Source organism: Heterocephalus glaber, unplaced genomic scaffold (assembly GCF_053883595.1).
Source record: "Heterocephalus glaber isolate CG9 unplaced genomic scaffold, H.glaber_assembly_v1.0 deba00001673, whole genome shotgun sequence".
Classification (NCBI taxonomy): domain Eukaryota; kingdom Metazoa; phylum Chordata; class Mammalia; order Rodentia; family Bathyergidae; genus Heterocephalus; species Heterocephalus glaber.
The window spans coordinates 18,674,657-18,744,801 of record NW_028258410.1 but is presented as its reverse complement, the minus strand read 5'-3'; the positions used below and the strand labels follow the sequence as shown (position 1 = coordinate 18,744,801).

Sequence of the window (70,145 nt, the reverse complement as noted above, 5' to 3'; positions counted from 1 at the left end):
CTCTTCAAGGTCCCACCTGGTCCTTCCTCTTAAGTACCTCATCATGGGGATTCAGTGTCAACACAGGTTCTGTGGGGACACTGAAGCCATAGCCAAGCTCGATGTGCCTACGTGGGGTTGGAGGAGCTGCACCTCCTGAGCTGGGAGGGACTGGGGTCCCTCAGGGCTCCTCTCATCACAGACACTTAGGTGCAACTGCAACTCAGATGCCTTTTCACCCTGAGCAGGCCCGCTGAGCCCAGGTCACTCATCCAGGAAATGGAGAGAGAAAGAAAGATGTACAGCCTACACACGCCTGTGATCCCAGCTACCAGGATGCTGAGGCAGGAGGATCAAAAGTTCAGGCCAGTCTGGGCAAGGTAGGGAGATCATGTCTCAAAATTATAAAGGGGCGGGTGTGGTGGGACACAGCTATAATCCAAGCACTTGGGAGGCTGAGCCAGGAGGATTGCTTCGAGTTCAAGGCCAGCCTTGGCTACATAGTGAGTTCAAGGCCAGCCTGAACTACACAGGGAGACCCTGTCTCATAAACAGCAACAAAAACATAAAATTAAAAATAAAAAGGGAGGGGCCGGGGATTTAGCTCAGTGGTTCCAGCGCCTGCCTCGAAAGCCCAAGGTCCTGAGTTTGATCCCTGGTACCAAAAAAATAAAAAATAAAAATAAAAAGGGAGGTTAGGGATGTAGCTCAGTTGTAGAGCACTTGCCTAGCTTGCATAAGACCCTGGGTTCCATCTCCAGTACCACAAAAAAGAAAAGAGAAAGAAAAACCTACACACGGATGTCTGACAGGCTCCGTGCTCAGTCCTCTCCTTGGAGAAATGCACTGGGTCCTCTTTGGCCCCTGAGATGAGTACAGTTATTGTTGTTGATTTTTCAAAAGATAATACTGAGGTTCAGGGAGGTCAGGGCACTTGCCAGTGTCACACAGCTGGTAGGCAGCGCCTGACTCCAGGCCTGTGCTTTCACTAGTACTGCATGCTGCGTATTGGTTTGTTTCATTCACTGCTGTGCCCCAGGTGGCCGGCACAGGCAGGTTGTGTTTGTTTGAGACAAGATCTTGCTGTATAGTTCAGGCTGCCCTTGAATTCATGATGATCCTCCTGGCTCAGCCTCATGAGTGCTGGGATTACAGGCGTGTACCACCACACCTGGTTGGGCAGGGTTTAATACTTATATTGGATGGATGGATGGATGGATGGATAGATGGATGGATTGCCTGGTGAAGCAAGCTGCCGCCATTCTTAGGTGTCCCACCAATGGAAGCAGTGCTAACTCTGGGTGGAGCCCCGCCTTCCTCCATCCCCTGGCAGGATAGAGAGCACACAAGGTCCCATCAGAACTGTTCGCCACCCTATACCAGCACCCACTGAGGGGAGGCTGCTGGCATCAGCTTCAGTTGCATCTTCTCTCTGGTTTGCTGGCGGGATCAGGTCTCCCACAGGCCAAAGGGCCATGAGGGGTGCCAGGCACACAGTAGGTGCTCAGGGTAGAAAGCTTGCTGTGTGCTGGGATCTTTTTAAACGCTCCCTGTCTGATCTCCCAACAGCCAGTTACAAGGAAGAGGCCCAGGGGTCAGGCCCTACAGATCCTCCATAAATGTTTGTTGAATGACTGAATGAAATGCAGCACTCAGTTCATACACTCCGTCAGCATTGTGTGTCTGGCAGAAGGCCCGTCTGGCACCCACTGGCTGCTGGCTCAGAACTATGGGTTTCCACATCTGGCACTGCCAGGAGCAGGCCTGGGGGGAGGCAGTTCCTGTCTTCGAAGCCAGGGACAGGCCGGGGGCTGCCAGGCAGCAACTTTCTTCTGAGTAATTCCTCTCCGGCTCTGGTCCCGTGCTGCTGGCTGAGCTGGAACTTGGCCAGCTGGGCTCTCAGCCTGGCACAAGCAGCAGCCTCCATGGGGTACCATTGCAGCCCAAGTGGCCTTGTTTCTCCCTCTCGGGGCCTCAGTTTTTTAGCCTGTGGCTCCAGCTTCCTGCAGCTGTTAAAGGGCCCTCGTGTGCAGGGCGAGCCGGGTGTCACTACTGCGTGGAGGGCGAAGCTGCCCGGAAGTGCAGGCCGTGGCCCAGCAGCAGATGCAGCAGGGCCTTGAGTGAGTCACTTCCCTCTGCAGGTGGCAGGCCCTGTGTGCTCAGAGTGAGGAAGGTCTTGAAGCAGGGACCTTGCAGCAGAACTGAGGAAACAATGGCTGCTGTAATAGGCTTTTCAGTCACTCTTTTGCTTATCATTCGTTCTTTTTCATTAATATGTTTGCCCTGCATAATACATGCATTCTATCTATCTATCTATCTATCTATCTATCTATCTATCTATCTATCTATCTATCTTTATTTTATTTATTTTGCAGTACTAGAGATTGAACTCAGGGCCTTTGCATTAAGCTATATGCCCAGCCCCTAAAAAATTAAAAAAAAATTTTTTTTTTATTCTTGAAACCAGGTGTTACTAAGTTGCTAGGTTGTCAGGCTGGGCCCAAAATTGTGATCCTCCTGCCTTGGCCTCCCAGAGTACTGGGACTACAGGTGTGACCACCACGCCCGGCTCAGCTACTACTTTTTAACTCCATTTCTTCATCATTTGGTGAACAGTGTTGAACATTATTTAGTACTAGACTGGGACTGCCAGGTTTAGCAAAAACAGGGTCAATAACAAAAACCCCAGTTAAATTTGAATTTCAGATAAACAACAGATACTCTTTAGCATAAGTCTATCCCAAGTCCTATTAGCATAAGTCTATCCCATGCTACCCTGTGGCAGCTCCCATTCGCTTCTCTCTGGGCCCTGGGAAGCTTGGAGAAGCAATAGCCCGCCCACCGCCCCTTGGCTGGGGGTCCCAGCTGAGGGCTGGGGGCCTTGGCCACCAGGAGGGGACCTTGGGCAGAGCCCCGGGGACTTGAGCTGGCTGGCATCTCTACCTATTTCCTGCAGGGGAGGTTCAGGAACACAGGGCCATCCCAGCCACAGCTGCCTGGCTTTTCTCTCTGCCCAGGCACTCACCTGCTGGGGAAAGTCCCCCTGGTCACCAGGTTAGAGGCTGGCATAGCCAAGATGTGGTGAGGGCGAGGGGCAAGGCAGAATCCCCAGCTGCGTGGGTAGAGGGGATGCAAAGCAGAGGGAGACAGTTGGAGCAGCCACATGGCTTCCTGCCTGCCCTGAGCTCCTGTCAAGCAGACAGCCAGGCGTGGTGACACCTGTAATCCAGCACTGGGAGGGCCGAGGCAGGAGGATCACCGTGAATTCAAGAGCTTGTCTCTCCCGAGCGCCACCTTTCTGCAGAGAGCATTTGCTCCATCACTTGCTCACACACCTGTGCTTCCACTTCTGTTCTCAACTCCCAGACATCTCTCAAGCATCTGCCGTGTGCTGGGACTGCTCTAGGCGTGGGCTTGAGGGACACAGGCAGACGAACAGCCTGGCTCCTGTGGAGCTAATGTCTGCTGGGAGTGACACACAACAGACATGCAGGAAAATAATTTGGGGTGGGAAAAGCACTGAGATGGAAATAAAGCAGGGGAAGGTGACAGAGGACTGTGGGGTGGAGGCTGGGGCAGGGCCATCTTGCTGGGGCTCTCTGAGATGTCTGAGCAGAGACCCAAGGGGTGAGAAGGAACTGGTCCTAGGAACTGGTGGGGAAAGTGCTCCTGGCAATAAGTGCAAAGGTCCTGGGGTGGAGCGAGCAGGCACCTGCTGGTGAAGGAGACACTAGGACAAGGGCTGGGGAGTGAGGTGGATGCATCACACAGGGCCACGCAGGGCCCGAGGAGAGGGCTCGCCCTGCTCCGCCCTGGCTTCCCTTGGAGCCTACATCACTTCCTCTCAGAAGCCTTCCCTGGTGACCCTGCTAAGTGGTGGGCTTCACCTCTCAGCTCTCTGGCTGCGCCACCCTCTCCTCCCCAAAAGTACAGCCAGCGGCCGAGCTCTCAAATCACGGTCCACTCCCACAAGAACAGAAAGGTGGCCTCGAGGAGCGGAGGCAGGCAGCAGAGAGCTGGGTTTGGGGACCATAGCTCTGAGGCCGAAGCCGCTCGCTGGCCTGGGACCTGAGCCCTGAGGCTGCAGGGCTCCTGGAGAGGAGGCCATGGTCATAGTTCCAGCGGCTGCTCCCTGTTGGCTGGGCACTGCGCTGGGCACTTTCCGATGTGGGAAAACACATTTAGCCGCCCACATCAGCCAGTTCAGTGTGTGCCACTCGGTATGTTCACAGCACTGTGCAACCAACACTACTGTCTAGTTCCAAATGTTTCCTTCCCTCCGTGAGGATCCGGTCCCCATACTCCACCCCCTAACCCAGCAGCCACTCCCACTTCCCCTCGCTGTGCATCTGTCTCTCCACTTGTTTTGTGCCTATGGACTCTTGCAGTGAGTGGCCCTGGGGCCTGGCTTCCTTCTTGTGGCAGAACGTATGCAGCATTTTGGTGCCTGGCTTTTGTTTGTTTCTTGAGTCAGGGTCTAAGTTGCCACTGGCCTCAAACTCAAAATCCTTCTGCCTCAGCCTCCTGAGTAGCTGGGATTACAGGCATGTACCATCATGCCTGGCTGCTTGTATTTTTGTTTTGTTTTGTTTTTTAATTGCTGGAAAATATACCATTTCAGCTGGGCATGGCCTTGCATACTCGTAATCCCAGAATTCTGGGAGTCTGAGACAGGAGGATCACAAATTCAAGTCCAGCCTGGGCAACTAAGCAACTTAGCAAGACCCTGTCTCAAGAAAAAAAATAAATAAATAAAGAGCTGGGAATGTAGCTCAGTGTGAAGGCCCATTTGGGTGTTTTCTACTTTCTGACTATTTTGAAAAGTGCTATTATAAACATGTGTGTACGAGTTTTTGTTTGAACATCTGTTTTCAGTTCTTTGGGATGGATACCTCAGGCTGGAATTGCTGGGTAGGAGGATAATTCTGTGTTTGATTTATGAGGGACTGTCCTCTGAACACTTCTAAAGCAGCCACGGTCCTGTGGGACTTCTTACCATAAGCTAATGAGGGACAGTCTCTGTTGTCCCATTTTGCAGATGAGGAAACTGAGGCTCATAAAATGGAAGTTTTTTGTTTTGGTTTGGTTTGGTTTTTGAGACAGTCTCACAGTTCAGGCTGGCCTTGAACTCTCTATGTAGTCTAGGCTGGCCTCAAATTCATGGCCAAAGCTCCTGCCTTGGCCACTTGAGTGCTGTGATTACAGGCGTGCACAGAATAGGGTTCATGAACCATGGTCCCGCTTCTGAGAAGTGATGACTTTGGGTCTATTAGGTTCCAAAGCACTGAGATCCAAGTCAAAAAGAGACAAGGAAAGAGAAGAGAGAGAAGGAGAAGAGACAGGAAGAGTGAGGGTGTCAGAGTCTAAGCTCAGCCTCTCAAGTGCTATCTACAGAGGAAGTGAGGACCCACCTGCGGTCGGATCCCAGCCCCTCTTCTGCCCCTTCCGGGCTGTGTGACACTGGGCAGGCAGGTTTGCCTCTCTGGGCCTTCACTGGTGGTTGTGAGGATGAAGCAAGCAGGCTGCCCTGCACCATCATTTCGATGTGATTTCCTTCTGACACCAGGGGAAGAGATCCCCCAACCCTGAAATTCTGTGCTCTTGGTCTGGCGGGGGTGGGGCGGGGGAGAAGGGAGACAGGGATCCCCAGAGCCTCCTTTCTAGCAATGTTTGGGGACCCTGGACCAGCAGGCAGGGGGAGGGGCTTCCACCACACAAATTCCACATCCATGTGCAGCTGAATGTTCAGATCAGAGAACAGTGCAATTTTCTAAAACTGCCTGGCCACCACCTCTCAGAAGAGAAGGCAGCTGGGGCTGGCAACTCCCCAGAGTCGAGTTGAACTGCCCTCCTGTAATCCCAGCCCTCGGAGGCTGAGGCAGAGGGACCACAAGTTCAAGCCCAGCCTGGGCAGTTTAGTAACTTATCATAACCCTGTCTCAAAATTTTTTTTAAAAAGGGAGTGCTGGGGCTGTAGTTCAGCCTTGGGTTCATTTGCCAGTACCTACAAAAACAAAAACAAAAGCTAAGATTTGCTGTACCGTGTTACACGGACAGTAGAGAATAAAGTCTCCCCTGGGTATGTAACTCTGGCAGGGGACAGGGTGAGCAGGAGTTGCACAGGTTAGCTGTCAGCAGTCGAGGGCCAGGGTCCCCAGGCCTCTCTGTCTAGGCTTGGTACACACTGGGCAGGGACTCTGTGTCCCCTTGCCAGGTGCCAGGCAGCAAGCTGAGGCACACATGTGCCGCAAAACCACGTGGAGGCTGCACAGTGTGAAAACCGAGGCACGGGGTATGGGCTTGCTGCAGGAGGGACGGCTGAGAGGTGGCTGAGCTGGGGCTGGGACCACATGGCCAAGTCCAGAGGGATCCCACGCGCTAAGCAAGAACGTCCAGTGTTGGCAGGGTTCACGACCTTGTCTGGCCAATGACGCAGGCTGGCTCGGGTGGGCAGGGCCTCACGTGCCCGGAAGTGCGCTGTGCCTGGACTCGAGCTTGGCAGGCTCTTCCCAGGAGTGCGTGGGGCCAGGGGCTGCAGGGGTGTTAAGATCCTGGGCGGATCTGTGGCTTGGCCTCCTTCTGCCTGGGGTACCTGGGAGGCGTATGGTCTGTTTACACCGGCGAGGACTCAGCCCCAGCCTGGCGCGGCCACGGCCAGCACCCAGGGTGTCAGCTCTGCTGGGTGACAAACGTCCGCCTCCCTGAGCCTCTGTCGGCCCCCTGGAAAATGGGGCTGCTCCCGCCCACGGTGGGGAGGCCGCGTGGGAGCTGTGCTGTGTGAGCGAGAGTCCGGCCGGAGGTCAGGCTCGAGGCCAAGGCTGGCCCAGCCCGGCTGCCAGGACACAGTGGGGAGGGAGCCCGAGGCAGCTCCTGAGTCACGGTTTCCCGGTGCTGCCAGGCCAGGCGGGAAAGAGGCGGTGGGCAGAGCCGGAAGTCGGGAGCTGGGGAGTCCCGGAAAACAGAGACCACGGTTGTAGATTTCTCGGACAGAATGGACAGAAAACCACCTGTCAGAGGAGAAGGGTCCCTACGGTGTCAGGGTGTGGCCACTGTGGCCTCTGAGTCATGGGCAGCGGACTCAATCTCTGCGAACTCTCCTCTTTCTTTCTTTCTTTCTTTCTTTCTCTCTCTCTCTCTCTCTCTCTTTCCTTCCTTCCTTCCTTCTTTCTTTCCTTCTCTCTCTTACCCCTCCATCCCTCCGTCCCTCCCTCCCTCCCTCCTTTCTTTCTTTCTTTCTTTTTTTCTTTCCTTCTTTCTGCCTTGGAGACAGGGTCTTGCTATGTAGCCCAGGGCTGGCCTTGAATTTGTGCTGATCCTCCTGCCTCAGCCTCCTGAGTGCTGGGATTTCAGGCGTGTGGCACCACACCCTGAAGCTCTCCTGAGCTGTTGTCACCCAGGGAGACAGCATGGTGAGTTTATAGCATGACCCTGTGAGGAGGTCAACAGGGAAGAGTTGGGATGGAGGAAGCAGCTTCCATTGTGTTGCAAGGGTGAGGGGTGAGGAAAGGGTTCTTAGGAATTAATGCCAGGGGAAGAGCTGAAGGAAGTAAAGGAGGGAGCTAGTCAAGCATCTGCAGAGCACCACAGGCAGAGGGCAGGGCAAGTGCAAAGGCCCTGAGGCAGGGATAGGACTGGCATATGGAGAGCAGCCAGGAGGCTGGTGTGGCTGGAACAGAGTGGACATGGCAGGAGCTGAGATCAGCATGGGGTGGGTAGGCAGAGGGTACAGGCACGAGGAGGATTTGGTTTTTTCTCTGACACACGTGCGAGCCCCTGGAAGGCCGTGAGCAGAGGGGAGTAGTGAGGCACAGTCAGATCTCAGGGAGATTTGGGGAGAATCGACCTGTGGCAGCGTGGGGCTAAGGTGGGGGCTAAAGACAGAGAGGCACCAGGGTCTGGATTGGGACCAGGACCCCCAGACCTCTGGCTTCTGCCTCGTAGGTGCCCGGGTGCCCAAGGCCAGGCCAGTGCCACCCCTCACCGGCCAGCCTTCCCCAAGAGTGCTCTGTGGGTTTCTTGTTTGCTTGTCGTTTTGCTACCCTGGAGATTAACCCAGGGCCTTCACCCTGAGCTACATCCCCAGCCCTTTTTAAGTATTTTATTTTGAGATAAGATCTCACTAAGCTGCCCAGGCTGGACTCAAACTTTTGATCCTCCTGCCTCAGCCTCACAGGTGCTGGGATTCCAAGCCTGGGCCACCACGCCTGGTCAGGAGGGCTTCCGGGTGAGGCGTCCCCCAGGCCCCTGACTTCCCTCGCTCCCTCCTCACCCTTAGCCCAGCCAGCACGGTGCTCAGGCCCAGGAGGTGCGGGTCACCAGGTGATGGTGAGACAGGAACAGCCGGAGCCTCCGGCAGGGAGCACAGCCTGCCCAGGGTGCCCAGCACACCCCCAGGCTGCGTGGCTCAGCCCTGATGGCCACGTCTCCCACCCCCGACGTGCCAGGTCGTGGGATCCTGGTGGAGCCTGGCGGTGACTCAGAGGAATCGCCCCAGACAGGACCCGGCTGGGTGTTCAGACCAGAAACCACCACTTGACGGCTCCGTGGAGCTCAGGCCGGACAGCTTGGCTGTGTTGTTCAGGTTGTCGTGGTGAATCAGCCTCTCTGTTTTATTGTTTCCATTCTGTCATGTGTTCCAGTGTGTTCTGGTGCCTTCCCCTCCTTTCGGTTCTATTGTGTCTCTGTATCCGCTCATCGAATGTTTACTGAGCATCTACTCTGTGACAGGCAGTGTTCTCGATGCTGGTGTCACAACTTTGGATAAAGCACCAAAAGGTGATGAGAGCCCCGGACAGCAGCTGCAAAAAGCTGGTAGCACAGAGCTGAATGGGGAGGGGGCAGATTCTTTTCACAGAGGGAAGAGAAGGCTCAGGAAGGGCCTCACCAGAAGGTGACATTCAAGCAGGAGCCTGAAGGGGTGCCGGAGGAGGCTTGGAGGTGCCTGGGTCTCAGGAAGGGTGGTCCTGGCAGAGGTACAGCAAGTGCAAAGGCCCTGAGGCTGGAATTGCCTGGTAGGTTCAGGGAATGGCAGGGAGGCCAGTGTGGCTGGAGCAGGTAACCAGGAGGGAGCGGGGCTCATGAGGTGGGAAAATACTTCACCTGTGCATTTTGGGCAGTTTAAGGATTTGCAAGAATATTGTGTCTTTCCAGCAGCTAACTCGCCACTGAGATGTGTCTCTTGCCCACTGGACTTCGGGCCCCCTTCCAGAGCTGGGCCACAGCAACAGGGCCTGGGCTGCTCCATTCACTCCTCCATTGTTTTATTCCAGCATTCATCTGCCTCGCCCACATTTACAGAGCTGGGGCCGTGGGGAAGAGCAGACGCTGTCGCTGCCTGAGTGAGCCGCCGAAGCCCAAAGGGGAGGCTGGACGAGACCCTGGGTGAACATCCCGAAAGGCTGGCCACTCTGCGCCACAGGGTACGGGGGCCTGGCAGGGTCGATCCTGTTTGTCAGCTTCATGGGCGGGAGCGGGGCCCAGGAGATTAGTAAAGCACACTTGGGGTGTGTCTGGGTGGGGTATGGGGGGTGAGCTTGGGGACTGTATCAGGTCCCTGGCCCTTCCTCTCAGACTCTTCCCCTGCTTCCCAGATGGTATGGGGTGAGCAGCTGACCTTGGCCAGGCCCTTCCTCCATGATGTTCCCGCCTGGAGCCGGACGGCATGGTTGGAGACCTCTGAATCTGTGCACCGAAATGAGCCTTTTCCTCTTGAAGCTGTGGATGTCAGATTCTTTGTCCTAGTAATAGACAACCCGGGCCCACCCCTTTTCTGAACCTTTTCAGGAATTAGTTTCTTCACTCTCCCTGTGCCCATTTCACAGGGGGACACTGAGGCACAGGGAAGTAAACAGCAGCTGGCAGAGCCAGCTTCACTCCTGGGTGGTTGGTTCTGGCCCCCCTTCTCTGTGTGCTGCCTGCGGTGCCTGTCAAGTGTGGAGAGGGGTTTATTGCTCAGTTTTTCCTGCTGTTGAATGTAAAATGTTGTCGCGATGAATCATTGCAGGCACGGTGTGTCACTGATTTGGGCCATTTGTGCCTCTGGGTTGGTGGGTGCCTGTGTGTGCCGCGTGTTGTGTCTGGGGCCTGCCCTGTTGTGGGTGTGGCCTTGCTGTCAGGCCCCGGATGTATGCGTGCCTTGAGTGCTGGGTCTGCTACATGTCTAGGGGATGATGTCTGGGTCCACAGGGGTGCAGTGAGTGTCTGTGCTCCTGCGATGTGACAAGGTGACAAGTTTGGGGTTCCTGTAGGTGGATGGCATGGGCAGGATCCACCCTGCAGACACCCCCAGCATCCCCAGAGACCCCAGCGGACCTGCACCCTCTTCTGATGCCAGGGCTGGGAGTGAGGTTGAGCCTGCCTCAAGAGGAGGCTGAGCCTGGGGCTACGTGTCCCCTCCACGTCCTCCCAGCAGCTGGGGCAGCAGGAGGCATCAGGGCAGGGAGTGGGACTATGCTCACTACCTTCTTGCCGCTGAGTGTGCCCAGAACACACACATAAAAAAAAAAGTAGAACACACACGTGGGGAGAGATGTGTGTGTTTAAGGGTGGACACACGTGGACAAGATGGACTCAGGCCCGTAGGGACAGACACACGTGTGCAGAGACACGTGCGTGTGCACAGGCAGACTGAGCAGAGATGGATGACAACGTGACATCCTCTGTGGCCCCAGCATCGGCCACACACCCATGCGCACACACACTGATGCACACGAGTGTGCAGAGCCTGCTCCATGCACACAGGAAGTCCCAAGCAGAGTGCGTCAGCAATCACACGGGGGCTGGCTCAGCGCTTGCCCAGCAGTGAAAGGCTCTGGGTTCGATCCCCAGCACCCCTACAAGTGATGCTAGTGCTAACACAAACACTGTGTGTGCAGGGAGCCAGGGCAGGGTCGTAGGAGCCTCACACCTCTGTGCCTCAGTTCCACATCCCTTCTAGGGATGGTGGGGAGCAGCACCCAAGCACTGGCGTTGAGTCCCACAGGAAAGAGACTTTCTCACTGTGTGGCCAGCCTAGGCCTGTTTTATGAATGAGAAAACTGGGCCCGAGAAGGTAAGGCCCTTGGCCATGTCCATGTAGCCAGGCAATGGCAGCTCCAAGATTCAAGTCCCTGAAATGTTTTGGGCACCCACAGACACACATGTGCATGTGAAATATGTTGTTCAGCCTGCGGGGCAGCCCAGGAGGGGCTGGGGTTGTGGGTGCACTGCAGGCAGCACCTGGGGGACAAAGGCCAGGGCTGTCAGCAGGGCCTGGAGAGGCCAGAGGGGATGTCCCCTCCAGGCAGGGGCAGAGCTCGGCCTCAGGACCCTCTCTACTCTGAGGCCTTCCTGAAATTCCTCCCTAAAATTCCACTGCTCCTTGTGGCTTCCTTTTTCCCCCTCAGCACTGGGCCTTGTGCATGTGAGCAAGTGCTCTACACTGAGCTGCATCCCTGCCTGATTGATTGATTGATTGATTGATTGATTGACTGGCTGTCTCGCTAAGTTGCCCAGCCTGGCCTCGAACTCAGACTCTCCTGCCTCAGCCTCCTGCGTAGCTGGGATCACAGTTGTGCTCCACCACGCCCAGCCCATTTGCTATTCTTTCTCTTCCTTTAAGTAAGGGCAGGCGGCTCCACGCCTGGCAGGCACCTGGGTCCATGGAGGGTGTGGACTGTGGCGGAGTGGCAGCAGGCTGTGGCTGCGGGGAGTCTGCACTTGGCTGGAAAGCTCATGGCAAGGATGCCGTGTCAGGCCCAGGGGGGTCAGCGTGGCTCCTGTGTCCTCCGTGGGTCTCTGCTTGTCGGCGGAGGTCCAAGGCTGGGCGCCCAGGAGAAGTCCTCAGGCCTCTCTGTTCCAGGGAGGACTCACATAGCACAGAGCTGCCCAGAGACCGCCCAGGGGACAGCAGGGGAGGAAGTCCCGGCCCCAAGCTGTTCCCCACCCTGCCCAGCTCCTGCCTACAGCGTACCCAGCCTGAGATGGCGCCTGCTCCAGCCTGCAGCTCTGGGCACCAAGAATGGAGCGGTGCAGGGCAGAGCCTTCCTGAGTCCCAGAAGGAGGCCACTCACTCCCCGGATGGGGTCGCCGTGGGGGCTCCCTGAGGATCAGGGCCCCCGGACTCAAGTCAGATCCCGGAGGGCAGTGGCCAGGTCATCTCGGTCACTTCTGTGTCCCCGGCTGCCAGAGCAGAGCCTGGTGTACAGTAGGTGCTCAATGAAGACTTGTGACCTGAAAGAACAGGAGCAGTTTTGGAGAGCTCCTGTCCTCTGCTCAGAATGGGAATACCCTGTGAGGTGGGAGCTGTGACCAGCTCCCATTTTACATTTGAGGGAACCCAGAGAGGTTGAGTGCTTTGCTCAAGGCCACACAGCCAGCCAGGGACAACTGCCTTTCAACCCAAGCCAGCCTGCCAAGCATGGTGCATGTCACTTCTTGAGGGATTCAACGTCGGTCTCTCCCACAGGTGGCTGGGCTGGTTTTGGTCCCTGTTCATGTATTTTGACCTGGCACATCATAGGTGCTGAGTAATAATTTGTTAAGTGAATTATAAAAGCCCCGATGAGTTACTTTTCTGGGAGCCATTTCTTCATCAGCACATTGGACGTACTGTAAACACAGATCTCCCAGGGTTTTCAACAATGAAAAGAAAGCAGGGGGAGAGGTTGTGGCTGGGCAGAAAGAGCTGGAGTCCCCCAGGGCTTGTTCAACCTGCCTTTCCAGCTGTGTGACCACAGACAGGTGTCTTGCCCTCTCTGAACCTGTTTCTTCATCTGTGCGGTGTGGTAGTTTGGATGCTGGGAATCTAGGTTCTGCAGGCCTCTAGGTGGGCAGTGGAGGCCCCAGAGCTCCCCACCCCGGAGGGAACAGGTGCCCCTGGACCACCTGCCTAGCAGGCAGGCGGAGGGCCAGGCTCTCTGGGCTCCGAGTTTCCTCGCTGGGGCTGCACAGGTCTTTGCTCACAGGCGTCAGCTATGGGCTGGGCAGTGCCCTGGGGAGACCAGAACTATGAATCTTGAGTGCAGATGGAGAGGAGGGGAGCGGGCCCAGCCCATTTCAGCAAAGGCTGAAGTGACAGCAGCTCCCCAAGAAGAGGCAAGTTGGAGCAGCAGGAAAAACACACAAACGGGTTTGACTTCTGCTTGCTGTGTGACCTTGAGCAAGTGCCCTGCCCTCTCTGTTTCTGGACCTCTATTGTCTCAGCGAGAAAGCGGGATGAGCATGGCGGCTGCCTCCAGAGCCGCCCCAGCAGGTGCTGGTTTGTGGACCCCCAGGTGCTGCCTCCGAGTCACAGAGATCACAGCAGGCAGCTGGGTGGGAAGAGGGCCCCCCTTGAGTCTGAGGACAGAAACTCCTCAGGAGAAAATGCATGAGAGAATCCCAGACAGCAACGCAGTGCGGAGGAATTACAGTTATCTTGGAGCAGTGATGGCGAAGCTTTTAGGGCTTTCAGTGATACAAACAGCCTGCTGCCACACACAAGTCAAGTTCCCCACCACTGCCCTGGAGGGTGACAGGCTGGGGGTCGGGGTGTGCTGTGTGTGGAGGGGACTCCGGGCTTCCCCACAGCAAGGGCAAAGGCCCTGGGGTGGGACCAAGCTTTTGTTTGCGTTGGGAGGCCTGGCTGAGCCTCTACCTGCCCCAGGAGGGGTCTGGCCTGAGGGGACCAGGCCCTGGGGCAGGCCCTCCAGGGACCGCTAATATCCTGAGTGCGGGTGACAAGACACAGTCCCGGGTGGTGGGGTGGGGCGAGCTCTCCATAAGCAGTCACAGCTCGTAAAGCATCAAAGCCGAAGGCCTGGCCCAGACCCGGCACTTCCTGCAGAGCTGGGAGGTGTCAGCAGGCCTCTCAGCACAGCCTGCCCTGGAGGTCTCAGTGCTGCAAGGGGTAAGTCCTTGAGCCTGGCTGGGCCTCAGTTTCCCCACCTGTCTTGCAAGTGGGCACCCTGGATGCCTGCTTCATGCCACGTCTCCTGCAAGAGCTCGGCCTGACCGCAGGTCTGGGGGCTCCAGCGCACTCCGGCGTCTGTGTGACTCCGGTGGTGGCACCCGCCTGGCCCCATGTCCGAGTCTGGATCCGGGAACCCACTTGAGCAGCTTCAGGCTGTGAATTCTACCCCTGATTTAGAGTCACTGTGAGTGAGCTGGTCAGGCGTCAGGGGAGACTTGCTGCTGAGCTTTGGCTTCTGGGACCAAGACAAGCAGGGAGAGGCCCAGAGGTGTGAGACTTGCAGGTGGGAAATCTGTGTCCTGCTCCGCCCAAGGCCAGGTGAGGCCACTTTCCCTGAACTCTGGGGCCTGGGGGTCCCACCAGCTCTCTCGGAAGCTCTTCCCTCAGCTGCTGCTTGGGGAGATTTGGGGGCCCAGAATTCACCTCAGTCTGCCCCCTGCCCAACTCTACCCTCCTTGTCCACCTGGGCATGGGGCTCCTCCTCCCGGATCTGTTCCCAGCCCCCCATGGCTTCTCCTCATCTGGAAAACCCAAGCCCCCCACCCAAGACCCCAGGCCTGGCGGGGGGCCAAGACGTCCCCTCACTCAGACTGTCTCACGGCTTTCTGTTTTGTTTCCAGCCAAATTCCCAGTTCCTGAGACAGTGGGTGCTTATGGAGGGCGTGAAGGGGCCCTGGCAGCTCTCCCCTGGGAGGCCGGTGCAATTGCCTGCCCCTGTATGAAGGGGAAATCAAGGCTGAGCTGGGGAGGAGGGGCAGCACTTTGCCCCAGATCTCAGGCAGCTGAGGCAGGAGAGTCTCGGCCTTGAAATAATGTCCGCGGCAGCTGAGACAGCTTGTGTGCACCTATTATGTGCTGAGCACCGTTCTGGGTGCTGGAATAGTTGGTGAAGCCAAGCAGCCAGGCACCTAGCCTAGGGGGTGCTGTACAGAAGACAAAATCCTCTGAGGGGCCCCTGTGGAGGGGACTCATGCTCTCCATGGTGCACCTGAGGAAACTGAGGTCAGGGAATTAGGCCACTGGTCTTCAGCATTAGCAGCACCACAGAGGCCCCAAATTACAGGCTCTGGCTTTACACCACGTGTTCTCATGGTTAGGGCAGAGGTCGCTTCCCAGTCTTCCCAGAGTGTACCCAGCACTGGGTATGGCCTGGAACATCACACCTTTGCCACCTCAAAGGGACCTGCCCTGTGCCTCCAGCATGGACAACTGGCTTCCTTCCCATTCACACCTGGGACTTCTGCTGCTACCCTAGTGGTAGCCACTCTGCTGTGTGACCTTAGGCAAGTTGCTATGCCTCTCTGATCTCCCAGGCTCCATGGGGTTGGGGCTCCAGCATCCACACTTCTTGCCACGCCTTCACTGCTGTTGGCCAATCCCTGCAGGCAGTAACCTCGATGCAGCCAGGGCTTGGCCCCTCCTCTTTCACAGAGAGAGACTGAGGCACAGTGGCTTTTCTGGAGCCTGGCCTTCCCTGCTGTCCCTGTGGCCTGTGCTGGGAGCCCAGCAACCATGGTGCTTTCCCATGACCTCGGGTGGGGGACCGCCTGCCATTTCCTGTTTGTTCAGGCAGGACGGGGGCAGGCCTGAGGGATGCAGGACTTCCCACGGCTCCGCCCCTGCAGAGCAGCAGTGAAGGCGACACCGGGAGCCCCTGGCAGCCAGGGGCCATCCTCTTGGTCACCTCGGTGTCCCTGCCCTGTCCCCACCCCACCACCCACCCTTAGATTCCCTGGCTGGGCGTTCACCGTTCAGTGAACAGACTTAGTCCTGACCCTCAGGAGGCCCCAAGGCCATGACCTTGGGCCACGAATCCCCCTCTCTGTTCCTCAGTTTCCCCTCTGTCAAACAAGGTCATTATGAGGAAGAATGAGAGGTCGCCTGCTCAGCCCTTCAGAGCCACTGCCCCAAAGGAGGGGTCACCCAGTCCTGACACTGGCTTCCCCTATTATTTCCCAGCCAGAGACTCAAGGCCCTGGCAGGGAGGGGACCCTTGTGAGAACACAGCCATGCAGTGCTGGATGGTGAGCCCGAGGCCTTGCACATGCCAGGCAAGTCAGGGTTACCTTTTCTTTTCTTTTCTTTTTTTTTGGTACCGGGGATCGAACTCAGGTCCTTGCGCTTGCACAGCAGGCGGCGAAACCACTGAGCTAAATCCCCGGCCCTTCTTTTCTTTTCTTTATTCTTTTTTTGTTTGTTTTTTGAGACAGGGTCTCATTATGTAGCCCAGGCTGACCTGGAACTCACAGCAGTCTTCCTGCCTCAGCCTCCTGAGTGCTGGGATTACAGGTGTCCACGCCTGGCATGTTTTCCTCTTATTGCTGACATCGTGCCCATTTCCTTCTGTTGTAAACGAGGCCCATTGTCATTTCCTTCCAAGCCCATCAGGATCCTCAGCCTCAAAGTCTGGAGCTGAGGCGTCTGTGTCACCCACCCCATCATCCCAGTCCTCAGAGAGGGTGATGTGGGGCTCAGGGTGGAGCAGCGAGTGGAGGGCACTTTCGGGGTCCCCGGGTGGATCAGCATGGTCCCGCCTCACAGAAGAGGCAAGGAAGTGGCCGGCGGCCCTTCACCCTCCGGGAACACCTGGCGGGCGTGCTGGGCCGGAGCAGCCTCAGGGCCGAGAACTCCCGAGCCCCTTCCCACGAGAAGAAGCCAAGCCAAGAGGGCGCCTGGGCCTGTCACCAGCTTCCAAGGGGCGAGGGGCCTGACAGGCTCCCAGCCCGTGGCCCCGAGGTGCCCTTGCCGGAATGCTCATCCCCCCCTCCCCCAGCCGGAGGCTCCGCTGGGGCTGGGCCCGGCCGGCATCACTTCCTCAGGAACCTTCCTGGCTGGGAGGCCGAGGTCACAGCTTGACACTTGCCCTGGGGCTTCCTCTTTCTTAACGCGTGTCTTGAGCACTCCCACTCCACTCGCACTCGGAAGGGCCCTGGCCCTCGAGACTCAGCGTCAGCTTTGCCGTCGTCATACCTGGTGCGTCACCTGCCCCACTGGGGCGTGAGTGAGCCGCTGCAGGGTCCCCTCCTGAGGAGACAGCAGCCACTGCCCTGAGCAACAGCATTTGGCCTCTCCCGGCCTTCCGGCTGCATCCGCACCTGCTCTGCCCCCTCGGCTCCTCCGCAGCGCAGCTCAGCTCTAGGCACACAAGGGTCTGGTCTGTTTGGTCCACTGCCGAGTCCCTGCCACTTAGCGCAGTGCTGGCGCACTGCAGGCGCTTCGCTGTCTGTGGGAGAAGGGAAGGAGGGATGAACAACAAATTTCAACAAAGTGGGGTGTGGGGCTGCGCACCTGCAATCCCCGATCTCTGGGAGGCCGAGCAGGAGGACAGCAAGTTCAACCCCAGCCTGGGCACCTTAGAGACTTAGTGAAACTGCCTCAAAACAAGAAATAACAACGCAGTCACTGCAGTTTGCTTGTTCAGGTTTTCATTGGCTCATTCGGCACACACAGTACTGTCTGGGGAGCAGACCCCGCCCGGGCTCTGGGAGAACCGGCACTCGGTGTCAGGCAGGCGGGTGGGGTGTGGGGCGCCTTGGCCAGGCTGCTGGGAGGGGTCCCGGTGGCAGAGGCAGGGCAGCCCCGCCCAGCTGGCAGAGTCACAGGGCTGCCGTCACTGTGGGAGGCCCAGGTCACTAAGTGCTACCACAGCCGCGTCACAGGGAGCCAGGAGAGCTGGAGGCCAGGCTGGCTTCCCCACAGAGTTGCTCACTGTCATCACTGTGATGTGGCAACCCGGCCACTCGCTGTTCAGACTGTTTTCAGCTTGCAAAAGGGTCCCAGTGGTGCTTCATCACCTATGTTCCCACCTCCCAGGGGGCCCTTGGGGACCCTGAGCCTTCCCCTGGCCTGTGCAGCCCTTCGAGTCCCTGTGTGATTTCCTGGTGTCCCTTCCTGGGTGTATGCTGCTGTGCTCCAGGGCAGGTTGCATGGCAACTCTGAGCCTCAGTTCTGCATCTGTAAAATGGGGAAGCAGCCCCCTCCTTGGAGGTTGTGGTGGGGCTCAGATGTGGGCACCCATGGAGAGCACATGCCACAGAAAGTGCCACCTGTCAGCCACCATCGTTGTCCTTGTTGGACACCCAGAGTGGCGGCACGACTTCAGGTGCATTGAGAATGAATCTTTTGATTTCTTTTTCTTTTTTTTTTAGGGGACTGGGATTGGACCCAGGTCCTCGTCCATGCCAGGAAAGTGCTCTACCAATGAGCTGCACCCCCAGTCCCTCTTCATTTACAGAGTCCCACTAAGTTGTCCAGACTGGCCTCAAGATTGCCACCCTCCCGCCTTAGCCTCCTGGGTAGATGGGTTACAGATGTGTGCCACCACACACAGCTTGCACGTAGGTGTTACAGGGTTCGCTCTGGCTGTAGCTGGAGTGTGATCTGCAAGGAGGACACTGGGCGTGGGGAGGCTGAAGGGACAGAGTCCTGTCCTCCTGTTGGAGAAGGGGTGGACTTAGGGCTGAGGGAGCCGCACACTCTGACCCGCTGGGCCTCTGAGTTTCTTGGAAATAAGCTCAGGATGTGATAGCTGGCAGGGATGGGGTCAGCAGCACCTCCACTCGGAGTACAGTTGGGCAGCAGCCCTCGGCCCAAGGGCTGCTCACCGCTGTGACTGACCAGGCCCCTTCTGGGAATGGAGCTCCTCTGCCACCGTGGGTGGCATCCCACCAGGCCGCTCCCAGCATTGTTCCCGCCAGCCCCAGATGGAAGCCAGCCAGCAGCATGTCACGAGGCCTCTCCAACTGTCCATAGGCTTCAGAATGTTCTGGAGCCCGGGGAGAGACAGGATGCTGGGGGCCACACAGCCGGGGCCTGGGTCTCAGCTCAGCCATCACTGCTCGAGGAGGGAAGGTGCCCTACCTCATCGTTTCGTTTCCTCCTCTGTCAAACGCGGTGGTGACAGGGCCTCCAGATGGGGTCACCTCACGTGTGTCAACTCCGTGGAGAGCCCTCTGGAGGGGTGGTGTCCCGCATTGTCCCTCTTGGTGTGGGTTAACCCACGAGAGAACAGCCAAGGGCAGGGTGTGCTATGTGGGCATCACTTGGAGGAAAAGGCAGAGCCACCGCACAGTGTGCTGTGCGTGCACGAGCAAGAGCCACGACCGGGCCACGGGACTCTGTGTGGCTGAACAGGGACCCCACGCTCATGGTAGACCAGTTAGCCCTGCTCCACTGTGGAGCTACTGCACTTCCTTTTCCAACCTACTCCATGCACACTGACCAGAAAGAAATTCTTCGAGAGGCTTCCTTCCTCAGGGAAAGCCCTCGATTGTCCGGGCCCCACCCTGGAGTCCCGGCCTGTGTGTGGCCCAGTCTCCCCTCACCGCCACCACAGCTGCTGACGTTCCTAGCTCCCGGCCTTGGAGCAGGTCCGAGCTGCAGCCCCACAGGAGCTGGGCTCTGCAGAGACCCCCCAGAGCTGCCACGGCTCCAGGCAGTGTGGGGTGTGGGGGATAGCCGGGCAGGGTGGGGGGGTCCCGGCTGACTGATGAGGACTCCAAATGCTCCGCAGCCCGGCTGCTAATCACTTCCAGATTGGCCGGGTCAGGGCCAGGGCCGCCGCCGCCTGGCTCCATAAACAGCCCGTCGCTCCAGATGGCGGCTGGCTCCAGCCTGGCGAGCAGGTTCATGAGAGACTGGGGGCGGCAGCAGGTGGAGGACCCCTGGCCGCCAGCCGGCCTCGGCTGCCTTGCACACACTCTGCCTGCATCAGGGATCCTGGGCTGGAAGGCTCTGCAGGGGGTGAGCCCATTGCTCAGAGGAGGGCAACTGAGGTCCAGAAGGGCCAGGGGATGGAGTGGGGACAAGAGGGCTCCTGGTGGGTTGGCTCTGGGTTTGCTCCGGTTCTGGGGATCCTGCACAGGGGTGCAGTGCTGCCCGGAGGAAGGAGGACAGGCAGGGGAGGGAGGCATCATGGCTGCTGGGCAGGGTTCTGGTTCTGGCTTGAACTCTGAGCGAGTGCAGTCTTTCCACTCTCTGGGTCTCAGTACAATGGAGCTGTCACGAATACAGACCTGGAAGGATCGCTGGAGGTCAAGCCGTGGTACGGCAAAGGGCTCATGCTGCTCTTCCTGGTGCTTCTCCATCCCGGCTTCTCCTCCCACCTGACTGGCTTCCTGCCACCAGTCTCTTGCTTTGTGCCAGGCACTGTGCCCTCCCTGTGCCAATTCTCACAGAGCGTCCCTGCCACCCAACCCGACAGGTGCCTGGTGCTTTTTGAGACAGGGTCACACTGTGTGGTCGAGGCTGGCCTTGAACTCATCACAGTCCTCCTACATCTGCCTCCCAAGTGCTGGGCTCACAGCCTCTCCCGGCTACCTGAGGTTGATGCTGTTGCCTCCTATACAGATGAGGACACAGAGGGTCAGGGATGCAGCAGGACGAGTAGATGGGGCACCGCTGGAAGAGACACAGCCGGAAGTGCACCCGGAGCCCCGAGCTCACACAAACCCCGAGCTCCTAGCACAGGAAATAAGGGCCTCAGCCCAGGGTCCCCCGACTAAGGGACACGGAGCCCCGGCCTGACCGCCTGCCTGTCTCCAAATGGAACTGAACCCCGAGGGCCCTGGCTGTCACATGGGTGCCAGGGGGAGGCCTCATTCTTGGGGAGCTGGCTGCAGCTCAGGTGGGGTTTCTGCCCTCTGGGTCCCCCCTTCCTGAGCAAGGACACAGCCCCTCATCGCCTGTGCCCTGGTTCTCACCACCTTACCTGTGCCAGCACAGGGCAGCCTCAGCAGGGCCTTTGGGGGCAGAGGCCGTGGAGGGGAGGCTTCCTTCCCCGAACTGCACTTCCGGCAGGTTCCTAATTTATCAATGCCCCTGAGTGGGTGACTACTGCTACCCCATCTTACAGGGGGCAAGGGACCAGGAAGGTTGAGTGATTTGTCTGAGGTCACACAGCTGAGGCTGGATTTGAACCAAGGCTTCTGGCTCCTGAGCACTCATCCTTAACCACATGTCCCTCTCCCACTGAGTCTGACTCACGCCATTGCCTAGCACATAGTAGGTACTTTTATGAGGCCCCTCCACCTCCACCGGCGCGTGGATTTGGATTTCGATCCAGCCTTGAGGTCAGCGGCCTGTTCTGCCCTGTGCCCGGGAGGAATGTCCTTGGTGGCCTCGGCCCGGGTCCGAGAAGAAAGGCAGCCTTGTGGGCGAAAGGTGAGCCGCTGGGTGGGCGCGGGCATGTTTACCCAGGGCCGGCCGTGTGGCTCGGGGTGGCGCCGCTGTCAGCGCGCCGGCTGCCCCGGGCCTGTGCTGGGCTCCAGATGTGCGGCGGCTCCAGCCGGCCGGGCCCCGCCCCCGCGCACAGAGGGGCTTTATCAAAAGCGGCTGTGGGGAGGCCCCAGAGGCCGCCTGGCTCCAGCCTGCTGCTGGCTCCGAGCCCCGGGTAGGCGAGCGCGGGGCCTGCAGAGTCCATTCCTCTCCGCCTGGCTCCGGGCAGGCGAGGGCCGCGGCTCGGGGCCGCGGGTCTGCCAGGAAACCAAAGGCCCAGCAGCCAGGAGAGGTGGCAGGGGAGGAACGCCCTTCACCGCTCTGCAGTGCACCCACGCGGGGGAGCCCCCGGGAGAGGCTGCAGAACTCGGGATGGCATGAGCCACCAGAGGGGGACACCAGGGAGGAGCAGCCCAGGGCCAGCGCGGTGGCTCCTTCAAGCAGGGGAAGTCGAGACAGCATTTCAGGGCCCGATCTATCCAGAATATTCCTTTACCTCTGTTCTTTTGGTGCTGGGGCTTACAAGGGCTTGCACATGCTGGGCAAGTGCTCACCCAATGAGCTGCACCTCTAGCAGTTTTTATTTTGAGACAGGGTCTTGCTAAGTCGCTGGCCTTGAACTTGTGATCCTCCTGCCTCAGCCTCCCGTGTAGCTGGGTTTACTCGTACTCTCTTGTGCCACCACACTAGGCTGCTCCAGAATATTTTCTTTCTTAGGGAAGGGGGTGGGGAATGCTATGTTATATTCTCTTTGTTAGCCCGAGCTACTTTGTAATGATAACAGCTGGGATGAGAGAGAAAAAAAATAAAGAGAATAAACGGACTCCTCCCATGCTCAGCCCTCCTCCTGTTAACATGGCTTATGGTGCTTTCTAGAGATTGTATGAGAACCCACATCTTCTCTTTCCAATTTTGTTTTGTTTTGTTTTTACAAATAGTATCCAAATACACACACACATACACACACTGCTCTGACCTTGGCTCTTTCCACTTAACAACACACCCCAGCCCTCTCTGTAGCTTCATCCTCTTCATAGTTGTGTAATATTCCACAGTGCCTTGGTTTCCAGATCCTTTGTGACATCCAGGTAGCTGCCCGTGGCTGCTCACTACTGCAGGCCACCCTGAGGCGGGGATCTTGTGTCTTTGAGGGCTCAGGCATATTTATTTTGGTTTTGTTGGTACTGGAGATCTAACCAAGGGCCTGGCACATGCTCGGTAGCTCTGATGGAGTCACACCTCCAACCTCTTCAAGGCCTGTCTTTTCTTTTTAGCAGTACTAAGGATTGAAACCAGGGCTTTCTTCTGAGGACATTGCCAACCTTTTTTTTTTTAGTTTTGAGGGTCTTGCTAAGTTGCCCAGGCTGGGCTTGAAGTTGTATCCTCCTGCCTCTGCCTCCCAGAGTGTGGTATCAAAGGTGCCTCCCTCTCCAGAGCCTCACTAACTTGCCCTCCCCAGAGTCTGTGCTGCCCATCCTGCCTCTGGGGTTAGGGACAGATGCCAGCGAGGGAGCAGTTCTCAAGGGGTCCCTTGTACCACCAGCCAGCGGAGCCCTGTCTTGCTTCCATTTCTTTCTGATTGCAAAGAGAAACACATTCATTGAGAAACTTTTTTTTTGGATTTTGAGACAGGGTCTCCCTGTGTAGTTCTGGCTGGCCTTGAACTCACTATGTAGCCCAGGCTGGCCTCACTGAGAAACTTTATAAAACAAAGAAATTGCCAAGTTAGAAAGCGATGCTTCCTCCCAACCCACAGGACCCATCCAGCCCACCCCTGGGGCTGGCCAGAGACTAATGTCCGGGTCCCAGGGGAAGCTGCCCAGCATCCTGTGTCCCCAAGCCTGACAGTCTGGAAAGGCTGCTGTGAGAAGCACATGAGGTGAGGCTAGTACAGGGGTAGCCTCCAGAAATCTCCCAAAGTGGGGGTTGCAGCCAGCACCCCTGACCTGTGCCGACCCTGCGCCTCCAGCACAGCCCTGGGGTCTTCTTCCTGCCCCATGCCCACACCTCCCACCACGCCTGACAGCCATGCAGGTCACACAGCTGACAGGCAGGTCCCCTCCTCTCACCTCTCAGCGCCTCCTCCTCCTCCTCTGCTCTGCCCTGGAGCCCGAGCCCAGCTTCCCTGCGGCCCGCTGGCCACCTCGTCCTTGCTGACTGGACAGAGCTGCTCCCTCAGGTCCCCAGCTTCCTTCTGGCCTTACCCCACAGTCAGTTGGCCAGAGGGATCCTGTTAGGCTGAAGAGTCCAGTGCATCCCTCAGGGCAAGGTGCCGAGGACCCAGGCTGGGTGCTACCTGACACCCTTGGGGAACCACCTGGCCCAGCACAGCCAGGCTGAGGCCAAGCAGAGCGAGTCAGGGACCATCTGGGACACAGGCGAAGGCAGCACCAAGCCCACAAACCTGCAGAATGTGGCATCTCCCCTCGGCTCGCCTCCTCCCACAGCCTCTGTCTCTCCCAGTCATGGTTCCTCCCCATCTTCGGTCCTGTTTCAGGGGGACCAGCCCCCAGGGACCTTCCCTGCCCCTGCCAACCCTGCCTCAGCACAGGCCCCTCTGCCACACTGCCTCCTCCAGGAAGCCCCCCTGATGTGTCCCCACTGAGCGCCCACACCCCACATCCCCCTCTCCACACACCTACCCTGAGTCCCACTGACCTGTCTGTCGGTGTCGCCAGCCACACCCAGCTCCCCGAGGGCCAGACGGGCCACAGGGCTCACTGGCAACCTGGTAAATGCCAGCAGGGTGACAAGTGACCCCTCGCTAGGGCCCTGATGTCTGGGACAGAGAGCCAGATGCTGAAGGCTGACTGCAGAGTCTCGGCCCTGAGGGACCCGCAGGTCCCTGACCAGGCCCGGCAGGAAATGCCCGTGTCCTGGAGGCCTCACAGGGCCCAGCCCCGACTGCACCAGGGATGGCTGAGAAGGTGGGGGAGCCCAGGCCTCCCCAACCCCCCAGCACGTGGGGACCCCTGACTGTGTACCCACTAGGACTGGGCAGCCTAGAAAGTGTGCCCCAGGGAGCTCACAGCTTACAGGGGTGACGGCGACAATGGTGCAGTGATGCTGGGAACATTGGCCCCTCTGAGAGTCACCTGGACAGCGGGCTTAAGGAGGGGGAAAACCGGGCGCTTTCCTGTCAACACTCCTGATTTCTTTTAATAGGAAGCAGTCTGTTTTTTTTGGTACCGGGGATTGAACTCGGGCCCTGTGCTTGCAAGGCAGGTGGCGAAACCACTGAGCTAAATCCCCAGCCCCTGGAAGCAGTCTTTTTAATAAGTAAACATTACAAATTCCTGAGTAGGGCTGGGATGGAGCTCAGTGGTAGAGCACTTGCTTAGCACATGTAAGGCCCTGGGTTCCATCCTCAGCACTGCAAAAAAACCAGCCCAATTAAGATAAAATACCACCATGCTGCCCAGGGACCTGGGAGCCTCAAGGGGGCCCCTGACATGGCTTGTGGATCTGGGAGGCTCCCAGGGGGGAGGGGGTCTCTGACTGAAGCCCTGGATGCATGAGAGGGGACTTGGAGGCCACCGCACAGGCCCAGGCAAGGCAGGCCTCTTCTTGGTGCCCAGAGCCTGGCCCTGGGTGTTCCTGGGTCCAGGGTTTCGTGGCGGAGCCTGCTGGGCCTGTAATGAAAGCCACATCTCTATAACTGTTCCCGTCTCCCCCGGCCCTGGATGGGAACTCTGCAGGGATAGAGCCTGTCCTCTTTGCTTTGGTCACTGCTCTGTCCCCGGGACCTGGAGCACATAGTTGGTGCTTGTTTGGGCTTGAACTTTGTCCCTTCCAAAATTCCTGTCCACCTGGAACTCAGGGCATGACTGCATTTGGAAACAGGCTTGGCAGACTCCTTAGTTAACAAGGAAATCATAGTGGCGTTGAGGTGATGTTCTAGAGGGTGGCTGGAGGATGTGGGAACATCAAGAGAGGGCTATGAGGGGACACAGACTGACCAGGGGGATGGCGCCACCAGTGAGGAATGCCAGGCGCCCCCAGGTCCCAGAAGATGCAGGGAGGATGGGAGCCTCGGGTAAACAGCCCTGCTGGGGAACCTCTATGGCAGACTTCCGGCCTCCAGAACTTGGGAGGACATACTTCTGTGTGTGTGTGTGTGTGTGTGTGTGTGTGTGTGTGTGTGTGTGTGTGTTTCTTTTTTCTTTACTTTTCTTTTTTTTTTTTTTGGTCTTTAAAATTCAGGCTGGGGGCCAAGGATTTAGCTCGGTGGTTTCGATGCCTGCTGCTCAAATCCAAGGACCCAAGTTCGATCCCCAGTACCAAAAAAATTTTTTTAAATAAAAAAATAAAAAAATAAAATTCAGGCTGGCCTTGAACTTACTCTGTAGTGCAGGATGAATTTGAGCTCAAAATGATCGTCCTGCCTCAGCCTTCCTGGGGTTACAGGCATGTGCCATCACGCCCAGCCATGTTTCCTTGGTTTTAAATTTCTGTGTCTGAGACCAAGTTTGCCCTAAGAAGCTCACACAGGTTTTGCTGTAGGGATTAAGATACTGGGTGGTGAGCAAAGCATGAACCAAGGACATCTGTGGGCAGGCAGGGCGAGTGGATGAAGGGCTGGGTCTGTATGTGGGGCTCCTGCTGCCTTGGTGGGGAGCCGGACGAAGTGTACCAGGGATGGTGGATGTGAGGAGCCGCAGACCCCAGCCCGGCCCCAGGACTCTCTCCCTCCCTCGCTATGGCCTCACAGTGCCCACTCTGGGAGTCCACCCCGTGCAGGCCAAGCCAAGCAGGGCGAGGAAATTCCATACCTGTCCGCCCTCATTCTCTCGGGCTCCAGAGGTTGGGAGCAGCAGGATGCGTAACACTGAGCTAGATCTGGGCTCTGTGCTGAGTGCTGTTTCTTGTCGAGCCTCGGTTTCCCCATCAGCGAGGTGAGGGAAGGTCTCCCCACTTTGCAGCAGCTGTTGTGGAGACTGGCAGCCAACGTGATCTGGTGGAGGACCAGTGCACTGCAGGCTAAGAGAAGGGACTAACAGCTGGGCATGGTTGTGCACCCCTGTAGTCCCAGCACTTGGGAGGCTGAGGCAGGAAGATCTTGAGTTTGAGGGCAGCCTGGGCTACATAGTGTCTCAAAAAAAAAAGTAAGAAGAAGAAGAAAGAAAAGATAAACTTCCAGAGAGAGAGAGAGAGAGAGAGCACGCTATGAATCCCACTGGACTTGCCAGGCTCAGAGCTTTCCAATGCCCTGACTCCTGCCCTGTGCGGGGGTCCCCACAAGGCCAACCCATCCCCCATGGAGCTGGACACCGTTGGAGGGGCCCAAGCTTAGATTTCATGCCCATAAAATGACTGGACTCAAAGCATGGCTCAGACTGGGAGGGTTTTGGAGTTGGCTCAGGGCAGGAGCGGGTGTGAAATTCCGGCTGTCTCTGGCTCTCTCTGGGGAGCCCACCCTAAACAGGGGCCCCCCACATGGTGTCCAGGGCTGGCAGGACAGTGGTGGTGCAGAGGTCACTTGTCATTCTAGCAACAATCTGGATTCTCTAGTGAGAGGGGCAGAGGGTGGGGCCTTGGGCCCCGAACCTGGCAGCCCCCTCTCTGCTCTGCCACATGACCTGCTGTGTGACCTCAGCCAAGCTGCCCAATATCTCTGAGGCTTCGTCTGCCAAATGGTAAACAATATGCTTGGATCACAGGGCTGCGGTAAAGGGACCTGAAGACTTTAGTGACACTGGCCCAGACTCTGGACTTTGCTGGTGCTGTCACCAGCTCTGTCCCTGTGATTTTTCCTAGCGTCACAACCTTGACTTTCTCTCTCACGGCACCACTGGCTGGCCCTGCCGCCCACCGCTGAGGTGGGCCTTGCCCCCATGCTGCCGTCGCAGAGCCTGATGACAGAGCGGGACACATGCAGGGGCACACAGCAACTGAGAGGCAGGAGCCTGAGGATCTGGGGAGAGACAGGAGCCCAGGGCCATGCTGCTCCTGCCAGGCAGGGGGAGCAGCTGAGCCCACGCAGGTCCACCAGCATCCTTGGTCAGAAGCTGCCCCACGGTTGTGACACCAAAGATGTCCCCGCGTGTCCCGTGAGCACCGGGAGCTGTCCCTGGCTGCTGGCTTCTCCTGGGTGTCTCCTGTGCTGACATTGGTGTCCACACCCTGCTGTCACAGAGGGAGCCCCATCATGGGTCAGAAGAAGCCACTCCCAGCGGCCATCACTCCTGCGTCACAGATGGGGACAGGTGGTAAGTCAGGGGCCTGGACTTGAACCTCAGGCGCACGTCCTACCCACATATGCAGTCTCAGCTGGTCCCCCAGACTCAAGGACCCCGTGCTGTCAGGAGGGCCCTCTGAGAGCAGGCGCAGCAGCTGCATCTGGCTCTCGGCCCCATGGACTTGGTCACTCACCAGCAGCAGCGTCCCTGGCTGGGCCTCGCTCCCTGGCAGCAGACCCGAGGCTGTACTGGGTCTGTGAACTTGGGCCAGGAAGGCCTGGTCAGCTGGGCCTGACTTGGGACACATCTGGGCAAGCTGGGGGGACAGAGGTCACCACGCACACTGGTGTCACGCAGCCCCACTGGCCTGTGCTTGGTGCCCCCCTGGGGTCCTTGCCCGGCCAAGTGTGGGGTCACGTGTTGATGGTTTCTTGGGAAGAGCTGTCCTTGGTACAACGTCACAGGCAAGGCGGAAGAACAGGCCTGGCCAGGGGGCAGGTGGCTCATCCCTGAGGGGCAGGCCAGGCAGGCTCCCTGGGTCTAGGCCTGCAGTTGGGTGAGGCGACAGACACCAGCACCCTGCTCACTGTCACTTGGGGTCATTGGGCTCCTCTCAGTACCTCCAGGGTCCCCGGAAGGATAGGCAGGGGCCAGCCAGCTTCCTCTTCTGCAGCTTGGGCCTGACCGAGTCGCTGCCCCAGGCTGGTGGTCAGTGAGTCACCGGATAAGGTGCTTGCACCAGGAAGCACAGGGAGCCTTGACCGCTGCTCTCAGTCCCTGCTTCACCCACATCTGCCCTGGGCCCCAGGCCCCAGGCCCCAGCCCAGCCAGAAGGACAGCTCCAGACCAGACAGTGCTGGGGGCTGGGCCGAGGTCCTGGCTTCGGATACCAGCTCTGCTCAGCCACCTGGAGCCCATTCTTCACCTCACTGAGCCCCTGTGTCTTAATCTGTAAAATTCAGGCCAGGCTGAAGGCCAGCTGGGGAGGCCAGAGAGGCTTCTGGCACCCTCAGGGCTTGGGGTGCAAACTGGGGGCCCACCCTGGCCGTGGGTTGAGGCGTGGGCAGCAGAGGGCCCTGGCTCCAGGTGGTGCTGACCAGAGTTGAATTCTGCTTTGTGGCCCAGAGCTGTGTGGTCTTGGGCAGGTTGCTCAGCCTCTCTGGCCTGGATTTCATCCTGCTAATATCAGAAGCCTGCAGGGCTGTGTCGGGGAGCACTTGCCCTGGCCTGGCCTGGTGCCCCGGTGGGCTGTGCCTGCAGCAGGGGCCCCTTCCTGATGGGGAAGCCACGCTGTCCCGCGGAGCTCACACGTGGTCTTAGGCTCTGTGTCCACAACAGCCTCCCTGGAGCCTGTCCCCGGTCACTCTGGACTGGCTGGTCCATCTGGGGGTCCACGGGCTCCACCTAGCACCCCACCTTACCTCCGTGCTCTTGGGCTACAGCCTGGGGACCAGGGTCCTCTGCTGCCCGACTGCCGGGGTACTGCAGGCCCCTCGGTGGGGCCTCCGAGTCCCAACAACCCAGGAGGTGTCCTGTGGGAAGCATTTCCCCGGGACTGGCCCCTGGCTTTCTCACCTCCTTCAAAGGAACGCAGGGCCCGAAGGCCTCTGGCCCCTGGTCTACTCAGCCATATCCCTGGCCCCAGGCACCCCCAGCCCCTCACACTGGCCTCCTGGGAGTGGCTCTCAGCCCAGAACACGCCTGCTTCAGGGCTGTTTCCGCTGCCCCCAACGCTGGCATGACGCACCCCCTTATCCACTTCAGGCCCTTCCTCAGGTGCCACTTCTGTGTGCTTCCATTTCCAACACATCCCCAGCCCGTCCTGGCACCCCAGCCCCTCCCTGGGTTATTTTCCTCTCTGAGAGTATTCGTCACCACCTGATCTTCTACATCCAGTTTTTGTTTGTTTTGTTTAACACAGGGTCTCCCTCCCTGTACAGTACAAGCTGGCCTTAAACTTGTGGGGATCCTCCTGCCTTAGCCTCCTGGGGGCTGGGATTACAGGGGTGTGCCACCAAGCGCTGCTCTCCATTGGTTTTTGGTTTCTTGTCTCTCCCTACACCTCCAGTGGCCATCAGCACCCCCAGAATGTCCCCTTCACGAGGACAGGATTTCTGCATGCTGTTCCCTGCTATGTGCCCTGCTTGGCACACATCTGTGGAATGGCTGGGTCTGGGAGTGTGGGCCTGGCATGTCCCGGGGCTGGGGAAGGCTCTGTGGTTTGGAATCGCTGTGTAGACTGTGGCATGTGGGGCCCTTTGGATGCCATAGCTGGCTCAGCAAAGGGTCATGGCGGCAGTGAGGGCAGCATGGCCGGAAGTGGCTGGTCCAGCTTTCTGGCCTGCATTATGTGGGAAGAAAAAGAATCACATTCCCGGAACCCCTGGGTGGGTGCCAGAGCTTGAGGGAGGGACGTGGGGGGCCCTGCCTGCGGGTGGGGTGCCAGGGTCACTAGGTCAGTGTGATCAGGAGCTGGGGTTTGGGACCAGGCCTGAGGAGATGTCCTTAGGGCCCCAACACCTGCTACGGGGTGGGGTAGGGGAGGCCACTACCTGGGCTGAGCCACCGGTCCTGCCAGGCAGGGGATGCTTTCCCCCAGGGGCCTGAGCCAGTGGCAGGGCTGCCAGGGCCACCAGCTCACCTGATGTCCATCTGTTCATCTGCTCCCAGTGCTCACAGTCCACGTGCCCATGGGACATGTGTCCTTCTGCTGGGGTTTTTCTCCTGCTGTGCTGTACGCAGAGGGTGGGTTCAGCCCTTTGTGCCTCTGTGTCTCCTGCGTGGGCCTTGGCACACAGTGAGCACTCTAAAGGCTGGCTGGCTGGGTGGCTGGACATGAAAGCCCCATTGGGGAAGCACCAGGTGGTGAAGGCAGCTCGAGGAGGGGCTTGGGTGGGCCAGGAGGAGGCCGGGAAGGTTTGCTCCAGAACCCCTCCTCCGAGGGGGCAAGGGGCTCAGAGGGGCTGGGCTGGACACTGGAAATAAAAAAGCCAGCTGGGCCAGGCATGGTGTTGAACGCTTTAATTCTAGTACTTGGGAGGCTGAGGCAGGAGGATCGCTGTGAGTTCAAGGCCAGCCTGGGCTACATAGCGAGACCTTGTCTCAAAAAACAAAGCCAGCTGGTGGGCGCTGTGGCACACACTTATAAGCCCCTCACTCTGGGAGGCTGAGGCAGGAAGATCACAATTTTCAGTCCAGTTTGGGCAACAGAGAGACCCTAAAAAAAGGGGCGAGTGTGTAGCTCTGTGCAAAGGTGTTGGATTCAATCCCCAGAACAGCAATGAATAAATAAATTAAATAATTAAAAAATAAAAAGCTTTCACTCCCTGTACCACAGGAATGGAGAGTCCTCACTGGATCCCGGTGTCCCGCGCCTCTCCGGAGCAGTCCACGAGCCAGCCCCGTCCGGCCCCGGACTCCCGCAGCCCGCACCGCGCACGCGGGCTGGTGACCGGGCGGCTCGCGGCGACCTCGGCCAAGCGCAAGTATGCGAGTTGGCGCGCCCCCTCCCGCCTCAGGCGGGCTGGGGCCAACGGGTGGCCGTGTCTGCCCGCAGCGCGCAAGCGCCCTCTGGTGGGGCCCGTGGCCCGGTTCTGCTCTTCCCTACGACGGGGCAGGAACAGTGCAGCTAACTGGGAGGACCAGGAGTGGAAGGGCTGGGCACCGACGAACACTGAGGGTGTGGAACCCGCCCGGGGCCACACAGCTGGTGGGCAGAGGCCCCTGGCCTGGAGACCGCACTGGGAGCCGGTGATGAGGAGGTGATGAGAAGCCCGCCCCTCACTGGCGCGCTCCCGACTTTCCAGCCCTCACTCACACCTGAGTTTTTATTGAGCACCCACTGCATGCCAGACTCTGGGAGATCGCAGAGACACAGCAGCGAACACAATAGGGCCTGGCCCTGCCTTCTTGCAGCTGACGTTCCAGTGGGGTGGGGAGAGTGCAGACAATGTCCGTAAATACCATTATCAGCTGCACAGAGGCCTCTCGATAAGCGCGGCAGTCCCCGTCCCAGCCACACGCCCACCTCAACGTGATTTTTAGCCACGTCCAAGCCTTACGTGGCGTTTGCTTCTAGACACTTGGCTTTGGCCTCGATGCCTCAGGGGAGGGAGCTTCCCATCCCACCTCCTGTCCCCAGTATCTGTGGTCAGCATCCCGAGGGTGGGGCGTCATCGTCACTCTTGAATTAGTCGCTGCCCCTGCGTGGCATCTCCGGCCCCACTGCAGGGCTCCGTAGGTCAGAGGACACTGTCAGCGCCCTTCGGAGGACGGGGCAGCTGCTTCGTGCCATGTGCAGAGGCCTCAGTGCCAGCCAGCTGGCCATGGCCATAGGTGCGGTTTGTCCTGAGGTCTGGCACCTAAAACTCTGCCTACAGGGCGGGCACCGAATCTAGGCCCGAGGGATGGCTAACATCCACCTGTCCGGGGTCCTTCTTGGGGACAGGGTGACAGCAGGAAGCAGCTGAGCTCCCCAGGTGACTGACCGCAAAGCAGCACGAACCCCTCCCAGCCCACCGGCATCTTTTCTCCCACACCAGGGAGAGTAAAGCTTCGCCAGCTGACTCTTAACTTCTGGCTGAGCAAGGGGAAGGCCCTGAGGCTGAGCCAACTTCCTCTGTGGCTCGGTGCGGTGCTCGGGGGACAGGGACACAGGCCAGAAGGAACATGACTATCCTCTCACTCCTGAGGGGAAGGGCAAGAGGCCACACGGATCTGCTGCAGACAGGCAGGTCAGGTGGCCACACACCACCAGAGCAGCCAGGCAGTGAGAGAGCCAGCCGCGTCTCCACCCTGAGGGACCCAGCCTGTGGAGACCCCTGTCTGCTTTCCTGCTCGCCAGCCTGAGGGGGCACTTTCTGCACCTGTGGCTTTGCCATCTCAGGACACTGAGGAGCCCTCCCTACCCCTAAATTCCTAGGTGAAAACACGGACAGCGCAGGAGGACCTGGTGACAGGAACAGGGGCTTGGAGCCCACTAAGCAAAACCTTCTCTCTATAAAAAGAACTTTCACCCCAGGCAGTGGCACATACTTGTAACCCCAGCACTCTGGGAGGTGGAGGCAGGACCCCAACTCCCAGCCAGCCTGAGCAACTTTTGGAGACTGTCTCAACATTTAAAAAGGCCAGGATGTGGCTGGATGAGAGGCCCTGGGTCCAGTCCCCAGTACCGGCACTTGGCCAGGGAGGGGCATTCCATGAAATGACAAATACTGTACTCTGTTTTGAGTTTTACCAATACAAATTTTGGCAGAAATTTTGTTTTCTCATTATAGAAGCACTTATGTAAAGAGCCCCAACTTTGCCTGTTAGTCTGAAAATCCTAAATATTCTTCCACAAAGGGCTGAACCCCACAGCATCTGAAACATTAAATTCTGTCCCTAATTAATATGCCGAGAGGAAGAAGGGCACAGCCTATTAAATATTAACGCACACTTTATTATATTAAAATCAGGCAATGGTCTGACAATAAAAAGGCTGCTTATGGAATACTGTTAAGTGAAACTTTACTTAGAGGATGTTAAATCCTTAGAACTAAGGTTTCCCCCAGAAAAAGATGAATGGAAACATCTTTGCTTTTCAGACTTGACAGTTACTGTTTCAAAAGGTGGTTTTACACAGTTTAAAAAAAAAAAAACCCTCCGGAACACCATGAATTGCCTTTATTTCAGTACGCATCCACATCTCAGCATTTAGTGGTCCTGAACAGAAAGTGGGAAGCACAGCAGGTGCCAGAGACCAGGCCTGCCAGTCCCAGGTCCGCTGCACACCGAGCCGCTCCTTAGTCTCTGCTGAGCATCTGAGAAGCAGCAGCACCAAAGCCAAAGTCCGCACCCGGCCAGGTTCCTTGTTCCAGCTGTCAGATTCTGAACTAGACCCAAATGGAGGCAAGGGTGACCGCACAATGCCCGTGTAGGCCTTCTTCAGCATCTTGAAGTGAAGTGCGTATGAGGAAAGGGAACCATCCAGAGGGACTGCGTGTGCTCAGTGTCCTCGTGTGGCCTTGCTCCGGGCCTGCCCAACAGGGATGGGGCACTGGCAGGTCTCTGCTCTTGGCTGACGGTGACAGCAGGTGGCAGAGCCCAGGATTCATTTCCCAGCTGGTGGAGAACAAATAAATGTGGTTCCAAAACTACATGAGGGCGGTCAGACTCTTTCCAACCTTACCTGATGGCTTCTGGCCAAAGGAAGGGTTGTGGACAGGTGGAAGGAAGGGTAGTGACAGTGACCAGGGAGAGGAGGAGGAGGGAAAAGCAGCACCCCTCAGTCAAGGTGGGGGAGAGAAGGAGGAAAGCCCTGAATTCCTCACCGAAGGCCAATTTCAGAGGGGAACAGAGGGTTACAATCTATGGTTTGGCCAAGGGTGGGAGTGGAAGAGAGCGGGACGGGTTGATGGCTTGGAAGGGGCGTCATTTAAGACTTAAGAAAGAAAGCAGGGTGCAGGCAAAGCACCCGCACACCCAGCAGTAGTCCCACAGGCTGCGACCTGAAACCTTCACATCTCCTCAACCAGCCAGCCCAGGCCAGGGCTCCAGGGGCGGAGGCGGCAGGGAGGGGAGCAGGCGGAGCCCCGGGCCGTGTCATCAGCAGCAGGGTGATTGTGTGATGTGTCCTTTCACAGTCGAGCTGGACGTGCCCCACCAGTCATAGTGGGAATCAATTTAAACATACTTTCTTGATCCCAGAAGTTCAACTACCTGGACAGTGGTTACACTTGACAGGATGATTTGTTATAGCACAACTTATGTATTTCAAATGGACAAAAAATTAGTATCATTTACAGTATCTTAGGGTAAACTGCCTTTCAATGGGAGCTTCCTTTCCAGTACTTTGAGGTCTATAAGATGTAACTAGAAAATTTACTACTGTGGAAAATGAAGACCGATGAAGTGGAATTGGGGGTGGGGGTGGGGGAAAGGGCCTGTGGGTTTTTGATTAATTGCTGTAACACTGTCCTTCAGGCGGCTGAGGAAGTTTCATATTTTCTTTAGACATCATTAAGCGCCGAAGCTCTTGTAGCACAACTTTGATGCTATATGAATTCTGCCATTTTGCTAGCACTGATATGGCTCTTGGGTCCACCTACAAAAAAAGGAAACAAAACAAATGACTCTCAGCTCCAGAACACAACAGTGGCCTGCTGGGGCCGAGCTGTGGGTACAGCGAGAGCACAGTGTGCTTGCCAAGCTGAACGTGGTCACAAAACGACTTGTGAGGTGCTGAACACCCACCTGCAGGATTCCCTTCCTTTGGGCAGTCTGCTGTTCCTTTCTGTGTCCCAAGTTGAGAGAAGGAAAGGGTGACACTGGTTCTTGGTGAGACTCAACCCAAACCAAAGTGGCTCACAAAAGAAAAACTGCTTCCAGCTGGGTGGGGCCATACCCAGGACAGGAAGGACAGGAAGGCCCTGGAGGCCCAGACCGAGCCCATCTCTCAGTCAGAGCAGCATTTCCCAAAGCAGGGCGGGGCCGGGACATGAGGGGCGAAGATGCCACACTGTGCACAGACAGCAGTGGCAGGGATGTCTCCTCAGTCTCCTGGCAACCATTCTGCGCTGCCCAAGGCCAGGGGCTGGGCACAGCCCTCCAACACTGCAGACCCCTCCTCTGCAAGCTGTGTATGCAGTAGGGATGTACCGAGGATGGGACACTTGCCCAGCACACACAAGGCCCTGGGTTCCATCACTAGCATCATGAAAAACAAAACAAATATAAAATCTGCAATCTTCTGACAGTCATGTTGCTGTTCAAAAAGCTTTTAGAGCCGGGTGTGGTGGTGCACAGCTGTGTCCCAGCACTCGGGAGGCTGGGGCAGGAGGACTGCTACAGCCAGCCTGGGCTACACAATGAGTTCAAGACTAGCCTGGACTACACAGTGAGACCCTGTCTCAGAAGCACAAAACAGATGGGAGTGGTGGTGCACACCTGTAATCCCGGCACTTGGGAGGCAGAGGCAGGAGGATCGCCATGAGTTTGAGGCCAGCCTGAACACAAAGCGAGACCTTGTCTCACAAGAAAAAAACAAAACCAAAACGTTTTTAGATTTTGGAGCATTTTGGATTTCAGACTTTGGGATTCGAGATGTTCACCTTATAAAAATGAGTTTAACAGGCTGGGGATTTAGCTCAGTGGTTCTGCTGCCTGCTTCACAAGCGCAAGGACCCGAGTTCGATCCCCCGTACCAAAAAAAAAAAAAAAAAAGAAAAAATGAATTTAACAAACAAGTCCAATAAAACAAATAGTTAAGGCCCAGGAGGTAAAGGTGTGGGCAAGACCTTTCACTTCTGCGCCTTAGTTTCCTCAAGTCTACCTCAGGGGGCTGTTGTGGGGACTGGAAGTGCTCCTCAAGCGGCCAGCAGAGAGCTGGGCAGTGAGCGCAGACACACATGGTATAACCGGCCACAGCAACCCCCAGCCCGATGCTAAGCACAAAGCAACTCTCAACCCACAGGAATGAATGAGCAGGAGCAGAAAAAACCACTTACCACTCCATTAGAACTATTAACTCCATTCATATTAATTTTTGTTACAAATCTTACAAAGGGGGGTGCTTCTGGGTATTTAGGTCCACATTCTATTTTAAGGCTGTATATTCGGTTTTCATAAATTGTCTGGAAAAAAAGGGTACAGAGATAACAGGTAATTACAAACAAAGAACAAAAGAGATGCACTTACGAAGCCCCATTTACTGCTGACAAACTCGGGGTGCCCTGCTTCCAGCACAGTCCACTGTCATGTGCAAGTCAGCAGGACCCTGCTCCTACCCCGGCTTACATGGATTCTGGGCACTGGGGGAATAAACGGCAGCAGAACAGGGCCAGGGATTTAGCTCAGTGGTGCTGCACCTGCTTCGCAAGCGCAAGGTCCTGAATCCAATCCCTGGAACGGGGTGGAGGGGAGCAGTAGAACATTTAAGTGCCATGAGGTTTTGAGTTGGGATCAATGAGTCCAACCGGAGGGACCACTGTGAGGAGACATTGGTCACTGCAGGGAGCCACACCAAGTGTCCATTCACACAGAGTCCATGGCCGTGCATGAAACACCACTGTGTGAGAGGCAGGACACTCGGGCTGGCTGCTGCCTAAGGGAGCCCCGCTGTGTGCCACCCTCCCTGCGGCCTCTTTCCTTGGCAGTTAGGATGATGCGAGAGCTCATTGGCTTTTAGTGGGGGAAGGGGGAGGCTGAAGATCCCAGGCCCACATAAGAAAAGCCAGTCCTTAAAATGCCAACTATGCCTTTGTTGAGGAACAGAGAAAGCCCAATCTCCACACCAGGGACCTTTTCACTGTAATGCCCACCCAATGGCCTGAAGACCCAATCCAAGCATCACCTGGTCCTGAAGCTTCGGTCCTATCTGAAGACCACACTGCAGGGCACCCTCCCCATGACAGCTGACCCCTGGAGGACAGGGCTGCCCTCCTGTGAGTCCCTTTAAGGCAGTGGTGCCCCTTTCTCAGTAGGAGTCTTGTGCTGCACAAGCAACTGCTGCTGCATCAGCAACGACATCTAGTGGTTCTCGGGCTGGGGGCACAACCTACCAAGGAGGTCATTACACTCTAGAGAACGTGACAAAAGTGACCCCCGGATGAAAAGCTGAAACATATTTTAAGGCTCATAAATCGTTAGCATCTTAGTCATTTTCCAAGCGAGGAAAACCGAAACTCAAATCTCCACTCACCCTCACCCCATAGCCCTTTCTTCCTAGAAGTGGCATCACCACCCATCCGGTGAGTTCCTGCAGAAGCTTAGCAGCCTCCGTTCCTTTTCCCTCCGGACCTCCAAGATACCCCACATCTCCCACCAAACCTTGCTGTCACCACATGTGACCACCCCACACCTGCTTCTCCTCAGTCCCTGCCTCCTCTCTGCAGCCCCTCTGGCCTCCTTATTCCTCTTCCAATGCACCAAGTTCTCCACCTTGAGGCCGCAACGGGCCCATGGACCCCTGGGGACTGGAGCTCCCTGAACATAGGGCCACCTGCAGGGCTCCACGGGGCTCTCCAGGCTCACTTGGTGTGTGCTGAGTGAGTGAATGCCGCTCTTCACACTTATAAAATGACCACAATTAAGGTGTTTCCTCAAAGGAAGAAAAACCCCTCAGAAAAGAGAACAAGTAGGAAGCAAACAAGGGCTCAGCTGACATAGCAATCTATGGAAATGCTAACAAAAGACCCACCCTCAGCACCCAGTACCGGCCCCACCAGCACCACCTACTCAAGGAACTGCTAACTGACTGCATCCAGGGCCAGCTCTCATGTCACTGGGTTTTAACCACACAACCAAAAGACAGTTCCTTATAAGAGGTTTTTTTTGGGGTTTTTTTTTGGTACCAGGGATCAAACTCAGGACCTTGCGCTTTCAAGGTAGGTGCTGAAACCACTGAGCTAAATCCCCGGCCCAATACAAGAGTTTCTTTTGGCGGGTATGAGCTTGTGTGTGGTAATTACCAAAATCAGAATCTTTAAAATTCCTTTTTTTTCAGTGCGGAGGCTGGAACTCAGCCTCACGCACTAGGGTAAGTGCTCCCCCTGTACCCTGCACCCCTCCTAAAATCCTGCTATGTATCCTAGAGCCATCGGTCTGCATGCTGGGGTTATCAGTGCTGGTCAGACCTCACTCCTCCTCCTGTCTACAGCTCAATAACAGGTTCTGACTACTGCACAGATCAGACCTCAACACTACTGTTCACACTGTGAAGTTAAGGGGTCATCAAAAGGCCCAAGAAAGATTTTCTTTGTAGAAAACATGGTTTCTGGTTTTCTTGTTTTATTTTATTCACAAGTGCTCTAGGTACCTGCTGAAAGGTATCAGCCAAGGAAGAAAATGTGCCTAAAGGAGAAGTGCAGGAACGTCCTGTTCAGGTGAGGAAAACTGCTCCTGATTCATCATCTGGCTTAAGGAGATGGAAATGCTAATTATTGCCACTGGGTCATGACATTATGGCACCCAACACCATAAATATGTACAACTACCGCACTTCAACAGAAACAGGGTATAGCTCACTGGCAGAGCACTTGCCTAGCACGTGTGAAGCAATGGGTTCCATTCCCAGTACTGGGGAGGGGGTATGTGTCAATGAAAAATACCTAAAGAAAGAGATTCGTTATTTGATCATGAAACAAACACTTTCCACTTGATGACATGGCTTAAGTGTCATGGGGCAATATGGCAGTGTCCATCAAAATGTGACACAATACACTCAGATCAAGTCCATTTCTGTCATTTCCCACAGATAGATTCCTACCATCTGCTACAGCTAAAATAACAATAAACCACTAACCGTGACCCGCAGAGGACCGACCACATATACACAGCTCACACGCACACAGGTGAAGACTGCAGGACACAGCAGACAGCACCTGCCTCCGACAGGGTGGACTTGTGCACTCGGGCTCTTTCACCCACTGGGATCTACAGGCCCGGAGCTTGGGGATTATAAGGTTTTCCTGGGCCTAAAATATATATTTTGAGATAACCCAGTCTAACCACAAAAAAACAGCCGCAAATTCCAAGAGACGAAATACCTGACCAGTACTCCTCCAAACTGTTAAGGGCATCAACACAAGAAAAACCTGAGAAACTTTCATGGCCACGGGGAGCTTGAGATACGATGGCTAAATGTAATGTGGGATCTTGCATAGGATTCTAGAAGAAAAACAAACATGAGGTAAAAACTAAGAACATGTAAATAAAGCATGGCCTTTAGCTAATGATAACGTATCGCAACTGGTTCACAACAGGAAATCCGCATTAGGGAATGGTACACACAGAACTTTCTGTATCAGCTTTGCAACTTTTCTGTAAATCTACAAGTATTATAAAACAAAATTTATATTAAAAAGGTGTGAGATGAGATTAAGGGAAGAAAGTATTTTCTACAAAAATATATAAAGAAAATTAAATACATAAAAAGGCTATACAGGTCAACCAGTCAACTGTTAACTCAATTCTTAACAAATTAATTTTTTTTTCTTGATTTTTTTCCGGTACTGGGGATCGAACTTAGGACCCTGTGCTTTTGAGGCAGACTGCAGCGCCACCGAGCTACATCCTGGGCCCCTTTCTTTTGATTTTTTGAGACAGGGTCTTGCTCTGTGGGCCAGACTGGCTGAGAACTCACCACAACCTTCCTGCCTCAGCCTGAAAGTGCTGGAATTACAGGTATGCACCACCATACCCAGCAACAAATCAATCTTATCAAATTCAAATCTTATGTAGTAATATATAAATTATCTTTTTGGGGGGTTCTGGGGCTCAAACCCAGGGCTTTTATATGTCAAGCATGTACTCTACCACCGAGCCATATCTCCAGCCCTGTAAATTACAATCTCCACTTATAGGCTATGCTAGAGCAAAGTATGGGCCTTCTAAGAAATGACTGCAGAACCTAAGAAAACTGAATGGCTCAGAAAGCAGGTGGACCCAGAAGGAGCTGTGACAGGAGATGGCATACCACATTCAGTCCTGGCGGGAAGGGGTGGGGTTAGAAGGTCAGGTAGGGATAAGACACCACAATAGGTATTGTAAAACAGAATTTAGCCTAGGGAACTGATAAAACAGGTCTCAGTGGACTGAAAAATTACAAAAGGGAACCTGTGCTTACCCAAGGGGTGAGTGCAGGAGCACGTGGGGAAGCTGAAGTTGATCAGACTGGGCTGAGGAAGAGATCTCAGAGCTGCACTCACGAAGCCAGAACCCCACTGCCAATGCCAGGATGCGGGCTGTTACCAGAGCAGCCCAGGCAGAGTGACAGGCACAGGTGCACACAGCACTCCTCCCCTTAGCCAGAGCCCCAGCCGCCGTCTCCACACAGAAAGGCGGGCTGAGAGCTGACGGAATGCACACACCTCCCGCACAGTGACAAGGCACAACTGTCTCCACAGAGGGCAGAGGCCACCTTCCTGCCACTGCAGTTCCCTTCTGGGCCCTACAGGCCCCTCTTAGGCAATGACGCAGTTCTCTGAGCCAGTCCTAGTGCCAACTAAACCGAAAGCTAAATTGTCAAATTAATCATGATTGTAATTAAAAAATTAAAAGGAGAACACGGGCCCTTATTTTTTCCTGTTTGCTTGCTGCTCCTGTTGGGGTACCTCAGGAGGAGCCTCTCATCTTGGCGGCCAGAGCCAACTCCTACAACCAGCCTGGAGGCCCACAGCACCTGGAAGCCTAGCTTCCTCCCTGGCTTCCCGCTTGGGGGTGGTTACTGTTTTCTACAGTATCATCGTGTTCCTACACTGTGCCTTTTTTTGGTTTTTCAGTCCAACATCCATTTGATTAACTTCCATATTACATATCTTAGTTGAGATACCTAGTATGGGGCACATATCCAAAGGAAATGAAACTGCTTTTTTTCTTTTTGAGACAGGGTCTCACTATGTAGCTCGAACTTCCGGTGATCCTCCTGCCTCAACATCCCGAGTGCTGGGATTACAGGTGTGGACACCATGGCCGGTGAAATCGGTATCTTGAAGGGATAGGTTCCTTTTTTTCTCACTGTAGCACTACTTATAAGAGCCAAGATACAGAAACCTAAATGTCACTCACTGATGGACGAACGGATAAACACACACACACACACACACACACACACACACACACACACACACACACACACACAGTGGAACATTCAGTCATAGACAGAAATCCCACCATTCAAAATAGCACAGATGGAGGACATTATACCAGTGAAATCAACCAGACCCAGAAAATTACTATATGATGTTGCTTATAAGCAGTATCTAAAAGCTGAACTCAGAGGCAGACAGCAGTTTGTTGGTTGCTTGGGGCTGAAGTATGAGGGAAATGGGTCAAAGGGCACAAACTTTCTGTTACAAGATGAGTCATTGGGTTATTTACTTGAAATTTACTAGAAGAGTACATTTTAAATGTCTTTGCTACAGAAGACAGACACAGTAACAAGATGGGTATGTTAATTTGATTATGGTATTTATTATACAATGTACACACCTATATCAAATCATCACATTGTACACCCTGAGTATATATAATTTTTTTTTTTGGTACCGGAGATCGAATTCGGGACCTTGTGCCTGCAAGGCAGGCGGCAGAACCACTGAGCTAAATCCCTGGCCCTAGTATATATAATTTTTATCCAGTCAGTTCCAACTCAAACCTGGAGGGAAAAAAACATCTGAAATGCTTTCTGTTTTCCTAACGCAAAAAATTAAGGACAACTAAGTTAGCCTCTTACTCTATACACTCAGCACTGTAGAATTTCTTTTTTTTAAACAAAAACAAACTCATGTATCAGTCATATAACCGAAGGCTATTTCCTTCCTTTTTCTTTTTTCTTATTTTATTTATTTATTTATTTTTATTTTTTGTACTGGGGATCAAACTTGGGTCCTTGAGCTTGCGCAGCAGGCAGCAAAACCACTGAGATAAATCCCCGCCCCCCCCCTTTTTGGGGGGGGGGACAGGGTCCTGTCATGTAGTCCAGGCTGGCCTTAAACTTGCAGCAATCCTCCTACCCCAGTCTCTGAGCACTGGGATTAGAGGTGTGCACCACCATGCCTGGTATTAAATTTTATTTTGTATTTTTTTTTTTGGTACTGGGATCGAACTCAGGACCTTGAGCTTTCAAGGCAGGCACTGGAAGCACTGAGCTAAATCCCTGGCCCTTAAATTTTATTTTGAGAAAGGGTCTCATCAAGTTGCCCAGACTGGCCTCAAACTCATGATGCTCCTGCCTCAGGCTCCCGAGTCACTGGGATTAAACACGTGCACCACTGTGCCTCTCTCTGAAACCTTCTTAAGAGAGATAGAAATAGGTCATGGATACAAAAAGATACCCACTACTGTAAGTGAAGATAACAAAGTTGCAAAACATGCATTGCAACATTGCATTTTTCTTAAAAAGAATGTTACAAGGGCCGCGGATTTAGCTCAGTGGTTTAGTCGCCTGCTGCACAAGTGCAAGGACCCGAGTTCAATCCCCAGTACCAAAAAAAAAAAAAGAATGTTACCTATCTTTGTGTACCCTTAGCAAAAGTAGACAGAAACAATAGGGCACTAGGATTTAGCAGTTTCCATGCTGAAAGAAGCTCCTGGAGAGGGGAGCGCTTTCCTCTCCCTCCACAAACTGGGAATCACGTGCTGCTCTACTGAAGCCCGGCCCTGCACTCTGGGAAAGCAGGTGCAGCAACACACATCTAGACTCTCATCCGTGCACAGAAACTGCCCCAGAGAACTCCACAGGCAGAGCAGCACTTTCCAACTAGAACGATTTTTGCTTCCCTGTCTGGAAAGGGGAATTCAGCATTTTCTGCAGGTATTATGGTTGTCACAACTGGGTCAGGGGTGCTACTGCCATCTAGTGAGTGGAGGCCAGAACACTACAAAATTTTAATCTATTGCACAGGAAGGTCCAACACAGAAGGCCATCCATTAGGGCTGGGGGGTGTGGCTCATGGTAGAGGGTTGCCTAGCATGTGCAGGGCTGCGGGTTTAATCCCTGGCATCAGAAAAACAAAAAACAAAAACAGAAATCCCCAGCAAAACACACACACACACACACACACACACACACACACACACACACACTATTGGCACTTCCATAGTTGCAGGAGAACGACTCCTCATCCAACTGCTGTGCAGGCAGATGCTCGTCAGGATGTGCCAAGGAGTACTGGAGTAGGGAGATTTGCTCTAAGGTTCAGAGGACCTGCTTTTCCTAAAGGGGGGGTAGGGGTGGCATCCAAATGGACACACATGTCCAGTATTTTGCTATCATTGACAATGCTGCAAGAAATAATTTTGTACACTGTCCTTGGTGATACATTCAGGAAAACTGGAGAGTAAATTCCTAGCAGAATTCCTAGGTTACATGGTATATGCTTTTTAAATTTTGGTATAGAATTTCTTCTTGAGAAAAACAATGTAAAAAATAAGATCAGTTAGGTGCTTTATTTAGATGCTTTAATAACTATGCCAATATTCCAACATGTATCTTGTATATTGATATCAAATAGGTTGGCCACAGGAAGCACCTAGAAGCAGGAGTTTGTTTTATGACTGTTTTTTTCTTTTGTGGTACCGGGTACTGAACTCAGGACCTTGCACTTGCAAGGCAGGCAGCGACGCCACTGAGCTAAATCCCTGGCATTATTACTGTTTTTAATCTTGGAGAAATAAGTTTTGCACCGTGGCAGTATTTTAGCCAATGAGTTTTATCCAAAGTGCAATTATTGCTAATTGAAAACTAATCTTGGAGAACCAGGCTAACCAAAACTATAGGAGCAAAGGGAATAAGATTTAGCTCAGTGGTTTCGCTGTCTGCCTTGCAGGCGCAAGGTCCCGAGTTCAATCCCTGGTACCAAAAAACAACAACAATAACAAAAAAAACCCCCAAAAAAGCCACAGAAGCAAAAGACAGTAAGATAAACAGTGTTCCCGAGGATGTGGAGAAACTAGAACCCCAATGCATTACTACTGGAAATGCAAAATGGTGCAATTGCTTTGGAAACTAGTTTGGCAGTTCCCCAAAACATTAAACAGTTAACAAATGATCTAGCAACACCACTGGATATATATTCAAGAGGCCAAAAATACACGGACACATAAAAACCTGTACACAAATGTTCCTAGCAGCATTAGTCACAGTTGCCAAAAGGCAGAACCAAAAATGTACACCAACTAGCCAGGTTTGTGGCACATGCCTGTTATTCTGCACTCAGAAGGCTGAGGCAGGAGGATCACTATATGAGTTTGGAGGACTTTGGCATATGATTTCACTCCCGTGAGTCTGTTTCTGCATCTGTAAAATGCAACACAGCTACACAGCAGAGCATATACAATAGGAACTTGCAAGACGGAAAATCAGATTTCTTGAGGGTTTACTACATACCCTCAAAAACAACTGGCTGGCAATACGAAGACCGGGAACTCACAAATCCAAAGCTCTGAAGAGGCCACTCCCCATCCCCTTTGCCTTGGTCTCCCTTGGAAGCGCCTCTAGGCCTCGCAGTGGCCAGAGCAGACCAGAGCTGACAGGCAGGCAATAAACCGTCACCAAAGGAGCAATGAATATGGATACAGGTGCACAGTAGACCGAAGCCGTGCATAAAAACCACAGCTGTGAAGGTTTCCCAGTTCATGTGGAGACTGGTTTCAGGAAGGCTGGCTCCCCCCACAGAGTCTGGTGATCTGATAAGCGCAAGAGTTTGTTGTAAACTACATCTGAAGGTAGAATGACCTTAAACCTCAGTCTGTGTTGTCATGTGAATTTACACTTGAGTCTAATAGGCTTTTGCTTACCATTTAGAGAGACGAAATGGCATCAGAGGAGGTTCAAATAAATAAACTGAAACTGGTCAAAAAAGAATAGCCACATTTCAGGAAATATACCATTGGTGACCTTTTTTCTTTTTTTTCTGGTACCGGGGATTGAACTCAGGACCTTGCGCTTGCGAGGCAGGCGCGTTGCCACTGAGCTACATCCCTGGCCCTTGGTGAGCTTTTTTCTGTGACAAGGCTAGTATGTTTTGAAAGGAGGTGCAGTGAATTAAGACAGTGACATTTATAGCCGCAGCGCGACGCTTACTCTTGGAGGCCCAATTACCATCCCTGTCCATCTTGTAAGTGTCATGTCTTCGTCATCTTCTAGACCCCAGCTAACTGTGCCATCTCCTACTCCTTTCTGGCCTTCTTCGAGTTCTTCCAACAGTCGGAAATTGCGAGGGACTTTTACTCCTAAAATAAATGGAAAGAAATTCAAGATACTAGCAACTCCAGGGGAACTTGTAAAATCTAGAGCTAGCTGCTCAGTACTGCTACCTGGGAATACAGATGCCAACATGCAGACAATTCCTGACAGCTGCCATACCTCAAGTGTGCCACTTACAAAGCTATCAGTGTCCACCAGCACAATGAGAGGGAAGTGGCACACGGTCTGTGAGTGGTGACGTGATCAGAGCTAGGTGACCAACCTGAGTCAACCCCACCAACCCTCTACTGACTCCATGACATGTTGACATGTTCAAAAGATCACTGTGGGTCCACTAATTCGAGATGAAACCACCAATACCAAGTGCCAACCAAAGCGTCCTGGAAGCAGAGGGCTATTTCTTTTGTTCTGTTATTACACACTTCTGAGCCTAAGGTTATGCTCATTTGTTGGTATGATTCTCAACCTTGGAAGGAATAGCTGGAATAGCCACCATGGGTATGTTTTATAAAGATGGTGTCCTTTTAATCAACTAAGATACCAAAGATAAAATTTTCAATTCTTTTTCAATTCTGGAAGCTACAGTTTCTAACTTCTGAAAGAACTAGAAGAAGAGAGCTAGCTGTCATTTCCAAAAATCCCAAAGCCCAGCAAGTAGCTCATGAAAGCAACACAAACACATCTCACAGATATGTGAGCTCAGTACCTGAGCTCAGCCTGAGGCTTGGGCCATGTCTAGGTATCTTCCAGAAAAGAGTCTAGGAGCTGAGGCCTTTGGGGCCAAGGCATGGGAGGGCAGGGAGATGGACTTTCTGAGCATGGCCATGGAGCCCCTCTCCCAGGACTGTTCTCCACCCAAAGCTGCTGGTCTTTGCTTCCTCCTCCCAGTCGCCCTGGCACTTGTATTTGTTCCCTGGAAGAAACCTGGGATCCAGACAAGCTACAAGCTCTCCTGCCTTGAATGCTGAGCCCACACCTGGCCAGACTCTCAGAGAAAGCAGGGCTTGCCACGTGCCAGTGAACAGAGGCCCATTGGAGGGACCCAAGACCGGGGGGAAGTTTCCCCAGGACACCAGACTTTCCCAAAGCACAGGACACTCATCACATCAACACAACTGGAACAAATATTGACCCCCACTAGCTAGCTATCTCTAACTATATCTATATATCTATATATTCCTGTCAGGTACTTTTCTAAGCACTGGGAACCAAGCAGTGAACAAAAGTGCCTGCCCTCAAGGGCTACATTCTAGTGGCAGGCATATAACTTACAAAATAAATACATGAACTACCTATAGGACAGTTTGTGGTGTTCAGAACAAGTAATGAGGGAGGGGCTACAATATTAATTGATGACCAAGGAAAGAGCTCTGGTGGTCATGTGCTATGACCACTTTGAGGGAAGGGAAGTGTCTTTGAGGCAGAGGGCCTAGCAAGTGAAAAGGCTCCGAAGGAGGACCTTGCTTAGTGTCAAATAATAGAAAGGGTCCCAACTTAGCTAAAAGCTATGAGGAAGAGCGCCAGGGATGCAGCTCAGTGGTGCCGCACCTGCCTGGCAAGCACAAGGTCCTGAGTTCAATCCTGACTACCAAGGGAAAAAAAAGCTTTGAGGAAGATCAAAGACACCAACAGTTCCTGAGTGACATGAGATGCTACTGGGGTCTGGAACTGAGCTAATGGGATTACTCCAACTGCTTGCAGAATGTAGTCAAGGGAGCAAAGGCAGCTGGGAGGCAGCAGGGAAGGGAGTGAGAAGTGGTATTTTAGAGGCTGAGCTGTCAGGTGGCCTTTGAAGTTGAGAGAAAGAAGTCAACTACAGTGCCCAGGGTTTTGGTCTAAGCAAAAAGGACAGAGGCATTAATGGTACATTATATGACTTTATTTTTATTTTTTTTGAGACAGGGTCTCACTATGTAGTAGTTCAGATTGGGGTTGACCTCACTATGTAGCCCAGGCTGGGCTCAACTCACAGCAATCCTCCTATTTCAGTCTCCCAAGTGTTGGGATCACAGGTGTGCGCCACTGTGTCTGGGATTATATGACTTTAGGTAGTATGTGATCAAATGTTTCATTTTACAAGCAATATATTTATTTTTAAGAATAATTTGCTGAGCATGGTGGCACACTTAGAAGTGGAAGAGGATTATAAATTTGAGGCCACCAGGGCTACACAGCAAGTTCCTGGCCAGCCTAACCTACATAGCATGGCCCTATCTCAAAACAAACAAAAAATACTGAATTAGGGACTAGGGTTTTAGCTCAGTGGTAGGACACTTTGTCTAGCATGCATGACGCTCTAGTTTTGAACCTCAGGACCACCCAAAACAAGTAAATAAATTCATACATGCAGACACACATATCTTAAGGCAAGTGATATTCTGATTTACCATTTACAATAATGGTCAATATTTCCTTTTAAAGTAAATGTAAGCAAAATAGTTGACTGAAAACTATTAAATAATAGTATAATATGGTGCTTCAAAGGAATCAATAAAAACTTAAAAGCATACTTGAATCACTGATTTGGAAAACACTGTCATTTTTCATTTAAAGAACAGCTAGCTGGACTATTCAGCTATGCTGGATTAGTTTCTTCGAGCAAAAACAAAAACAAAACAAAAAAATCCCCTGAAATTTAGGGCCAGGGATTTAGCTCAGTGGTTCCGGCCATCTGCCTTGCAAGTGCAAGGTCCCGAGTTCAATCTCCAGTACCAAAAACCCCCCCAAAACCTGAAATTTAAATCTTTAATAGTCCTAATTTGGATAGGAAAAAAAAATCATTGTGCATTAAGACTGCTTTAACTATTGGTTAATTTATAAGCTTGCACTAATGAAAACGAATGCCAAAGGAGCAGTCTCGCTGGCAGGAAAGCTGATGAGCGGCTGAGGTATTTGTTCCTGGAAACTGGAATGCAGGGCCGGGGCGTGGCTCAGTGATGGAGCACTGGCCTCCAGTGGCCCAGACCCTGGGTTGGATCCCAACACCAAAAACACACAAAGACAGTTATGATACATGTTGGAATTATTATATTATTATTATTTTGGTACCGGGGATCAAACTTGGAACTTTGCGCTTGCAAGGCAGGCGCCAGAACCACTGAGCTAAATCCCTGGCCCTATGTTGGAATTATGTTCCCTCTAATCCACATGTTGAAGCTCTAACTCCCAGTTCCTCAGAATGTGACTGAATATGGGCTTTAAAGAGATGCTCAAGTTAAAACGTGGGTCTTTTTCTGTGAGCGGGTAGGGTTCCCAATCCAATCTGACTGGTGCCCTTAAAGAAAGAATTAAAATGCACAAAAAAACACAAGGACCTTGATGTGGTGGAACACACCTATAATCCCAGCTACTTGGGAGGCTGAGGCAGGAGGATTCCAAGTTTGAGTCCAGCCTTGGCAATTTAGTGAGACTCTGGTTCAAAATAAAAAGGGCTGGGTATGTAGCTTGGTGGTAAAGTGCCCCTGGGTTCAATCCCAGCACCAAAAAAAAAAGAATAAAGGAAGTCACTTCAAGGTACTGTAGGTTAGAAACCGTACTGAGAATCAGAGGACAACCTTTGTTGTTGCTACAATATTGGCATTACAGGACATTTCTCTTTTTCTTTTCTGTAGTGCTAGGAATCAAACCTAGAACCTCATGCATGCTAGGCAAGTGTTCTACCACTGAGCTACAGCCCCAGCCCGGAAGATCTCAAAAAGCCTTTATTTATATGGGTTATATCTACTGAGTTTGCCAAATTAGAAATTAAAACTGAGAACTTAAAAAAATGTTTATTCACTTAAAACAAAACATTATATGTTAAATAATTTCTTATGAAGTAACTATATTTCCCAAAGAACAAAAGAGAGTTAGTGAGAAGAATGGCATTGCTTTGCAACTTTACTGACTCCAAACGACGGGGAGCGAGAAGAACTGAGGTGAGCAGGTGTGCGTGTCCTGTCCAAAGCAGACAGTCCCTCTGCTTCAGGCCACTGTCTGTGCCCAGACTCTGGTCGTGGGCCATCACTCTGCAACATCCAGGGTCAACTAATTGTCCTCAAACATCCTGTGAGCATGGATAGGGATGCAGCTTCATGGTAGACCACTTGCCTAGTAAAATTGAGGCCCTGGGTTCATTCCTAGCACCAAGGAATTCTTTTGAACTCAGGCATCCCATATTTAGCTCAGACTGCGTTTTGTGGTACTGGGAATTGAACCCAGAGCCTTCATAAGAAGTTACATACCAAGTCTTTTATTAATTTTGGGGGCAGGGCCTTACTAAATTGTCAAACTGCCTAGGCTGGGCTCAAACTTTTGATCTTCCTGCCTCAGCTTCCCACAGTGCTGGGATTACAGGTGTGCACCTCCTCCCATAATAGTATTTTATTTAAAAAAATTTTTTTTGGTACCGGAGATCAAACTCAGGTCCTTGCCCTTGCGCAGCAGGCGGGGAAACCATTGAGCTAAATCCCCGGCCCATCCGATAGTATTTTAAATCCTTGTTTGTAAGAATGATAAGTAAAGATTGTTAAATGTTGTCAGTGGGCAATTTAGTTCTCTGGTTAACCTTCACTGCTAAATTTTGAAGAATTTAAGTCTACAAACAAGAACACTCTTAAAGTAGATTTAATTTAATTAAATTATTTATTTATTTATTTATTGGTACCCGAGATCGAACTCGGGTCCTTGGGCTTGCGCAGCAGGCAGTGAAACCACTGAGCTAAATCCCCAGCCCTAGATTTAATTTTAAATTCATTTTTTCTAAGCCATTAACTTTAATTTTCAGTCAAAAATTGATTAAAGGCAAAGTTTGAAGAATAGTGGGTGCTAGCAGGAATCAAAAATCACAGAAATTTACAAATTTTGGTGTGGTTCATTTAGCGCTCCTGAGGTTTACTAGAAGCAACGAATCCCCATCTGGTGGGCAGCACACTGAACATCCTGCACTGAGAACACCATGTTCCTGGTAAGAGACCACAGACGCTCTTCATGTTTAGGGTACCTCAAACTGGACTCAACCCACATTTACAAGGCAAAAAATCTACTTCTTTCTGGACTGCAGACTTTTCACCTCCTTGGCACAATTTCCCTATAGAAAGCCACCATCTGTACACATATTCTGCTTTTAGTGGGATTATTACACCACACTTAGCCAGTATTATGCCGAGCTACTTAGGGGCCATCAAAGAATAAAAATGGGGGGCAGGGTGGGGATTTAGCTGAGTGGTTTCACTGCCTGCTGTGAAAGCTCAAGGACCCGAGTTCGATCCCTGGTACCAAAAAAAAAAGCAAAACAAAAAAAACCGGGGACCTCCTGTCAGAATATCAAGTCTCTGTGTAGAAACAAGATACACATAGCCAAAGTTAAAAGTTCAGTGAAGTCACATGACAGAAATACAACCTATCCCAGAGCAGTGCTTCGGGACTTCTAAGGGCCACATGGCTAAACTACCAGACTCTGAGGATGATCAGTGGGGAGCTGCACACAGCCCTGAGTGGGATCAGGGGAAAGGCAACCCTCCCCCCACAATGTGTGTGGTGGGCTGGAACCCCAGGAGTCAGCCTCAGGCCATTGCTAATTCGGAGGACAAAAGGCAGAACTCTTCCCTTGCAGCAAATTCTATGGCAAAACACCTGCTATCAGAATTCTTACAGCCTGGCAGATAGGAAGAAGGAATGTTAAAAACTTTATGATAGGGCCGGTGCCCGCAAGCACAAGGTCCTGAGTTCGATCCCTGGTACCAAAAAAAAAAAAAAAGAGAAAAAACTTTATGATAGCCTTCCCTCTGTCCCTTCTACTGGGAATTAAACTCAGGGCCTCCCACATTTGTAAACTTTTATTTTGAGACAAAGTCTTGCTAAGTTGCCTTGGCCAGGATTGAACTTGTGATCATCCTGCTTCAGCCTCTTTAGTAGCTGGGAATGCAGGTGTGTGCCACTCTGCTCAGCCAACAGCTCATGTTAATGTGCCTGACTGAGATGGACTATTTTACAATACGGGGGGGAAAAGCCAAAAACCAAAACACCAAGACCCAAACTGGCCTCAGATAAATATCTGCTGGAAAAAAAGCAAAAAAAGGACAAAACGGGCTGCAAACTACATTTTATTAAAGGTAAACAGTCGACTCATGCTTCCCTGTATGTGTAGATTGACATCTACAATCTTTGAATGCCACAGATGTGGAGTCACTAACACAGGACAGCTGGTCTACCTTTAAAAGGTGAGCACAGAATGTTGGCTATGGTCTCTGCCACAAATAAGAACCAGAAGCTGGGCATGGTAGAGTGTGCCAGCAATGCCAGCTGAGCTGAAGGACCTCGGTTGGGTTCAAGGCTAGCTGGACCGCACAGAGACCTTGTCTTTTGTTTTGTTTTTTGAGACAGGGTCTCACTTTGTAGTTCAGGCTTTGTAGTCCTGAACTCACTATGTAGTCCAGGCTTGCCTCAACCTCGAGGTGATCCTCCTACTTGAGCCTCCAGAGTGCTGTGATTACTGGCCTATGCCACCATGCCCGGCAAGGGATCAAGTTGTGACTCTACAGTTTTTTTTTCTAGGCGAGGAGCGGCGCTGCCAGCAATCGATCCCAGGGACTCATGAGTATTAGGCAAGCACCCCACAGCTTCTAGCAATCTAGCTATGAGCCTGAGCACATTACCTTGAGCCCCACTAAAGCAGGGATTACAAAACCACCTCTATAGGTGGCACAGACAGTATTGTACACGAGGCTAAGCTGGGAAGCACTCTGGATAATACCTGCCTGGCAATCGTTAAGCTTGCCGTACTGGTCATGCCCATCAGCACACTGCATTGTCCTCTACAAGAAACCCAAACCAAAACCCAAAAAAACCTTCATTTAGTCCTCTGTCCCCTTCCAGCTACCATCTGTTGTTCTTTATCAACAAAAAACCTTCAAATGATGTCCAGACTCCTCAAATTCCTTACTCATCATCACCATCTTCACCTTCCTGCACCTTTTCCAGTCAGGCTTTCCCACTCTGTCGCTCACAGCATGGCCACCAAGCCCCTAAACCTCAGGGTGAAATCTCAGTTCTTACTCCAAGTTATGGTGCCCTAGGTGACACCTGCTGACTTCCTCTTAACCCCTGCCTCTCTCAGCCCCACTGTCCAGGCCTCCAGAAATTGGCTGTGGGGCCTCAAGGCATGGCCCCCAACCTCTGCTGCTCCATCCCTCAACTCATTTTATACAGACCAAGGTTCCAAAGCAGCAGATGTGTCTCCAGTTTATACTTCCAATTAACTGCCTCTTAAGTATCACTATTTATGTTTTGTGGTACTAGGGATTGAACCCAGGCCCTTCCCACTAAAGCAGGGTCTTCCTCAGTTACCAGGTGTGGACTAAACTTAGAATCCTCCTGCTTCAACCCTCGGAGGGCTGCGATTACATGTGCCACTACTCCCACTTGACATCACACGTTTATGCCTAATAGACCTTCTGAACCTGAAACACTTCCACTACAGAGTCTTTGTAATCCTTCTCCAAAAATAACTGCGCACTCCTCAATCTCAGTATGTGGCTTAAAGATTTCTCCTGGCCCCAAATCTCGGGAGTAATGGTGAACAATCCTTTCCTTATACCCTATACCCAACCTACTGCCAAATCTGATCATTTTTATCCTCTCCATCTGGCCCACACCACCTCAGCTCCCTAACTGGCCTCTTGGTCCACTTGGCTCTGCCTTGTCTGTTCTCCACAACGATTGTTATGATTTTTGTTTTTTGAGACAGGGTCTCACTACGTTTAGCTGACCTTAACTCACTATGTAGCCCAGGCTGGCCTAGAAATCACAGCAATCTTCCTGCCTCGCCCTCCTGAATACTGGGATTACAAGAGTGCACCACCAGGCCTAGCCAACACAATGATCCTTTTAAAGGTAAAACAGGTGCAGTCACTTCCCTCCTTTAGGCCACTACAACTAGAATACACCAGACTCTGGAACTGACCTATAGAGCCCCACTTGCTCTGCCAACCTCATTTCCTGCCACTCTTCCCCTTGCTTCCCCCTTCCCCTTTCACCACACCATGCTTCTAAAGAGCAACTTTTCCTTCTGCCTCTGCACCTGCTGTTCCTCACCCTGGGATTCTGCCCAGAGATGTGAATGGCTAATTACTTCCCTCATTCCTCAACCTAAGGTCTTACTTCCCAGTCTCTCCTCTTGCTTCATTTTTCTTCAGAGCACTCACTAAAATATCATTTGACATTTTGTGGGGTTTTTTTTTGTTTTTTTTGGTATCGGAGATCGAACTCGGGTCCTTGTGTTTTCGAGGCAGGCAGTGGAGACATTTTGTATTTATTTATTTAGGTACTGGGGATCGAACTTGGGACCTTGCGCTTTCGAGGCAGGCAGCAGAACCACTGAGCTAAATCCCCAGCCCTCATTTGACATTTTAAATACACCCATTTCCACTTTATACACTATTTGCCTCTCCCATGTACACACAAACTCCATTCAAGTAGAATTCTGCTTCATTCCCTGTGGAATCTCCAACTCTGCAGAAAGTGCTGTGCTCTCTAGAGCAGGCATTAAGACGCTTGCTGAATGAATGAATGAATGAATAGCTGAGTGTTAGGGACAGGATTTCAGAATGAATAATCCTTAATGATTCAAAATTCTAAGTGCTTTATTTCTGAAGATACAACTGGGAAACATTCACACCACCATTAAAAGAGAGTCTAATAATATACAGATTGTCAAAGGGGCTTAGTATGGATTCTAAAGCCCAAGGAAAATCATCAATATAATAATCTCAAAAACTATAAATCTTACCTTACTAAAACCCAGGCAGACTGCAGAGGCCTCTGGGGGCCCCTGGCTTCACACACCTTCACCTCCACACCAGGCCTGTGCTGTACCTTTTACTTTCTCTTTTCTTTCTTTCTTTTTTGCTTTTTGTCAACTATTTCACTCACTCTCTGAGCTCAAGGCAGAGCTGTGACTCCCTCCATCCCGCCTCCCCAGAATGTGGTTTGCTGTGGCACATAGCAGCACTCAGTGTTTCCTGGTTGAAGAAACAGCAGATTCTTCCTCTCCTACTGCACATTCTAACAGTCTAATAGCCCCAAAATACGGGGTGCTGGTGCCATACAACTGAGATACCTAAGGTTTTTTTATTGTGAAATAAGTAAAATTTGACAACTACTGTTACTTTTTTTTTTCAACTACTGTTACTTTTTAATGACTGAGAATTTTAGGGAACATTCTTGTTTTTAATTCAAATGAAGGAAGGGGCTGAGGATTTAGCTCAGTGGTTCCGCCACCTGCCTCGAAAGCACAAGGTCCCAAGTTTGAGTCCTGGTACTAAAAAAAAAACAAAACAAACAAACCAGAATCAAATGAAGGAAAACTGATTCCTTACCCAAGTGAAAGATTCTTCACTATAAAATGAATTTTTTTCATAAACTATATATGAAAACATGTTACTCATATCCCATACCACTTAGAAATGTCATACAAAGCCGGGGATTTAGCTCAGTGGTTTCACCGCCTGCTGCACAAGCACAAGGACCCAAGTTTGATCCCTGGTACCGAAAAAAAAAAAAAAAAAAAAAGTCATACAAAGCTAATACATCTGGGCCAGGGATTTAGCTCAGTGGTTCTGCTGCCTGCCTCGCAAGCACAAGAACCCGAGTTCAATTCTTGGTACCAAAAAACCAAAACAAAACAAAGCTAATACATCAATATTTTCTACAAAGCAAAACAGCGTTTCATTCCAAATGGCTTAACCACATCCTAGTTGAGGCACTTCAGAGGCTACTTCTGGGATATAAATCCAAGTATCAGTGTTCAAAAGATCCCACAGACTTAAGGATTTATCAGTCAGTGAACACTTCATCCTATCCCAAATAATGTGTATCTGCAAAATCATGATAAATTTAAACAAAACAGCCAGGCACGGTGGCTCACGCCTGTAATCCCAACATTTGGGGGGCCGGGGATTCGGCTCAGTGGTTCCATCACCTGCACTGAAAGCGCAAGGTCCCGAGTTCAATTCCCGGTACCACACACACACACACACACACACAAAATAATAATCGCTTCTTGGCCTTTTGGCTAAGATCAAGTGTAAGCCCAGCATTCGGGAGGCTGAGGCAGGAGGATTACGAGTTTGAGGCCAGCCTGGGCTACACAGTGAGACCCTGTTTCAGAAAATAAATAAACAGGGCTAGGAATTGAGCTCAGTGGTGCCATCGCCTGCCTCGAAAGTGCAAGGTCCTGAGTTTGATCCCCAGTACCAAAAGAAATAAATTAACTAAACAACACATTTTAGTGAAAAAAAATCTTATTCCTGTAGCACTTTAATCAACTAAATCAATCTAAATTTTAAGATTACAAGTATTTGTCAAGAGCAGCTGGAAAAACAGCAGCAAGTAATACAGAGACTATAAAAATGGTCTTGTGCTAGTTCATCTTGCAAAACCAAGACAACCACAGGCTCTATAGGAGGTAGAAGTGTACTAGGAAAATCTATATCCAAAGATGAGTATAATTAAATAGACTGCAACTGTTAAAAATTCACTATGAATTGTGAACTTGAAAATGTTACAGTAACTTCACCAAAGTACTGAAATATAACAGTAATCCAAAACTTTTAAAAAGAAAATACTCCTTCCTATTACTTCAGAATTCCTTCCAGAGGATTTTTCCTGGATCTGTGTCAGTACCAAAAGCCAGCCAGTTATTCTCATGGCTAAATATAAATTTAAAAGGCAGCAACTGCAGGATTTTACAAAGAAAATTTGACAACTAGGTTGGAAAAGTATGAATATTTGATAGAGTTTGACACCACGTCATAGTAAAACACAGAATGCAGTAATCTGAGGCATAGCAACATATTAAAATATTTGTGGTACAAAAAGGATTTTGAAGTCCTTTAAAACACCTTTGTGGCAATCATGGTCACAAAGCAGCAGCTATGGCACCATGGGAACCTTAGAAAGCCCTGGCCTGGCAGGGGTCCTGATCTGCAATGAAAAGCAAGCTGCTGGTTAAGTGGGTTGGGTGCTCATCCTGGGAAGTCAGTGAGCCCAGCTAGGTGGGGGGTGCCACTCCCACTTTGGGAGAGAAGCGTGTGGGGGGGGATGCACTGGAATTCAGGGTGCCGGAAAGCTAAACATAAAGTTGAGGGTCTGTAACTTTTATTCCTGAGCAATCAGCTAATCTGGCTGCCTCCTTGATGCCTGACCAGAGTAGATTTCTCACCTCTAGAGCAATGGTTCACCTGCAGGGCCTCATCTGGGACCTTGCTCCACTCAGATCTCTAGAATCTGAAACTGGCCTCCAGCTGGCTCTCATGCTCCCTGGTATGAGGCTCACTGCTCTAGGGGAAAAACCCGGAGCAACCTGCCATTCTTTGCAGTCCAATGTGACATGGAACAAGTGGGGACAGGATGCATGATCCTGAACTCCTCTGCTGTTAGCGTCAGTGAGTGACTGAGGCCCAGGATCAGATTTTCCCTGACAGGTGGAGACAAAGGGTAAGCTTCGGGGAGTGAGTCAGACGCAGGGAAGGGGAAGACACAGCACACTCTGTGAGAAAGCACCTTATTAATTACCACAGGCCAGGGAAAGAGCTTCCTTCTGTGAAGGCCTGAGGCCACTTTGCTGCTGCCCACCAGACACACTCCTTTTCCACACATCAAATTTATACCTGGCTACATCAAAATGAGACCCTGGGTTAATTCACGGCAACAGTCAACAAGTACTTTCTGAGCACCTGCTATTATGTCAGGTTGCTGAGGACATAGGAGAGAAAGAGACAGAAGCTCGCCTAACAAAAAGACATAGGTGGGGCCGGGGATTTAGCTCAGTGGTTTCGTTGCCTGCTGCGCAAGAGCAAGGACCCAAGTTTGATTCCCGGTACCAAAAAAAAAAAAAAAAAAGACATAGGAAATATGTAAAAAAAACCAAGGCTTCAGGTAAGGCTGTGCTTTAGAAGAGAACAAAGAGGACAGTGGGCCAGTGACTAAGAAGACTGCACAGGGTGCTGTGGTCTGGGATGGCCTTATGGGGAGCTGTAACCTGAAGAATGAAAAGGCAGGAAGATCTGGGAAGAGCACCCTGGCAGGGGAAGAGCGACAAGAGAGGTGTGTGGGCTACCATGTGAGGGCAGGGCCTGGCAGGGCCTGCCTTGTGGGCCATGGGAAAACCCTGATTTTATTCTAAGTGCAGTGGGAAGGGCTTTTTGGAGTTTTGGCTGTTTTGACATTCTGCCTTCTGCACAGAAGGTACTGTAAAGGGCAAGACAAAGCAGAAGGCTTTTTCCTGGCTTCCAGGCAAGAGAAAGACAGACTAGAACAACAACAGAGATGGCGAGGAGGATGTGGCATGTATTCTGAGGTTACACCTGCCAGACTCATGACAGCGTGGACGTGAAGGTGAGCAAAGACTCCTTCCCAAGCGTCATTACCGTCTACCCAGAGGGAACGACCTGGCCAAAGCTGAGAGGTCAACAGGCAGACGGAAGGCTGGAGGTGGCTGCAGTGGAGTCTGGAGGAATGAAGAGACGGCCCAGAGCACTTGTCCTGGAGAAAACCTGTCCCAGTTCTGGAACCTGACCTTGCAAGTCACCAGCTATGCCTCAAGCCAGTCACGTCTCCTCCCTAGGCCTCAGTTTCTTCACTTGCAGCAAATAGCAAACGATGAGCGCTCAAAATGCAAATTAAAAAGAAGTCTAAGGGCCACATACCCACAAGGATGCAGACCTACTTTGCCTGTGACATCTGGGGGGCCCTAAGCCCTGCAGGCGTGAGCTACTCAGTAGAACACAAGAGCACTTTCTTAAAAAAATGAGCCTCACTCTTGTTGGACAGCACACTGCCCAGAAGGGGGTAAACTGTAGCCAGGGATGCTATGGAAGGGGTTCCTGAAACAGAGGGCAGACACTCTCCCCAAGATTAAACACTCCTAGACTCGAGAAGAGCATATGCTGAAATCCTCAGGCAGGAGCAGGTGTCCGAGGGAGCAGGGAACTGGAGTCCAAAGGCCTGGGCTCTGGTCTGATCACCAGCAGCCTCGGCCAGGCACCAATCTCCCTCAGCAATACCTCAGGGCTGACATTTCTCCTGTTACCGGGCTATGGGGAGGCAGAGGAGATGACAGAAGGGGGAAGGCAAAGTACTGGAAGCCTCCAGAGCACTATCCGTGATGCAATGGCAACAGCATCACCAAATGTGTGGCCCAATACTTCAGAGTTTGTATTCCACTTTTATCAAATTACTATACAGTTACAAATCAGGAAGAGGAAATGGAGAATGAATGAGTATGAATGGGAATGAAGAGAAAGAGGAAGACCAAGGCAAAGAATGTGGAGAGGGAAATAGGGTGGCCCTAATGTGAAGGGGTAAAAATCACCATCAAAATTAAAATTAACTGGGCCGGGGATTTAGCTCAGTGGCACCGAGCCGGCCTTCCAAGCGCAAGGTCCTGAGTTAGATCTCTGGTACCAAAAAATAAATAAATAAAATAAAATTAACCTTGGCAATTCCTTATCAGGACAATAGCTTGTGGCTTTGCCCTCCATCACTGGGGCAGACTCCCGTTTCTTCAGGTGAGCGCATCCGAAGCAGTTCTCTTGAATGTAAGACCCAGGCTGCACAAAAGGCACTGAACTACAACTGACAAGAGGTGGCTCAGAGTGAGACAAATGCGGACTGAGACTCACTGAGGGACCATAGGTTCTCATTTCCCATCCTCAGCTTTCTTGGAAATGCCCCGGAATGGAAGAGAAGATTATTTTATCTTATTGCCTATTCGGTTAAATTTTCACGACTACTGTGGCTTTCCTCCCGATAGCCCGCCCTGCTTTCTCCAGGGTGTTCTTTTATCTTGCTTTTTACTTTTGCTCGGCCCAAGATCTGCAAAGCCAGTCTCCCTTCACTTTTACTTTTTCAAATAAACAATGCCACTGCTTTTTGCTTGTTTCATTCACTTCTTTGTTCAAGAACAAAATAAAATAAATTTTCACAAGCTGGTTGTGTGCATCAGGCCCCTCCTATGCATGCAAATGTAAAATCACACCCAGCCAGGGCTTTCCCTCTGGTACAAGGTTTCTGATTGGCAGTCGGGGAAGCTGTGGGCCGCTGGGTGAGAGGAAAGAGTTGCCCGTCATAACACAGCTGTCCTGAGGGACTGTGGTGGACTTTTCATAGTTCCACTCTCTAGGGTCTGTGCAGAAATCTTACACAGCAGAACCAAGGGAAATGGGGAGGTGCAGCGAACAAGTGGTGAAAGCAGTGACCATGAAAAACTAAGTTGAGCCCTTACAGGAACTTGAAGGCCTGGCAGCTGTTTCCTGGCAACTGGTGTACAGATTACTCAAAAAGCACACACTCTGAGTACTGGCACGGGAACATACCTCACAGCCTTCTCAGGGTTCGGAAGCAGAGAGGCGGCCTGTGAAGCCTTTCTGCTTCCTCTCTTACCACTCTGCCTTCCTTCCACTGGCTGGGGGCACAGGTCAGATTTCATCATTCTTCTTTTTAGCATTTGTTCATTCATTTGACAAGTATTTACTGAATGCCTACTTTATATCAGACATTCATTCAATGGCTTCCCCTTGCACTGGCTAAAAATCCAAAACCTCATCTCTCCAACTCATTGCCTAAACAAATCTCCCTTAAGCACTAAGGACTTTTTATTCTGCTTTTTCAACACACCAAGCTCAGCTCCACCCCAGGGCCTTTGCACTGACAACCTTCTCCCACTTTGGGCCTATAACACAGGCTGCATGGTTGGCTCTTTCCATCATTTCTCTCCATTCAAATGCCATCTTCTCAGAGAAACCTTCCCTGACCACCTCTCCAGACACTCTATCATATCAGTCTCCTCAGAGTGCATCCTGCTGAGATCATCTTATTTACTCCCTTAACGGCCTTCTCCCTGATTTGAATGCAAACTCTTCAAGGACAGGGATTATGCCATCTTCTTTGCTACTTACAACAGACCTTCACGAGGTATCTGCTGAATAAACAGACAACTGTTCAGGAAGCCCATTTTGGGGCACCTCAAAGTTGGTTCTGTGTTATCTAAACCATACCAAGTGCTCTTGTATGGCACTAGACAGAAACTGCTAACGTTTTACCTGACTGCCATGGCGTTTATGAAGCACTCTTCAACTGTCAGGGCCTCAGAGGTCAGGATGAAGCAGCTGTTAAGCTGGACTGTAGGGAGCCAATTTCAAAGGCCTGCAGACAAGGCTGAGCCGTGACGCCACCAAAACCCTGGCTGCCGTGGGTGTCACGCGCTCCCCAGTTCACAGCACCCTGGGAGGGAGGTTACTCTGGTGAGGTTTCCCCCAGCAATCTGTCCTGACTCAGCCTGTCTCCTGGGAGTGCCCACGGCAATGTCCTGATAAATAAACTGACTCAGCACTCTACTAGCTGAAACCAAAACTTAAAGGATGCAAGGGCTTCTGGATGCTCCACAGAGACCCTACTGCTTTAAATGTATGGCAGTTTGTGGTGAGTTGCCCTAACACACAACTATGGCTCCTTGGATAGCAGAAGAGAAATATCCTGGCAAGGTGGAGTCCACTAACCATGTCCCCTTAGATCACCAACCCTCTCCCAGCAGTGATGCTGCTGTGGCCTTAAACAGCCTGGGGACTTCGGTACCCAGGCTGGTGTCCCTGGAAGCCTACAGTGGAGAGACCTGTGGGCCCGTCTGCCTCCTCTAGAGGTCACCCAACCTCACCCCACTGGGGAGAACTTCCTGGGCCAGCTTCATAGCCAGGGATCTGTGGGTGCAGCCTCATCAAAATGGGGACATTTAAAAAAAGGGGGGGGGGGCTGGGGATTTAGCTCAGTGGTTCTGCTGCCTGCCTCACAATCACAAGGTCCCAAGTTCGATCCCCGGTACCAAAAAAAAGTCTTTATAAACTCAAAATGGGGACATTTAATCTCTCCCCAGTCCTGCACTTCCAGAACCTGACCTTCCGAGGGACCTGCCCCACCAGCGCCCACCCTGCTCAAGACTATCCTCTGGTAACCCGTGGGAAAGCTAATCCTGAAACAGACCCTCAGGTTTCATCCTTCCCCCAGTGGCTTTCCTTGATCTACCAGGAATTGGAAGGAGCTGTCCCCTGGGAGAACCCTTCATTTCCCCTTTGCCTGTCCTTCCCCAAACAGTCACCCAAGAGTTCTCATTTCATCTGTTCTTCTCCTCACTCCTGCCCAGCCAACAGGGAACGTTTGAGTTGAGTCCACATATTTGTTTTAGGTCTCCAAAGGAGTGGAAGGGAGTGTTCGGTCTCACCAAACAGACATTTCCCTACCCAATACACGAAGAAGAGATTTTTCTCCTAAAAAAACCCCAAACAAACACCTGTCTGGAAATGGATCCTTTCGTGCTCTCCCCACTGCAGGAGCCTTCTTTCGGTTGGCACCCGTCCCAACACAAACCCCAAGTCTCCCAATTCACCTGTTCTTCCCCACCTAATATTCTGTTCCACTCCCAGCTTGTCTCCTGAAACCTAATTTTAAGGAATCCATCTGTCTCCTCAAACAGGGTAATGGTGGGTGGTTTCACTATCGGTCACCTCAATAAATAGGACCCTCTGGTAACTGACTGTCTCCCCCTGTCGCTCATCCTGTGCAGATGCCCTTAATTCCTCTGAAAGCAGCCACTCTTCCTGTAATCAACAGACTTGCTGAGCTAACCATTCCCAAAACTAAGGCTGGAACGGGTCCCGCAGACCGTGAGAGATCCCTACAGCCACCCCTCCGGATCTTGTCCCCTCCTCCCATTCGGCCCCAGAGGCTTCCCCGAGGTGCCCTCCGACCGACATCCGAAGGCTCCCCCCTCGTCCATCACCCAGCAAGGGACTTCTGTCCGCAGAAGTGTCTGGGGGACCTGGATCTAGGGGACCCCTCGATCCCCCGACTTCTCCCGAGAGCCCCGGGCTAGGCCCTCGCCCACTCCGGTCCCCAGGAGCACAGTGGGCCGGGCTCTTCCTCTCCGCCGGGCCTCACACCGCCTGGGGAGCCTCTGGGCCTGGCCGCGCCGCCCACAGTCCCTCAGGCCCCCACCCGTGCTTCCGGCCGCCGCCTGCTCCTCCTCCCCCGTCGGGCCGCGCGGGTCGCCGCCGCAGAGCCCCGCGGACGGGGAACCGCAGAGACAGGCGCCCCACTGCAAGGGCTTTCGCAGGTCCTCACGTTCCGGCTCAGGCCCGCACCCCCTCGGCCGGCTGGGCCCGGCGCCCCCGCTCACCCGAGCCCGTGGTGGCTGCCATCTTGCGTCGCTGTAGCTCGAAGGCCGGCCCCTTCTTCACCCCCCACCCGGGCCCGGGCCGTGACGCGCAGGCGCGCGCCCACACGCACGCGCAGACGACACCGCCCGCTGGCGGACCCGCGCGCCCCTGACCAAGAAAGGAGGTCGCTTGTTTGCACGAGCGGAGGCTTCCGGTGCGCGAGGGCCCAGCAACCTGCAAGTCTCCCGGGCTCCGGCGCGAGGGAGGTGTGGGCTACTGCTTGAGAGGGGTAAGGGTGTTAGGTCTGGGCGGGCTGCGGTTGTGAGTAAAAGGAGGAAGGGAGGTGCAAAACAGCGCGTTTCGTCTCGGGCACTTTGCTACCTAGTTGACTGCTCATATCCTTCCTACAAGCTCAGGATTAATGTGAAAATTGAAGCTGAGAGAGATGAAGGGATTTCTCTGAACTTAACTGTTAAGTGGCTGAGTCAGTTTGAAGCCAGGCCTGATGGTCTTACTTCCAGGGCCATTGTTGCCCGGCCAAAGGAGACTTGGGACGGGGCACAGTTAAGGGGTAGGGAGCATGCAGGCCACAGGAAAAGCGTTCACTCATCCAGCCACCGGTTCATTCATTCCTTCACTCATCAATCCATTCATTCGCTCATCCGAACCAATATTTATTAAGCACCTACTGTGTGCCAGGCACTGTGCTAGTTGCTGGAGATGGAAATACATCCTCGAAGAAGCAAGTTCCTACGCTCAGAGGCTTAGAGTCCGTGGCAGATGGAGAGCAAGGAAACCAATAAATAGGACACTGTAATCATTATAGGTTCGAGAATAAGCCTGTGATGGGGCAGCAGGGAATGGCCAGGCAGGACCTCCTGAGCTGGTCACATTTCAACAAAGACCTGAATGATGCAAAGGAAGTAGAAGGAACACCATGTGCAAAGGCCCTGGGGACTTATTATTTAAATAAATAATAAATCCAACACGAAACTCTTCCTTTGTCATAAATGGCCTGAGAAGCCCTTACATGGATGTGGAAAGGAAAGCTGAGAAAGATGCAAGGTCACATGGCTAACCCCTAGCGCAGTAAGGGTCATTGTTCATCGGACAGCAGCGCTTACTAAGCTGTTCTCCACCCCATCCGCTGCTTCCACTCAGGTGGGCGGCTGTTGTCTCCCACGTGGATGTCCTCGGCAACCTCCATTCTCCATATGGCAGTCAGTCTACTCAAAACACCCTCCTGCTGAAGCCTTTAAATGCTCCCCATTCCCTCTACAAAACAGTAGGAGTTGAGTAGCCACAGAATTACCCAATGAAACTGGGCAATTTAGTAACTTATACAGATCCTGTCTCAAAAAATAAAAAGGGCTGGGGATGTAGCTCAGTGTGAAGCCCCTGGGTTCCACCCACAGTACTTTGCCAAAAAAGGGCCAGAGATTTAGCTCAGTGGCACGGCGCCTGCCATGCAAGCGCAAGGTCCTGAATTCATTCCCCGGTACCGAAAAAAAATTATCCAATGAAGACACACATCAGACCACAGAGAGCTTTTACAATCTCTCCAGGCCATGGGCGCTGTACTCACAAAGCTCTGCACAGAGGCTGGGACTAGGATGGGGCTAGTGAGGTCCAGGACATCAAATTTCAGGAGGGTTCAGCCTGGTCCAACTCAGCTTGCGACCCTGTGGGTGCCTCGCTTGCCCCTGCCTGGCCTTGGCACTACTAGTGCCTGAGACGTGCTGCACCTCCAGTACCTACTGGCACTTTGCAAAGCCTCTGGAGCACACCATGCCCTGTCCCTCCCCTGCCCAAACTGTCCCCAGATCCATCACCCTCTCAGGGAAGCCCTCTCTGATTTCTCCAACCAGCTCAACTTCAGCTCTACTTGGCTCTCAGCGTGCCAGGTGTTCCCCCTTTCCAGGCACAGGCAGTTCAACTTCATGTCATTTTATATATCACATGGTACAAAATTTGCCTTGGGGAGCACACAAAATACCTGCCCCGGACATTGGGTCATTGTAAAGCATGAGCACGGGCAGAAACATTTGTTCCCCAAAGGTAGACTCACTTGAGAAGTGAAAATTTCTAGGTTCAAGACTTTCTTTGCCACTTTGCTGTGTGACTTCAAGAACGAGACATGAAACGTTCCAGGCATCAGTTTCCCTTCTGAAAAGGGAGAGGATAGCATAGACCTGAGACTTGCTATGGAGACAAAATATTTTGATAAAATCCCTTGGCCCACGGAAGAGGGACACCAGAAAAGCTGACATGTGCCAAGCCATTATATCCCACTCCCAACTTGATGCAGCACTTCCTAGGAATATACCTTTTATTTCCTTTAAAAAAAAATTTTTTTTTAGACAAGGTCTCACTACATCCTCCAGGTTGGCCTTGAACGAGCAATCGTCCTGCCTCAGCCTCCAGAGTGGTCGGATTACAGGTGTGTACCACCGCAGTAGGTTCCGGAATATCTCCGTTTTAAAGATAAGAAAACATACTCAGAGCCAACAAGTGGAGCGAAGACGAAAACATGAGCCTCTTATCCACGATACTCAAAGTTTCTACTCGCATAGATTCTCTGGTTCTCGTAGGGAATATCTTGCAGGCAAAATTGATAATAACGCAAATTCCCGTGCAAGGTATAGCGCAGGAGGACGAGGTTAAACCGCATGTTTCAGAGCATACTGGTAGCTGTAGTTCAGCGGTCTCGGCGCATGCTGGGAGTTGTAGTACTCACACTCCGTACGAGAGGCTCCGCCCTTTTTGGACGTCACATCCAGGCCCCAGTTCTGCACCTCTTGGCTCTGGGCTTGAGCTGATAAACTCAGCTGACGGGATAAGAGAATCTTGTTTTATCGGATTGTTGGGAAGCTTAAAATGGTTAAAAGAACTAGAGAATTTAGAGGAGGGCTTGACACTAAGTGCTGTATAAATAAATATTAATTGCTATTATTTAATTCTCAATGACCCTTACAAATTAACTGTTTCCATCTCCATTTGTCAAATGAGGAAACTGAGGCTCATAGGAGTTATTGATTGATTGATTGATTTTTGAGACAAGGTCTCGCTATGTAGTCCAGGCTGGCCTCGAATTTGCAGCGAGAGTCCTGCCTCAGCCTCCTGAGTGCTGGGATTACAGGTGTGTGCCACCAGGCTCGGTTTCAGAGAAGTTAAATAAATGAGTTAGAATTAGATGTTAAGGTCACACAACAAAGAAGGAGTAAAACCAGTTTTGGAATCAGCTGCTTTTAACCTTGGGGCGCCTGCTGGCTCCCTGAAGTGAGGGAGGTGGAGCCCAGGAGATTTTAAACAAAATATACAAAGTAGATCTGTGTTTTCATAAGGTGCAGGGTGGCTGCTGCCTCAAGGCGACTGAATTGGGCAGCAGCAAGATTGGAGGTGGAGGAGTGCAGAGAGGAGGTGCATTGCATTCTACTGACTGCCAGAGTTGCCATGTTCCCACATGGGGAAAGGGATGTTTGAATCATTTCCCTCACCTGGTAAAAGCTGGGGAAGAAAGCCTGTTCTGTCTTGTTTCCTTCTTTGTATAATATGAGGTTGTGATAGTTCGAGCTGTGGCAACCACAATGAGACCATGAGGCACAAGTCTCACCAAAAAGCTAATACTCTGAATGTGCCAGCACAGAAAAATCGCAAGAGCTAGGTTCTGGAAGATATGATTGAGCTACTGAAGGAATCTGGGGCTGCCTACCTACAGACATCTTAAGGCATGAGAGTGTAAATGTCCCTTAATCTGTTCTCAAAGGCAGGTTTTTGTACAGTCCGAAAACATGTAATAAATATAGGAAACTGGCCCAGTCAGAGGTCCGGTCCAGAGGCTATAGATTTGACTGTCCCAAGTATTCATTCAAAAGCTGTGTTCAGGCTGGCCGTGGTGACGCACACCTATGATCTCGGCACTCAGGAGGCTGAGGCAGGAGCATCATTGCAAATTCAAGGCCAGCCTGAACTACATAGTGAGACTGTCTCACCCCCCCCCCCCAAAAAACTATGTTCAAACAAGGTGGGCTGTTTCAGAATTTCTGGATGTTAAAGACATGGGTGATTTGAAAAGAAGTATATTAAAAAAAGTAAAAACATAAAATTATATAATGTTTTCCATAGCTAGGTGTGGTGGCACACACATGTAATCCCAGCACTGGGGAGGCTGAAGTGGGAGGATAGCCAAGAGTTCAAGACTAGCCTGTGCTACACATAGTGGGTTCAAGGCTATCATGGACTGCATAGTGAGACCCTGTCTCAAAAAACAAAAACATATAATGTTTTCCATAATATGTTTATATTCCCAGTTCATAATTGAGGAAAAGAAAACCCTAACCCCATGCTATAGTGTTTATTTATTTATTTGGGTTTTTTGAGACAGGGTCTCATTATGTAGCCAGGGCTGGCCTCAACATGCAGCAATCCTTCTGCCTCAGCCTCCAGAGTGCTGAGATCATAGGCATGTGCCATCATGCCCCGCTCATATTGAGACATTATAATGTGTGATTAAAATAAAATATACAATCACAAAGGTGTGGGAGTGGGTGAAGAAGGGCACAGTACATTTCACTCACTCCTCTGTTGATGGACATCTGGGTTATTTCTTTCTTTTTTTATTTTGCTAAGCATATGTTCTACCCCTGAGCCCCAGCCCAGCTTCTGCCTTACACAATTTATTTCTTCAATGTCTGAATTTCATATCATTTGTTAATCTGTGGTCAGGGAAAAAGGAACAAAGGGCAAAGGTCTGGGTGGGGGTGAGGGGAATGATAGATTTGGAGTTAATTCATAGAGTTCTTGCAATTCTTAAAAGGCTGGGTGCGGTGGCATACACCTGTAATCCCAGCACTTGGAAGGCTGAGGCAGGAGGATTGCTACAAGTTCGAGGCCACTCTGAGCTACATAGTGAGTACAAGACCACCCTGAACTGCATAGCAAGACCCTGTCTCAAAAAAACAAGAAAAGAAAATAGGGCTGGCATGTGGCTCAGTGGTACAGCGCTTGCCTAGCACACACAAGGCCCTGGGCTCAAACCCTAACACCATAAAAAGGAAAAAAAGAAAACCAAAAACCTCCCAAAAGATAATAATTATAGCAAACATATATCAAGCATTTACTGTGTTCCAGGAACATGGTGCTTTGCATTTTCACAACTAGCCTGTGATGTAAGCACAGTACCCTAACATCCCCTATTTTACTCATAAGGCAGATGAGACAGAATAGTTGAATAACTTGCCCAAAGTCACAAGCTTATAAGTGGCAGAGCTGGGATTTGAACCCCAAGCCCTTAACCACTACTACCCTATCTTCCAGGAAAACTGGAAAAGAACACGAAGATATAAAAGAAATGCAAATGACTTTTCAACTCACAGTAAGATATTCAATCTCACTCAACATGTTGTATTTCAGTGATTCTAAGATAGAACTTTTACATTCAAACATCTGAAATCAGGATGCCCCTTAAGACCTCTTAGATTCAGTGAAATATGGTAAAAGAAATGCAAATGAAAACCACCTATCAGATGGGCAGAGGACTCAACATCTGAGGACACCCTTTGTTGGCAAGGGTGTGGGAATTGGGCTCCCTCAGAGCTGTGAGTAGAAACGGCATAGCTGCAGTGGAAGGCTGGAGTGAGGTTGCGCAACTTAAATCACAAGCAGCCTTTGGCCCTGATGCAGTTTCCAGGAAATGGGCCTTTGGATCCACAGGCCCTACAGAGCAAAGACTAAGAGCTCTGTTGCCGGTAAGCTCAGTTTGTAAGACCCCAGTGTGAAAATAATCTCTACACCCAGTGAGATGAGTTCTAAAAATGCAGAGAAAGCCTGGTGCCTGGCGCACACCTGCGAGCCCAACTTTGAAGGAGGCCAGACTGGGGAATTTAGTGAGGTCCTATCTCAAAAATAAAAAGTGAGGTTCAATCCCCACTTCAGAAAAACAACAACAAAAGATCGAGTCCACTCAGACATTAGAAAGTTACACAGCTGAAAAAGGAATAAGGAAATTATCTGATTATAGATAATAATACTATCTCAAAGTTGGGCGTGGTAGTGCACACCTGTAATCCTAGCACTTGGGGGGCTGAGGCAGGAGGATTCCTGCAAGTTGGAGGCCAGCCTGGGGTACATAGTGAGCTCAAGGCCAGCCTCAACTACAAAGGGAGACCCCCCCCTCCAAAAAAGCAAAAAAAGAGCACTACCTCCAAAGTATATTAAATGAAAAAAAGGAAAGGAAAGGGAGAGCTGTATGCATCATGTCCGCATTGGGTGTGAAAGGGGTGTGTGCTTCCCTAAGGGGCTTGCAAGGGTCTTGTCAAAATGATGGCCTTAGAAGGGGACTGAGGGCTGGGGGACACAACAGAGGAGCAGCCTACTCTTTTCAGGGGTGGTAACCTTTTCCTGTAAAAGGGCCAGAGAATAAATATTTTAGCTTTGTGCTCGGTTGCTCTATGTTGCAACCATTTGTTTACCTCAGTTGCTACAGAGCCAGAGCCACAGACAGTAGGTAAATGAATGGGCGTGGTTGTGCCAATTCAGCTTTACAATGGACACTGAAATTGGCAGGGCAAGCGTTGTAAAATACCCACCCCACACAAACATGTGTGAAATGCTTGTTAGCCAACCATGGTGGCGCATGCCTGTAATTCCAGCATCCTGGGAGGCTAAGGCAAGAGGATGGCAAGTTTTTTTATTTTTAGATTTTAAAAATAAATTTTATTTTATTTTATTTCATTTTATTCCATTCCCTCCTCAAGCCCTCCCCCCTCCCTATGTACAAAAGCTTTGTTTCCATTTTTTCCTTCTATTTTCACTTTTTTTCTTGTCCCTTCCTTCCTTTCTCCCTCCCTCCTCCATTTCCCTTCCCCTTTGAACACTTTCTTCCCATTTCCCAACATCCATTATACATCTCAGTCCTTATTTCCACATTCAGTTTCTCCAGGATGGCAAGTTTAAGCCCATACTGGGCAATTTAGTAACTTGTTGAGACCCTGCCTCAAAATACACAATGGAAAAGGAGGCTGATGTGCTTGCTTCGGCAGCACATATACTAAAATTGGAACGAAAAGGAGGCTGAGGGTGTAGCTTAGTGGAAGGTCCTGGGTTCAGCCCTCAGTACCACCACTACCACACACCCACACACACACACACACACACACAAAAACAAGTTTGTGGGCCATAGAACAGCCACTGACCACAGTCAGCTGACCGTTCCTCTTCCCCCTTTTTATGGTTTGGTTCATATTCCTTACATTATGCAAGTAAGACTTCTTACAAAACAATATGTCAAAGGGTGGGCTGAATATTCCGAGTTTATCCATGGGGCTGGGTTAACGTTGGGGGCAGGCAGCCTGAGGCGAGCACCTACATCCCCTGTAAGAGAGACAGGCCCAGGGCCTGGGGGGGGGGGGGCTACCCATTTGCTCTGCATGTTTCCTACCTTGCTCTGCCACCAGAGAGCAGCACAAGCCTACCTGAAACCGGGCCCTCCCACCACAGCCACAGGGTTGGCCTAAGCAACTGTTTTATTTTGGCCACAGTGGTTTGTTTGTTTGTTTGTTTGGTATCTGGGATCGAACTCGGGTCCTTGCACTTGCGAGGCGGCCACAGTATGTTTTAAACATATAGCCATCATTGTAAAAATCTGCATTACTGCCATTTCTTTTTTTTTTTTTTGCCAGTACTGGGGATTGAACCCAGGGACTTTGCACTGAGCTAAACTTCCAGCCCTTTTTCAAAATTTTGAGACAAGGTTTCTAAATTGCCCAGGCTGAGCTCAGACTTGCTGTCCTCCTGCCTCAGCCTCCCAGGGAGTGCTGGGATGATAGGCTTGCACCATAATCCTCTTTTATGGCTCCTCTTTTGTTAGCTGATATGAGTAGCACTGAACTCTGGGGCCTGGTGTCTCCAGGTCATCTTGTCTCCAAGTCAGCAGCCACTTCTCACATGGAAGATGTTTTTGCCAAAGGACA

The 70,145-nt window shown here is 52.1% G+C and overlaps 1 protein-coding gene and 1 long non-coding RNA gene across 7 annotated transcripts; one reads left to right on the top strand and one right to left on the bottom strand.

Moving 5' to 3' along the window:
- The first annotated feature begins 6,500 nt into the window (after nucleotides 1–6,500).
- On the top strand, nucleotides 6,501–9,973 carry LOC110344564 (uncharacterized). Of its 4 annotated transcripts, XR_015446033.1 has the most exons (4): nucleotides 6,501–7,388; nucleotides 8,145–8,203; nucleotides 8,424–9,398; nucleotides 9,570–9,973. It is a non-coding gene; the product is annotated as an uncharacterized LOC110344564 (long non-coding RNA). The 4 variants fall into 4 exon arrangements; XR_002387217.2 differs by having other exon boundaries at nucleotides 8,145–9,398; XR_015446032.1 differs by having other exon boundaries at nucleotides 6,501–8,203.
- A 22,749-nt stretch (nucleotides 9,974–32,722) lies between these two features.
- On the bottom strand, nucleotides 32,723–62,317 carry Ube2v1 (ubiquitin conjugating enzyme E2 V1). Of its 3 annotated transcripts, none has more exons than XM_004858063.3 (4): nucleotides 62,196–62,317; nucleotides 44,867–45,015; nucleotides 35,790–35,915; nucleotides 32,723–34,387 (listed from the first exon to the last, which is right to left on the bottom strand). In XM_004858063.3, exons 1-4 carry the CDS (start codon nucleotides 62,215–62,217, stop codon nucleotides 34,241–34,243), a joined length of 444 nt encoding a protein of 147 aa, XP_004858120.1. In that variant the 5' UTR covers nucleotides 62,218–62,317; the 3' UTR covers nucleotides 32,723–34,240. The 3 variants fall into 3 exon arrangements, with proteins under 3 accessions (XP_004858120.1, XP_012932591.1, XP_012932592.1); XM_013077137.3 differs by having other exon boundaries at nucleotides 44,885–45,015; XM_013077138.3 differs by lacking the exons at nucleotides 44,867–45,015; nucleotides 62,196–62,317 and adding an exon at nucleotides 38,829–38,943.
- Between the last annotated feature and the right edge of the window lie 7,828 nt (nucleotides 62,318–70,145).

Coding starts and splice junctions, on each gene's coding strand:
- Ube2v1 (XM_004858063.3), bottom strand. CDS start 62,217: ATGGCAGCCACCACGGGCTCGG. Junction 45,016..62,195: donor GGCAGCCACCACGGGCTCGG/GTGAGCGGGGGC, acceptor CATTTATTTTAG/GAGTAAAAGTCCCTCGCAAT. Junction 34,388..35,789: donor TTAATAGTTCTAATGGAGTG/GTAAGTGGTTTT, acceptor CTTTTTTTGTAG/GTGGACCCAAGAGCCATATC.